General features: G+C 41.1%; 1 protein-coding gene across 1 annotated transcript; it reads right to left on the bottom strand.

Annotated features, from left to right (window-relative positions):
* Positions 1-23,915: 23,915 nt before the first annotated feature.
* Positions 23,916-55,656, bottom strand: pudp (pseudouridine 5'-phosphatase). Its single transcript, XM_070855621.1, has 4 exons — positions 55,576-55,656; positions 54,548-54,766; positions 52,588-52,817; positions 23,916-25,848 (listed from the first exon to the last, which is right to left on the bottom strand). The coding sequence occupies exons 1-4, from the start codon at positions 55,643-55,645 to the stop codon at positions 25,672-25,674; spliced, it is 696 nt and encodes a 231-aa protein (XP_070711722.1). The 5' UTR covers positions 55,646-55,656; the 3' UTR covers positions 23,916-25,671.
* Between the last annotated feature and the right edge of the window lie 16,433 nt (positions 55,657-72,089).

The following is a 72,089-nucleotide window of genomic DNA, read 5'->3' on the forward strand; positions in this document are numbered from 1 at the left end:
AACTGCGGGTGTGTTTTTGGAGCTCACTCGATTTATTTTTCTTTGGATTTGTCTGAAGTTTTTAATCTTTTCTTTGTTTTTTTGGCGTGAATGCACACCAGAGAAAACAGTACTCCTTTTCCACCTGCCCTCTCTGACAGACCAGTCACTGCTGGTCCCTTGTGATTTCTCCTGGATTGTCGACTCGACACACAGTTCAAGATACCAAAGAACACTGCAAATGCACAGGCTCCATCAACACTGTGTGAACTCATTTGGTAACAGATAGTAACTGAACTGACATCTACTTAACTGAAAATCTTTCATTCTCAGCTGCCTCCCTGGTGTCATCACAATAGCAACTTATCTGTGACTTAAGTTGAAGTGTAAATTGTCTTATCCAGAGAAGCCCAGAATTCAGTTTGCCTTGTGCAACAGACCTGTGTTGAGTTGCCTTTAGGCTGCAGGGCGGATGGGTGCAGCTAGAACTTACACTATCTGTGTGTCTCTATTAATGCTGAATGAAACGCTTACCAAAATCACTGCTTTCTTCTGGAGCTCAAGTACAGATTATCTTCTTCTATTTGGAACCGTCGTGAAGTTTTTCCTTGTCAGAAGATTCTTGCATATGTACGAGCCAAGAAAGACGAGCTGTGTCACGTCAACATTCACCACTATCCTAGCCACAGCTGAAAAGTGACTGACATCAGCTCCTCTAATCACATGAACTGACGCAATTCAACACACACTGCCAAGTCCTCTGCCAGCAATCTTGGTGATGATATACTGTACAGTGCAAATATCAACTAAGTGAGACACTGCCTCAAGCAGAACCAGCGAAACCATGGCAGGAAGTTTCCAGCCATGTCAGAACAAAACTTGCTGATCCTGAGCAGATGGTGATATAAAAGGCAGGAGTATCCAAAAGTTGCATAAACAACTGGAGTGGGACTTTGTGTAAGCCGTGTTGGTGTTACAGTGTGGCAAACGCAGTTCAGCAGCTCTCCATAGTCAAAGCCACAGATTCCCCCCCTGCCCTCTGCATGTCTACACACTCTGCTCTGCCAACCTCACACTGTCTGGCAAGTCTCTCTGCTTTGCTACAATGCACCAAATGTAGTTTAAACTTTAATTTACCTTTCAATTAAATATAAGCAGCAGCAGTGAGGGAAATTCAGTATGAATGGACAATCTGATCGGAGAAGGGCCAAGAAGAGTGTGATGGTTTTCCAGGGTAAAGATTTGTGACTTAAGTTTGTCTGATAATGTGCATTAAAATTGTATCTGTGACTGTGTCGACTGAAAGCAGCACTCTCATTGTGTCTTTTGCATCTCTGCATCTACTGCCTCACACAGATGCCTGTCAAGAATAGCCTGCCTCCTCCAGTGCATAAAGCCATGTTTATTTATAAGGCTGTTAGTATATAGGTTAGAGCAGTCATATTACACATGCACTGTGGTGAAGCTTAATGAGCATGCATTTTCTTGGAACACAAAGATGACAGCAGCATTTGATTCTTTTTTTTTTGCCAAAAATATTCAGGGTTGATCCTTTTTGCAGCCAATAAAAATTGCCCCAATTGAGTAAATCCATAGTAGCAGTTGTGTGTGTTTTGATGATCCAGTTGTGCTTTGATGCAGTGTTCCAGCTTCATGTTAATCTTAATTAAACTGAACACATTAAGGATAAATCAGCAGAAATCACAGGGAAATGAGGCACAACAATCGAGCACTAAACTCGTGTGGTTATCCAGATTGGGCCACTGTCAAATCTGAAATCAGGTCAGCCAAAAACAGCAAATCAGACAAACAACTGGCACTACACTCAAAACAAAGCCCACATGTAATTGGAGAGTCAAGGAAAGCTGGAAAGATGTGTACCAATCACAACATTCTGGTGTGTTTGGCCTCATTAGCAGAGAGAGCTAGTGATGGCGATGTTGGGCAGCTCACTTAAGAGTGAAATATCTCAACTACCATTGCATGAACTGCTTAAATGACATTTCATGCAGACATTAATGTTCCCCTCAGTTTCAATAACTTTCTTCATCCTCTGACATCTAGTGCCAGCAGGAGGCCAAATTTCCACTTTGTCCATTTTGGTCCAACAGTAACCAAAATGAGTCACCTTCAGAATTCACAATACTGATAAAAAATATCATTAATCATCAGAATTAATAACATTAGAACGTTGGAGAAAGCCCTGAAGTGCTTGGGTTAGGGTTAAAAAAGACCAATCTGTTCTCATTCCTATACCTATGCATGCATTTTTCTATATTTATGACATTATGATTCTTGCTTTATGAGTCAACACAAGCATACAAAGAAAGCCTCACTGTGTTTTCTCCCAAATACAATACAGAAGAATAAAAATAGACTAAAGTAAGGAAACAAAATAATGAAATAAACAAAGTAATATTACTTTTAAATTGAAAATTTCCAATTTTCTTATCGAATTGAAGGCTCGTAGTTTTGGAATGGGAAATATTTACTGTGCAAAGGAAATATGGACTAAGAAATGAAATGTATGAAGTATATAAAGTTGGCAAGAGCGGAGTTCAAAATGTGACGTGCAATTACATTGTGCAACAGCGGAGGCTGGATGCAATTCAAAAAATATAATGAAAGTGACAAGTGCAAGGATTAAATGAGGGATGTGAAGTGTAAAATCCAGAAACACCATCTTTATCCTGTTTATATTGCCATCGTACTAAATTTGATGCACACATACACACACACACACACACACGTCTGGATCTCCAGGTAGGACTTCTTAGGATTTTAAATATTTCAACCGTAGTTTGCTGTGAGTAGGTCATTTTGAGTGCAGCTTGGGTTTGGTTCAAATTGGTGTGAGCATACTTTGTGTGGACTTTTCCTTCATACACTCACTCCCCAGATAGTACATACAGCCCCACACTGTTCATCCTTTTATTGTTGATTTATGTGTTAATTGTACAGTTTAATCCATCCCTCTCTCTGATGGTTTGCATTCACTGAAATGATCAAGTTGAATTGAGATTTTTCTCTCATGCATTGTAAATTTTTTCTTTTGGTAAAGCAGTTTCTAGTTCCTTGAGTAGTGAGCATCACCTGGTCACATTAAAATCTCTGAAGATCATCCTCTGCCTGTGCCTTTAATCGTCTCAGTGAATGGTAAGTCTCCCTCGCTGCGTGTCCTACTGTACAGATCCCCTCAAACTGAACCAAGATTTCATCCAGGGATTCTCTGATCTTCTGCCTCAGTGTTTAAATATGATAGAATTTCATTATTTGGTAAATTTATTCCTCGAGTGTTGCCCATCTCAAGCACTTGTCACTGATTGTATGCAGCTTATTGAGTCTTACATTTATTCAATATGTTAATTAGCCCACTCCTGCAAAGGTTCACACACTTTACCCTGTACTGACATTCAACTTGACCTCACATAATCTAGGATACTTATGTCTGACCACAACGCCATTGTATTTGATGCTCCGCTACATTTTTCTATCTCCAACACAGCCTATCCTTTAGTTTTTGCACCTTTAATGAAACCTCTGCAGCCAACTGCTGACGCTTTCCTGGCAACCCATATTGACATCTGTCATGACCTGTAGTGACAATGACACGGGTCATGCATTTTAACCAACCTGGTTTGACAATTCTTGATCCTATCACTTCTCTCAACAAGCCAGAGACCCACCACAATATCTTGTGGAGTCAAATGCTCACATACCAGAACATGGTTAAAGACACCAGAGCTGCTTTTTAGTCAGGCCTTCTATCTAATAACTCAAAGGTTCTGTTTTTCTGTTTTCTGTATTGTGAGAAACTCAAAACACACATTTATCATTGGTTTACATGGACAAAATAGTTTCAATGCATCTTTTGCTTTTGAAGGATATTGTCTCTTGTATATCATGAGGTCCTCCACTTAGTGCTCCACTGTTGTTCCAACAAAAATTCATTGAGATGGCTTTGACACACTTGTTTGGCCACAGGAGCTTTTCCTTGTAGTTTTGCAGCATGCAGTAGTTGGTCCCAGTATCATGGGATAATCCATAATTGTCATTTAAAAATGAAAAATCTGTTATCCGTAAAAACATTTTGTGTATCAGAATCAATGAAAATCACAATGGTCCAGTTTTGGTTTCTGTCAATTGCTTTTATCATCGTTCCCTTTGGGATGGAAGAATGAAGATGTCTGGGTAAATTCAGGCCGTTCATTTTTTCATTTGACAGAACAGATTTGTTTTTCCTTTTTTTGTTGTTAAAATCAAAAACTGAAAAATTAGAAAACCATTTTTGTTTTGGCTATTTCCTTTTCATTTTTCCCTTCTGAATTGAAGAGTGAAGACAGGCAGACAGGTGACAAAGAAGTCAGTGGAAGAATATGAAAATAAAAGCCAAGAAATAGTGAAAAGCCATTCTACGTATAACCTTATGTAAAGGATTGATACCAGGGAAAATAAATAAATACATATAGAACTGATTGATATAGAACTGATTTGTTGATTACATGTAAGGCACAGACAGGTTATATTCTCTGCTCTTGAATGACCTGCCTCAGGACGTCTGCTTCACCTTTCTATCTCTCTGTTATGTGATTACTCCCCCAAACATTTATGTAAAACTTGCTGTTTTTTATTTGTTGTTTCTATACGATTTTTACATTCTTGCTGTTTTCATATTCTATATTACCTGTTATTTCATTTGTGCTGTTGCTGTTTTTAGGACTTTACTGTAAAGCACTATGTAAACACTATAAATACATTTTTCACCATTAAAGAGTCATAAAGTCCCCATTGAATGGAGGCCAAGGTGGAAGGTTGGGTCAGACTCAGGAGACCGGGACCATGTCCTGTGTGAAACCAAAAGTCAACACTGACATTATTCTCACTAACGTAATTTACGTCACTTCTGTAAAGTAACTTCTGTTTCTGGAGAATCAATTACTGTAAGTGAACCCAAACTGTGACCACAAAGTTAACCACACTGATTATTCTTACCAGGATGATGAAGGTCTGGTAACATCACACCTGTCGCTGCAGACGTGCCTGTGGACATGTTGATGATAATAGATGATATGCACCCTCCTGGCTCACCTGAAGCATTGTGGAGGTGGTGATAACAGGCAGGGAAGGGGCCATAGAATGGGCTGTCGACATCTGGTGTGGAGAAGTAGAGAATGTACGGAGCCCCTAAAGTGGTAGCAAAGTAACGAGGTGACAAACCTTTGAACAGAAACACAGAGGAAAAATGTTCACTGTAACTGCAAATAGTAACAGACATTTCCTTCTATGTAAACTGTTCCACCTCACTGATTCATTCATACATTTACATATGAAATAAAACTGCAGCAAATAAATGATGTCATGACTAATTCAATTTTAGCCCGATCATGCACCACATGGTTCTTTCCTGCATTTTAAAAGAATTCATCAAATATTAACATATTTGCTCTTAATATTTTTATCAAATTTTTCAGCATATTTATATTTTTTAACTTGTTTTTAAAATTATCTGTATTAAAAGTGCATGAAGTGATTTTAAAGTGCAATCTTTTCCAAACCCCCAATAAAGTGCAAATCTCAAAAGCATTAGCAATAAACTTCCATCAAAAGTGTTACAGACAATAATCAACCTTTCACACGTGGACATGGAAAAGTTCAAACTGCGGCTAATGCTAATGCTAATGCTAACACAAACCGCAGGCGGGTTAAACAGTTTCTCAGTCGGTTCGGACTTCTGCATCTTACCGGCTCCCCCCGGATCTTGTAGAAGAATCAGTCCTGCCCAGTGGGCCGCAGATCTCTACAGCGTTTTTTAACGGCAACTCATAGTAACTTTGTTTGCTCGTGGTCTCACTTCCCTCAGGTGCTGTGTGCGTCCCTCTTGACGCCCCAGGTAGAATCCATGTTCGATCCATTCCAACACCCCTCCATCCATCCCTCCCTCCCTCTTTATTGCTGTTGCTAACTACACTAGCCTCCAGCATTGTATACAGGAGCAGAAAGGGCATCCCATAAAGGCAGTAGAGGGTGCCTATGTTTTGGTATCAGTTGCCAAAGGGGGTGACAAACCAGCAGTATGTGATGCCGTGGGAAGTGTTAAGGTATCTCTGCAGCCTGCCTGCATGTGTCCTGTCATGTGCAGCTCTGCATTCATTCTCCTCCCTCCAATGCTCAAAATAAATTAGTAAGTAAAAGTAAAAAAAGTTGTCACTAAAGGTTGACCTACTGAAATAGCAACTCTTGATAACCATATTTCTTCAGTTGATGTGAAACATCTTTTTCTCCTAGCAACAGCTCCAGCAAAAATAAGACAAAATAACAGAATGGTTCCCACCTACACATGCAATAATACTGCTCTGTTAACTACTTCACTTCAGCCCAGGAAATTGAAACTTCCCTTTAGTGAAGGACAAAGGATTTCTTTTGAGGGAGCAGTTTTTCAGCTCAGGGCTCTCTCTCTGTCCCTCTCTCCTTCTCTCTCTCTCTCTTTTCTTTATATCCTGCCTGTATCTTCATCTGAACCTCATTTAAAACCCTGAAAAGCTGTTCACACTTCAATAGGAGACAACCATCCTTACACAAGATCGACAGTTAAACATCCATTCAGTCAGGCAGAGGACTGTAGAAAGAGATATATTAGTCGGAGGTATATTTCAAATAGCATAACATAAGCATGTTTTATAAGTAGTATAAGAGTCTCGGTTCTTTCCCACATCACTATGTGCAAACAATCTATTTCCAGATCTAAGTTATTGAGATGACTACATGTTCATCAAAACCCTGCCAGTGTGCCAGATGAATCCATTCCCCAATCCCCCCCGACACACACAGACTCTCTCTTCTGATTGTTCTTTAGTTAGGTACATTCAGTTCAATGATATTGTACATGTTTGACTCGTGTGTGTTAATAAATGCTCTTGACTGTATTTGCTGCTCTCTGTTAAAGCTGTACAAGAGTGAAGGCTGCCACCCTCTACTCCCCTCAACTTTACCAGCCATTCATATGGTCATTTTGGTTGTAGCTGTTAAGGTAATTATTAAGCTTGATTTCAAATCGATAGTTTAGTATATTTTAATGAGATGGTCAAAGAGATGGTCCTATTAATTAATATGATTATTTATTATCTGATAATTATTAATTATTTCTGATGGCCAAATTTAATCCAAATGCCCCAGAAATGGCAGTTATTTCATAACCAGAAACTGCTTATTAGCCTACCCCCATATTCTGTTCTGTCAAAATGTCTCAAATGTGCTGCAAGAGGTTGAATTACGTTGATATCCACCTGTCTAGAAAATGTTATGTATTTTACGTTGAGATTCAACATATCTGTGGTTTGCAGTAACATAAAAAAGCATTTTCTTCCTGTGCCAAGTTGGGAAATCGCCTCATTGTACATGAGAACATATTAAAGTGTTTGGCATTGCATAGCAACATGAAAAACTACAGACTCACACTAAGCTTCCGTGCTTTAGGCTCCTCTGTTCAGTGTGTAGAAAATGAATATCCACCTCGGTCTTGTTAATCCCTTAAATCAATACATGTGGACTGAAGACAGCAGCAGGAGTTTTACATGGATCAATTTAAATGTTGAGGTTGAGGCTTCTCATGTTCAGGACACATCCAATGTTAGAATGAACTTTTGGTGTCTCTCAATTATTAATCCTCTGGATACAATTCACTTTCATTTTAATATCATTTTAGTTGAAGGTGATCTAATCTTTAATGTATCTGAGAGGCTTTGGGCTTTAGAGGCGTGGCCATAAACACAGAGGAGAGGAAGAGATGATAGAGGATGGCATGAGATTAGTGACAAGTAGTGAAAAAGGAGATAAGAAGAGAGAGTAGAGGAGCATTCCAAATTATGAGAGGAAGGAGGAACACAAAAGGACATAAGAATAGAAGATAAAAGAAAAGATGACAAGAGAAAAAGAGGAGATAGGAGAAGAGAGAAAGAGTGGAGAGAAGGGAGGACAAATGAGAAGAGAAGCTGGGAGAGATGATATGGGTGGAAGAAAATAAACAAGACAAGAAAAGAGGAGAGATGAAGAAAGGAACGGTGGGAGAGAGGAGGAGAAAGGAGGGGTGATAAAAAAAAGGGTGATTATTGAAGAAGAAGACAGAAGTGAGGCTATGAAAGAAAGAGGTGAAGGGAAAGTGTTGGGAGAAAAGAGGAGGAGGAGAGAAGGAGATGGGATGAGAAGAGGAGAAGGGAATTACAGAGGTGAGGATAGAAGAGAGATGAGGGAGTAGAGCAGGAGAAGAAGGGATGGAAGGAGAGGAGAAGCACAGAGAAGGTGAAGACAGCATAGGGTGGGAAATAAGAATAGAGGATGATGATGATTAGGAGTTCGATGAGAAAAAAGACAGAATAAGAGAGAAGAGGCTGATGTAAGAGGCGTTCAGAAAGGGGAGGAGCAGAAAGAGTGAGGTGAGGGAAGCAAAAAGGGAAGAAGATGAGAGAGAAGAGGAAGGAAGACAGGGAGGGCATGAGAGGAAAGGGTGGTGGAGGGGTGAGGAAGTTAGGAGAGAGAAGAGGAGTTGAACAACAGAGTGGAGAAATGCAGAGAGGAGAAGATTGGGAAAGGCATGGGGGGAGAAAAAGTGAAGTAAGAAAGAGGAAGATAAGAGGAGGGGAGAAAGAGGTAAAGAAGAGAGGAGATAGAAGATGAGGAGAGGAAAAGAGAAGAGGGACAAAAGAGGTCCATGCCAGATGTAAAGGGACATTCCACTTCATGGCCTGAGTCACTCTACCTCTACTTTGTCGTGTGCCTGCTGCTAACAGCCTCCTCCTCTCTGCTCTGGTGTCTGGCTCGTACAGACGATGTCTGGCTGCAGCGTGGCCTTTCCACATTAATTAGCTGAAGGTGATTTAGAATTCATGAGTAAAGGCTGGCAACATCCGTCAAGAGCAACACAAGCCTCTCTGCCAGCCCAAAGTTCCACTTCTCTAAAAAATGAAAGGACTCCTACAGATGCATCACAAGTTTGTTTGGCTGTGTGGACTTTTCTGCATTCAACAACACTTTGAACATCTCACAGAAAGAATAAGTGGGTAATGTGCACAAATGAGCAGCAGTCTGTACACGCTGACAGTCCATCAAGCTAAAAGAGGAAGGAGGCACTGCATGGAAATGATGCTCGAATGTGGATGCGTACACAGCTAATCAGTGAGGCAGAAATAAACAGGAGGCTTCAGAGGTGTGAGGGAGTCTATATTCTTCTCATGTATGGGATGAGGTGCTGGTGCATTTTGCTTGAATTCATCCCATTCTAACTTGTCCTGCTCCCTAATTGAAACCCCTCTCCTTGGGTAGGCATTACATTAATTCTTCCAGACAGAGGCTCTTATCAAAATGCAGCAGGCCTACTCGGGTAAATAAAGGTCTGGCAGGGGGGAGGCTGCAGCGCGCTACAGCTGAGCCGTGGGCGCATATAAAAAAGATATTAGATCCATTCTAATTATGCTCTTGGAAACATGGTGGCTCGGCCTTCGCCATGTACAGCAGAGGTCAAAGAGAGAAGTACAGCAGTGATTATGAAATCGATAGCTCTCCACTAAAGGGCCAACGGATTCTAAAAGGCCAATTATCATGACAGCTGCCTCAGCAAATGCATGGTATTTTTCTACTGCAACAATCTGATTGGAAAGAAGATTGTTACCCATGAGCATGCTGGAGTTGTAAATAAGAAGTCCAGAAAGCCCTTATACAGATAGGAGCATCCCATCCACCAGATGTTGCCTTGTGAAAGCTGTTTCCAGGGCAGTTTGCATGAGAAGGTTCTTGCAGAAATACAATAGTGGCCATTTGGAGCATAAACAAGCTGGAGCCCCCCCCAAATAAGTTTGTCAGTTTGGTTATAATGTGATTAACAGCATAATTATATGACTGAATTCATTATTTAAGTACGATTTCAGTTGAAATATTTAACATCTAGATTTTGACACTAATCCCTACTGCAAGATTGGATCTCAGCTTGAAGTAAACAGACAGATTCCAACAGTTTCAGCTGATGTTGTTGTTATATTCAGTATCAGGGCTGTGTCATGTGACCGTAATGTCACACCCTGGTAGAGGTCATTTCATATACAGATAACGATACATATCACAAAATAGCACATTGTTCTGCAGATTTCAATCAATTCTACACATGAGTCTTGCACAGGTGGGAGAAAAGGTTTACCGTGTTTGAGTCTGTCATTCGGACCAGTCTGCAGCATATTTTCCTGGTTTTGTTGCTGGTTCAGAATGACCCAGTTCTGTGTCATGTTCTCTCTCGTGTTGTCTTCATGGATATTTCCTGCCAGCAAGAGCAAAACGATGAATGATGATCGTCCGAACGATGAAAAACATGTCATTGGTAATACAAGCAAATGAACAATAAACAATGATTTCATATTCAGCATAATATGAAATGATCTACGTTTTTCTATCATCACACAATACGTGTCATCATAATGCACAGCGCTATTCAATACCATAACCTAACCACATAAATACACTGTCAGTCACAGTGAAGAACAGTAAGCATCAGTCACAGTGTCAGAAATCAGCTCTGTATATACTGTATATATACATATATAAACAGAGCACACCCAACCTGTGTCATCATTGTGTAGTCTACACTGCAGTCTGTGAAATGTCACACAGTGATACATTTATAAACTTAACTTATTTATGAATCATGAATTATGAATTTCACTTAATATTTGTGTAATGGTCCGGTGTAATGACAGCTCTTTCACAGCCTCACAGTGGAATTGCACTTTGTCTTTGCTGCTCTAATGTATAGATATACAAACTGAAATTAAATGTGTTTTTATGTCCATTGTCCACATGGAAAACTGTGAAAATGGAAATAAAGCTTGTGGACATGCACTTTTATATATATATATATTATATTTCTAAAATAGAACTACGCATACATGCAGCTTTATACACTTGGTGAAAGGAATGCGTCTGTACATTTCTGACTTTGTGCGTACGCACAGTTGTAGTTTACACATTCCTCCCTTGACATGGAGCCAGGTGCATGTCTGATATTATACAAATTGGTGGAATCTGACTGTATGTCAAACTTAAAAAGGTGAATAAACTCAAAAAAGACGCAGTTACAGTGAAATAAACAGCTCTATTGTTGAATACATCTCACCAGTATGTCCTGGTTGCACCATGCCTCTGTACACCAGAGTGTGCACTGGGGCCAACCTATTTCATTTGCTGGTCAATAATGTCTAGAGGCTAGAACACCCCAGAAATCGCTCTTCTCTTCTCTGGCCAACTTCCCCACCAAGAGACTCCACTGCAGGATCCCTTTGATGAGCACAGACACTGTCGTATTAATGAGGGGGAAACTGGGGGATATACAGGAATTTTTACCAGCCTATTTCTTCTGATATTTCATTAAAATGAAGCTTGGAAGTGCCCCGTCCTAAAGCTGCCCCTGCTTGATCTAACGGGGAGTAGGCGGGCATAAGCTCTCCATTCTGCTGCTCCTGCCAGAGGATTTGGTTTCTGGTGCAATCGGAGGCTCTCTGGATAGAACGATGGATTACCTGCAGGAGCCGCCAAACGGCAAGCACCTGAAGAAATGTTCACCTGTTGGGGCTTTGACTTCATCTGATCCTGTAATAATTCCATTTTGTAAGGCCACCACATACTGGACCTCTTCAGAGCACCAATTTTTAATTGGCTGTCATTCCACTACTATCCAAATCCACTATATTCAACCACATAAGCCCCAAAAATGCTAAAATTTTAAAGGTTAAATTTTAAGGTTTAATATGCCATACACATCCTGACCTCCACACTTTACACAGTCCACCAACAAACCAGAATCACTCATGCGATCTGTTCCTCCCAGTACTACATGTGCACATTATAGAGCTATGTACTGCTTTTCTGTGGGAAATAAATAACAAAATACAATATAAATGATATAATGATCAGTAACACTCGTAGTAGTCATTAGATCCATAAAAGTGGCTTTAATGTAACAGTCTCCTCCTCCATTACCCAACCTATAATCAATGCATTAGCTCCAAAGCACCAGGAGACATGCTTAATTCATCATTTGAGTGATTCATAATTCAAATGGTGCTGCAGTACCTATGCAAACACAGCTCTCACTTCACCTGCACACTGTCTGCTTTGTCCTTAGCAGTCAGTGAATGTGTCATGCCTTCTCTGACATCAGTAAATGACACATTGTTCCCACTGCTACATGTTTCCACGTTAAGAAGCAGAATTACTTTAACTATTAAATAAAAATGTTACACACCTCTGCAGTGCCCAGAAGGTGAACTGGCACCTGTGCAGCTACCAGGACTAGAACCGGCCACACTCTGGGTCCTGAGCCAGCTCTCTAAGGACTGTGGCACTGTTAAAGCACAGAAGGTGGCTGACTCTCACTCTTTTACATTGTTTACCAGTGTAGTAGTGTAGAGTCCCCTGAACTCACCCCCATCACCTGTTTATCAAAGTGTTTACCTCTGCAGAGCACACACCACACTGCTGTAACATCAATGGATATCTGTGTATATATCAAGCAGGAGAAAAAAGTAACACCACAACAGCTGCTGTGATTTAGTGAGGATGCTTTTGCCTTTGGTTCTAATAGCATTTATCAATGACACATTCCATATCTCAGATTGTGCATATGCATGAAATTCAATGGCCTTCCGATTCAAAATATCACAGAGTACAGTGACAGTCCCCCTTCCACATCTGAGAATTGAGATTTTGAATGGAGTCACCACCTACCATTTAGTTTTACCCATTTAGTTTTAACCAAACTGCTCACGTAACATACAGTATGTTAAAGAATGAGCTTGAGCATGGGCTACTCATTTACATTTCATATTAATGTGTCACTGATAATATGAAATGTATATATGATAAGTCTCTGCCTGTATTTCTCAGCATTGAGGACACCATTAACTCTGACCTACTCATCAACTCCATCTGCAGAAATGCAGCCCCAAACTTGCAGAGAACCTCCACCAGCTTCACTGCTGCCTGCAGACATTATTGTTCTGCTCTGCAGCCCTTCAGTGAACAAACTGCCTTCTGCTGCAGCCAAATATTTCAGATTTTGACTCATCAGTCCAGAGCTCCTGCTGCCATTTTTCTGCACCCCAGTTCCTATGTTTTCAGGCACAGTTGAGCCACTTGGCCTTGTTGCCACATTGAAGGTTTGGCTCTCCTTGGATGACCACTGTGTTTACGGTCCTCAAGGTTTCTTTGTGCGTCTTCAACTGAGCCTGAACAGCACATCTTGAAACCCCAGTGTGCTTTGAAATGTTTGCCTGGGAGAGACCTTGCTGATGCAGTAGAACTACCTGGTGTCTCAGTCTCGTCATGATGACCTGTGACATGAAACTGTCTTCCACAGCCTCACCTTGGTAGCACAGTTTGGCTGTTCCTCCCCCAGTTTTAGTTTCTGTTTCAGTTAACAAACAGGAATAAAGTTCCTAAGTAACATAAGCCTGGTGTCCACTGTGATTGTGATTTAGTTTAACAATTTTTTTTATTTGTTCAAAGATACAGATTCAAAGCATCAACGGTAAACAGGAAAGCAATCATGAGATCTGACAGTGCTATCAGACACGGTAATAGAACTAAGAAGCTGCTTTAATCCATTTCTTTTTATGTAATTGGAACAAATGATTTGTGACCTTTGATGGCAAGAGAAAGAGGTTACTCATACTTATGGATGCAAAGGGAACTGACACTCTGATGTGTAGTGATTTGGTTCAGTCTCACAGCTTTTGTAAACCTGCCATTTGCTTTCAGTGACACAGCCACTGTTCACTACCTGCCCAGAGCTGAGCAGATGAAAGTTAGTTTTAGAACACTTGGATAATCCAAGTGAAAATTGCAACAGTGATGTGCATTACCATCTGCCAGAGTGCTGTTTTTGATACTAGCGCTGAGAGTGCCAAAGCCACAAATGTACTAATTCTCTACATAGTGGCTTAAACAAACATTTTATTCATGGATATATCACTTATTTGCATATCATGAATTTCCCCATAGACTCAAGTAGAACTCAAAAAGAAGAGTGGAGCGATTGCTGTGCGAGAGAAGAAAGAGTTTTTATTCTGTTCTGCCACCCAGTATGTCAATCCAGCTGGGAAATGACTAACTAAAAGTTTGGCCGTTCAACTTAAAGTCTTAAACATTCGTCAGGCATTTATTGTAGCACAGACCCTGGAGATTTGTCTCCATTTCTGTCTTTGTTTTATTTGTCAAACAGAAAAGCAAACCTTGTCTAATTTTAAGTGTGAGCCATCAGTGCTGAAACTCTCTCCTCCTCTGGGGATCATCCAATTGTCTATAAATGAACAAACAGTGTTTCTAGGCCAGAACCTCCTGCTGCCAGCAGCCTGGTGTCTGAGACTCAGTTTGTTCTGCACCTGCTGACATACATACAATATACATTCACAGGTTAATTAGTAACAGGTGCACCTCACTGTCTCCACGGACCTCTCCCTGCTCAGCAGCATAGCTCCATCACTGCCCTCCTGCACACTCCTACATGCTGAGTTTGGCTAAGACCCCTTCCTGCTCACATCTGACCCTCGTCTCCCAAATAAATTAGAAGTGGATCACAGTCACCCATCCATGAAGAGCACTTGGTTCACATGAACAAAGACCTATTGATACACCTCTGCTGGTTCAATCAGATATGATTTACCCACCGAAGAAAACTGATCAAGGGTCTCATCTATTCCTTGAAGCATGTTATAAATAATCCATGGTCCATGATCCGTGGTAACGGTTGGTGTGTTTAAAAAACGAATGTGCCCCCTCAGGACATGGATTCTATGCTAATTCCATCTATTTAATTGATGAAGAACCTGAGATGCAGTTGGAATCTCTGAAAAGCGAGTATGTGCACTTTGAGTTCAGATTTTTTTGTCAGTGTTATCAAAGCTTTTAGTGTATGAGTGGCGCCTTCAAAAGGAGGAGTCTAAATTCACCAATAAGGAGTAGGTGATAAAGGAATACCTCTAAGAAGAGTTCTCAACTACTCTAATGTTCTATAGTTCATTATTTTAATCCCTATAGTTCAGCAGTATTTTATTTAAAACGTGACTCTCACAGAAGCAGGGCTAATTCAATTTATTTTTACTTTTACTCAACTCCAGCACCCTGGCAGCACGCCTGCATCCCCGAACTTAAATGTTTCCTTCGTGTGCTGTAAGTGGAAAGCTGAAGGCCAGACATTAGAGACTAGTGTTGTCATCTTTTGCTTGCCTCTCTTCACCAGCACAACTGTCCACTAAAAGTCTGCAAGAAATGTGCATACAACTAAACTGCCACCACTACTTTAAACGCATTACAAAGACAAAGCATAGGACGAACAGCTGGAGTCATTTAATGCGGTGAGTTGTCGTGGTTTGAGTACTATTGATGTCTTTGCAGATGACGGCCTGAAAGGGAAACACTTCCATCGACCAGAGCGCTGACGCTGGGTGCGTGATCCGAGCTCAGGCTCTGAGACCTAAGGATTGAGCTCAGAGGAGCCTTTCCTGGCCACTGAGCAGAGTGCTGATGTGGCCATTTAAATGGAAGGACAAGGAGCATCCCTCACTGTCCATTAGGATCCTAAGGGAGCCTGGAGCGTGGGTCATTAAAGGCTGCTTTACCACAAAAGCTTGTAAACGGAGGAAAAATATTCATGTGTCAAATGATTTGGTGCTAATCCTGCTGTGAATATGAGAGCTTTTCTGCCATTAGCATGATGGGCTATGAACGTTTGTGACAATGTTTCACAAAAATTTGAATCACTTCTGATAAACCAAATGATGAAGTTGTTGTCCTGTGCTTTTTTATACAATGTTGTGCTTCGTCAAGTTGGGGAATATGCTAATGGTAAGAGGATGAAACAGAAAATGCATACCAGATTCTGATATAAATGGCAAATGGCATCCTACTTCATGCAGTAACTGTACAGCAGTGGCACAGCTCTCAGATCGACAGTGTTGGTAACATGATATATGGAATATCTCAACAACTATCACATTGATTGTCATGTCAAATTCTGTTTGTCCAGGGTGCCCAGAGGATGAATCTTACTGACTTCTCCACTTGTGCCACCATTACGCTGACATTTGCAATCCAGAGTGAAAATATCTTGACTGTGAGAGGGATTGCCATGGCATTTGAAACAATCCAAGTACAGGTACTGTGTAAAATGAACAGAAACAAATGGTAGGTTTGTGTAGCAAACCCATAACAGCATGTGTGGGCAGATAAAAACTGGGCTGAGGTACACTGAGACACTTTGTGTATTTTGGTTTGTTACACATCCTGCAGTAAGATGGAAATGTTGCTCCTACAACCTCAAACTGATGCTCGCATACATAATTCAGGAAATCAAGGGCGACCAGCTCTCCTGGTGTGCTCACCATAAAGCCAGAGGCACTTTTTATTGAACCCAGTCGAACCTTTACTGCATCATTTGCTTCCCTTTAAACTGCAGTATTCTCTCAACTGTATACATTTATATTTCATTTGCTTTTATTGCAGGGAGGCGTCTCTGTGAAGTGGAAGGCCGTGTGGCCGCCCTCGTGGTTTTCTGCTGATGTACAGGGACAGAAGAGAGCTCTTTGTGGAACCCTTGTTCACACACGTTCTAGTGGCTTCAATGGAAGCTTTAAGTCACATAGTGTATGCCTCAAAAGAGGAAAAGATTAACAGCGAGAGATAAAAAGAAACACAGAGAGGGCTCTGAGAGAGTGTGCAGACCATGGAAATGAGATGCCAATGCTCTGTTAACTCATTTGTCACTGTTCTCCTTCGCAGGAAAGCCCATGTAAAGTATTCATGGGCTCCCTTTTACTTTACATTTTCCTCTCAGCATCACTATTGACTCTCACTGAGCCTCCACAGCAAAGAATCTTTGAGAGCACAGCGATGATGTGCCAAAGTGTGATATCACAGCTGAATGTCTGCTGAGGCATACCAAAATGACTATTCCCTTGCCAGTTTAACGCTGGCTGTGTCATACAAGTGGAACGCAAGGTGGAAGAGATATAGATGTGATTAAAAATTAAGTCAGAAATCAATTCCTACCATAAATAATTCAGCTGACCAGTGCAGGCTTAAATTAAAAGCATACAAAATTATTTAAGAAAGAACGAGATTGTGGATATGAGCAGATGAAATGAGTTTCCTGGCTGAGCTAACACTTAGCAGGGACGCGCATCTCCATTACTGAGGCTGATGCAACATCCAATGCAATACATTGCCAACGATATATTATTATTAAACGTACATATTCAGTTCTAACTAACTATTGTGATGCAGTGTGGTGATTTGGTGTGGTCACACAATACAGTTCAGCACGATGCAATGTGCTTCGACGTGATGCAAAAGGACACATTGCAATTCAATGTTTGATTTGACTTCTTTGGCTGTTCTTCAGCAAATCACCCTTTAAAAATCACGGCCCTTTCATAGACGGGCATTTTTACAGTTCCTTTGTGGTGGAAGTAAATTCAAATATTGAAAAAAGAAACTATTATTGGTAGCTTTCTGATGGGGCTGTTGTGCACAACATGAAATTAATCACAAATCACCTATAAATATATAGAACAATAAATGAACAAAATTTGATTGGACTGTCAATCCTCGACCCTCCAGATCTCCGATCAGATCAGCTTGCCATGTCCTCCACTTTTTGGTAGGTATTCTAAGTGGGGTGAACCTGTGGCCGCAAGGTTTCCTCCCTAATAGTCTAATAGTTGGGGTGCAGCTGCTCCACCTGCTCCATTGCTCAGGTGCTTATGATCATAATAAATCCAAGGACAAATACCCCTGTGGTGGTCTGATACATGCAACTACGTGTCCCTGATTCAACCTGCTGATTTGTAAGTTATCTTTCTCTTCCCTCCCATTTACCAGTCAAATGAAATTTAAATATAAAACAAAAGAATCTTAAACCCTCAAAACAAAAAAGAAGAAGTCCCCATTATTCCATGATATCAAACTCCCAGGAAGCCAAAAGACAACAAAGACCTTACTGTTTAATTCTGCAAAGCATTATTGCAAAACATGTTAATCTGATATTGTCTGGCCTTAATTGTACATTAAACTCCTCTTTGCGATCACAAATGTGCTTCCTAACATCATCCTCTCTATCACCTGCTCCTGTAATCAAATTTATTCTCTCATTACTCGAAGCTGAATAAAACATGAGGTCTATTTGCATCACTGAGGAAGGATTGAGTCTCAGTGCAAGTGCAGAAAGCACAGTGTCTGCATCCCCTCTCATAACAGACAAAGTGCTTCTCTCGGTCAGAGGCCTTCGATATCTTCATCTCCATAAAATCCCTTCTGGTTCAAATCGAGGTTGCACACTTTGGCAGCAGAATACAAAATGGCATCCAGCAGGACTACTTCCATTGGATCTTGGCATTCTTCTGTGCTCTACCCTTCTTGGCAATTCATCCATGGCGTGTGCTTTGGAGATATGCGGATATATGCTTTTGCTTGGTGTTGAGAATAGAGAAATCTATCTAAACTTCTGCCACGTTGCAAATAGTAGAGTTATTTATTTTGGCAGAGTCTTTAAAATAAAAGGAGGATTTTCTTAAGAAAAAGACACAAAGAAGTTGGCATACACAGAACTGCTGTGGAGTGTTAAGCTTGAAACTTTTGGATTATGAGCACTTATGTCAGACAAATCAATTAAAATGGAGAAATCACTGTTATTTCAGTGGATTTTTCCTGACTATGATACACAAGCTCCTCAACAGTTAATCCCTCATTTCTTTTAGTAAGGTGATGACTTTTCTTCTTCCAAAACCCCTCAAGGGAAATCCGACTTTCCCGTCTCCTCAAAGATATGACAGACATTCAGTCAGTATCTTTTGATACCACCGTCTGAGACAAGATTGAAGGAAATGTACAGAAAGAGGCCTGCCTGCATTATCTTAGGAGCTTCTCCATCCACAGTAGCAGAGACTGTATGGCGGCCCCTTGAGACGAGCAAACGTTTAAAACGAGGTCATCTATACAATGTCCCTCCCTGGCGTCCGCTGTTTTTTGACTTTGCCTGGAGAGGAGCAGCTTGTCGAGTCTAAGCGCTGATAAAATCCGGAAATAAAACGTGACGTTGAAGATGAATGTGTCCCACAGCCACTCTCGCCTATCAGTCGTATGCACAGAGGAGGACAGGGAAGCATGTCAGGGAGCTATCTGTGCTGCCGCTCCTCTTCTCTTTCCTGCCCTCTTCACTGGCGGGCAGAATTAAAGTTAAAAAGGTTTGCAGCGAGGATAAAAGAGGAGGGTGACTGAGAGATGGCAAAGAATGCTAATTTATTTTTTTGCAGAAAGGATCGTTTTTTTTAGGGTATTGCCTCAAGTGCTCTTATGGATTTTATAACAGGTATGTTCAGAGACACACTGAGATGGGAATGGCTGACCCACTATACAGTCACCTAGCCAAAGGGCCTAGATAGCTGCTTTAAGTATGACAAAAAGCCATGCTGAACAAATGATTGTAGCCCTCTGCTGCAAACCATTATCTTGAAATGGGTCAGAGCGTGCACAAATGAGGAGGAAGATGCCAAGCTCCACAACACTCTTCACAAGCTAGATTTCAATTTCAAAGAGAACGACATGCAGAAAGGCATCAATGAGCTGCTGGAGACTACATCCACTTTCATATGCTCTCAATGAATGGAAACACAGACACAGACCCTGGTAAGCATGTTCCATAGCAACACAACTGAAACTGCAGTGCGCATTAAAACGTCTTTTAAGAGGATTTTTCAAATCCTAATTGATTTTAATAACATGGGAGACCACAGACATGACGGCAGATTTAACCGATTCTTGAGATTGAAATCTTAATCGTGGCGATGCACACACCAGAATATTCAGTCAGCCGGCACAGAGAGGAGAGAATCATTCGGACACACACTAACACACCGTCGGTGAGGCCCTTAATTGTGTGACATTGTGTCAAAATATAAACCTGCTAAGTCAAGCTTCTCCCCTCCATGAACAAATGGAAATACAAATCAGTGCTTCTAAAAGAATCTTCGTTATGGTTGAAGACGGAGCCTGTTGGAACAGGATCCGGGGCCTCACAGATTGGAACTGGCACCTATTTGATTGGATCTTGTACCTCCTTTGTCACAATGAAACTGTTTAAATACATTTTGTGTCATATTTAATGTTATCCCCTCTCTAATGATTATATTTTCCCATGGAAATTACTTGTAAATTGCTCGTTTGCCCATTTTGGATGCATTTTAAATCAGATTTTCACGCAGTGTTATTCATGATACTGAGACAGAGTGGGGCGAGATCAATAGACGCTGTAGTGAAGGGTGGGTCGGGCAGGTCCGGGTCAACTTAGTAGAAAATATCAGAGGTTTGGCGGTCAGGTCAAAAAATGATGTTGTTAATAACTTACAAAAATTGGGTGCAACAGTCCACCCCCCCTCTCTGTGTCTCTGTCTTTCTGTCAAACACACACACACACATGTCCACAGGCAGATTCATCCTCAGCACAATCTGAGGTCTGGGTGTCTCCCCCCCCAGACAGGTTTTAACAGAGCAGATGTTATCTCCTGTGTTCTGGTGCTTTCTAATCACTGGTTTAATACTTTTAGGTGGTTTTAGCAGCACCAGAAAAAGTTGATTTTGTAATTCCATCCAGAGGAAGTGGTCGACCCCAGATCACATATTTGAAGATATTAAAAAGCTCAAAGTACGTGAGAGAGTGACTTGATGACTAATTCAGATTCATCCTTAATAATAACCACTCATTGTTTCTCTAAAGTGGGGGATCAGGTTATGATTGCTTGCAGTTGCAATCACTGTTTACTGAACACATTTCTTTAATGATATATCAATGAGTGAAGTGGAGAGGACAGCTGTGATTCAAGTGCCCCCGTGCATTTTCAAATAAACTACACTGACCTTCCATGATTTCTACCACTACGAAGAACCAACAGGCCTTTGTCTCAGAGCTTCAGTATGTTGTTAGCTGGTTATCTTCGAAGCTTTGTTCACACGCACATTTTTACACGCAGAACACTGCTGAAGTGCCAGAAGCATTCCACATAAATACTGAGGGAAACGTTTCATGACAAAAGGCATCAATATAACAACAATCTACCGCCTTCCATGAAAAGCAATATCCTTCTATTCATAAGTGGCAAAGGTTTGAGGAGTGTGTGTGAGCAAATCCATCAAGTTAACTATAGTAAATCACTAGCTTTGTGGCGCAGGAACTCATATATACTTCATATATCATTTTATGCTTTGCCTAAAAATGAAACACTGAGGCTGCTGTCAGTCAGTATAGAGACTCTGACAAAATATGCGTATTTATAGTTAAATGCCAGGCTTAGATTTTTCACGAGTAATTAATTTTCAAGTATTGTATGTATGTATTTCTATGGGATTATCTTTTTGTGTCTATATCACGCCTTTTTCCCGTCAGCAGGACTTCTGTAGGACCTGGGTGCACAAAAGCTAGAACTACTACATTACTCAATAATTAATCACCAGATTTAACCTTGTTTTCCTCTTATTTTTAGTCCACATCAGTCCGCTGTCGGTCAAAAACATATTTAATGCTATAACCATCCATTTGATTCATTTCTCCTTCCATCCTGAATAATGTTTTTTTAGTTTTTAATAGTGAAAGCGGCTCGACTGTTTCAACGGAGGCGAAGACGCACCACTTCAATTTTTCCAATTTTTAGTGGAATAGTAGGCTGATAGTTATGAAATGATTCTACTGTCAGCGGACCCTCTGGAGCGATGTGGACCCATAAAGTAACGACAGGAAAACAAGGATATAATCTGGTGGTTAAACGTTCAATAATTTAGCAGTTCAATTAAAAGCAAATAGAAAGAAATATAAGCACAGCTTCAGTGCTCCCAAGCCCTCCTGACAGGAAAAGGGTGTGATAGAGACATGGGTTGGTGTGAGTTAGTGATGAGGGTTTAATAATAACCACAGCCATCCATTAAAGGGCTAATCTGCACCATCAAAGCCTCACAAATATGCTTTATGCAACCACCTGAGCTGGACCCAACACAAACTGCCAACTTAATGCATTATAGTAGCACATCGCTCTAGTAGCATCACTCTAAACAAATTATTTTTAAAATGTCAGTGGGACTTGTCCCACCCTCATGTAATAGCTGCATTGCCCATCATCATCATTCAGAGTGTTGAGGCTTGGTATAAGCTTCCCTAGGGGATGTTCGTAGTGAGTGTTGACACCGCCGGCATATTAATGCATTTGCGGGTCAGGTCACGTTCGGGTGGCGTCTGGTGAACGGCTCTACAAACGTCTCCACGTGTCCCCAGCGATCAGTTCTCGCTCTGTATGCAAGTAAACCTGCACGTCATTTGTACAAACATTTTAAAGGAGTGTGAAAATGTTATTTAAAATGTTGAAACATATAAAAAAAATCTAGTCGACTGCAAAGTGTCCTCTGTTCAAACAGTGTCATCATTGCAGGGGATCTTTCTTCATTTTACACATATCTATCACATTTGGAGCTCGGATATGAAGCCATAAACACTAAAATGTAAGTGGTCCTGTCTTATAAGGCTGTCTACATTTAACTATACTCCAGAGTTTATTTTGACTAGAATTTGGTTGGTGGAGCTGTTACTGAGTTACTGAACATCTCTTGTGTCATATGAAACTGAATGGCTGAAGTTTGTGCAATACAATCATATTTCCTGTAAAGGTCAATTGTTTTTCTGCTTATATCTACAACTCAACAATCCTTCATGGCCTCGGCATGTTTGGTTGCTGAAAACAATCTCATCTAACATTATTGATGTTACAGATTCTATAGCAGTCACATGATCAGCTCTTAATGTTCAGGCTCCATCATATCTTAAAGAGCTCATAGTACCGTACTACCCCACTAGAGCACTGTGCTCCCAGAACACAGGCCTACTGGTGGTTCCCAAAGTCCTCTAAAGTAGTGATGGAGCCAGAGCTTTCAGCTATCAGGCTCCTCTCCTGTGGAACCTCCTTCCAGTTTGGGTTCGGGGGGGCAGACACCCTCTCTACATTTAAGAGTAGACTAAAAACCTTCCTTTTTGATAAGGCCTATAGTTTAGGGCTGGCTCAGGCCTCGGACCAGCCCCTAGTTATGCTGCTATAGGCTCAGACTGCCGGGGAACTCCCATGATGCACTGGGCTCCTCTCTCCTCCTCTTCCTCTCCATCCCTATGCTTCATTTCTCTTTAATGTCTGTTACTAACTTGGTATCTTTCCCGGAGTCTTTCTGTGTTTCTCTCATACCTCAGGTTCCTGTGGATCCTGGTCCTGGTCCTGCTGCTGTGGTTCTCAGGTCCCTGTGGATCCTGGTCCTGGTTCTCCTGCTGTGGTTCTCTGGTTCCTGTGGATCCTGGTCCTGGTTCTCCTGCTGTGGTTCTCAGGTTCCTGTGGATCCTGGTCCTGGTTCTCCTGCTGTGGTTCTCAGGTTCCTGTGGATCCTGGTCCTGGTTCTCCTGCTGTGGATCGTCAGCCACAGACACTTTTTACTGATATTAGTCCTGTTATTATTAAGCATGTATTCATAATTGTCATATGATTCACTGTTGCCATATTGCTCTATTAGTCATTTCCCTATAATCAGTAATATAGTTACAACCGTCTCACTGCCACATTCTCACTGACAAAATGAACACTGCTATACATCCAGTGAAGTGTGTGAGGCACGATTCCTGAAGCTATATAGATTGAATTAAATAGAGTAAATTATAAATGAAGCAGCACATCCTGTATACATCCACGACTTTGATTCTCTGAACATCTGAAGTTTCTGAAAAAATATCGAATATGTCTGAAAAGAACTTGTAGCCTAATTAAATCTGAAATCAAAGTCAAAAAGAAAATGAATTAAAAATGAATGGAAATTGCATAATTATGCTCTTGGTTTGTGTTATGATTCCTTTATTTGATAATGAAAAGTTAACACATTTACACATCAGAACAAATGTTTTGGACAGTGCTCTGGAGTCATCTGTCTGACTACCACCCCTCCTTGAGGATGAAAGGCCAGAAAGGCATAGAGAGGGAAATGGATGGGAGAGCAGTGAAATCCTATTTCAGCAGCATGAGAGAGCCGTGGCTACCGACTCCTCCAGTGGGCCCTCTAATAAAACCTGCTCTGTGAGAGGATGGGGGACATGGGAATTGCAGTAAGTGCAGAGGCAGACATGAGCAGAGATGAAAGGGTGAGGACGACTCAAAGCCTCTTTACTGGATTACACTGAGGAGTCGAGTAGTGTCTTTGTTATTTCAAAAAGACCACTTAAACACAGTGCATGGACAGTGACCGATCCACTGCATGTGCTCAAGAGCTTCCTACTTTGATCAGAAAATGTCTTCTTACTGACATCCAAACGACCAGCTAAAAAGTGTAGCTGTGGTTTGAAACAGTGCTACGAGTAACGGACCCAAATGAAAACAGTAATTCTCATGTCTGAAGCCTCACAGGTACTTTAATAGGTTTTAAACTGGGCAAACATTGGTCAAAGAGTAAGGATTAGACATGTAGAGCTCCATAGGTCCACATTCATATCTTTAATCCCTGATTCACACACACCCTTAAACTTGAAACCCAATCCCTACCCAAGACCTGAAGCTTTACAGCTCTTTTGTTTCATTCTGTCCATCACTGACCTCACCGTGTGCACAGATCTACTTTGAGCATATGAGGTAAGAGTTGCACAGTCAGAAAGGGAAAGAGATTTTTTTTAAATAAATCTTTTTTTGTTTTTTTTTACAACTAACTGCTATCACAAAATGATCAAACCAACCCCAGGCCAAAAGCCAAACCAAACTGCCAAAGTTTCAGGCCTCTGGTTGGCGTCAGGTTCAGGTAGCTGAACTCCTGTCTTCATTACATATCTACTCTTACTTATTACTTATCTACCACATGCAGTAGACATGCAGTAGACTCTCTCTGGAGTCAAGCTGATGTCTTTTGAGCAGCGTATCACAAACTCAATAAAATAACGTTTAAACTCAGCAAACATGTAAAGTCAGTTCTGTATTTTAACCAAAAACCAAGCACTGTATACTACATAGAAACATCTGAGGCCATACCAGAGACTCTGCTGATTGACAGTGAGAGTGGAGCTGTTCAAATCTAAGGCTTAAGTTTTCAATAAGTTTTCAATTCAGCACGAATGTGTGTTGACCTTGGATACAATAGTTTGACAAATGAAAGTCTTAACTCAAGGTCCTCTAAGCAGCTTTTCTGGGGTGTTCAATGCATCACACAGCTGAGTTGTCATCACATGAGCCAAGTATGGAACTCACGACGTAACCTTGACCTTCAGTTTCTAACTAATGAATTTTTGTTCGCCGCTGTTGTATTTGGATGGTGGCATATGTTTAGGAGGCAAATATAAACCTCAACTAACTACAAGGTCGGACACCCTTAGGACTGAGTGCTAGAACGAGATTTCAGAGAGGAGTGATGAGACAGCTCTGCTAATTTCTGACAGAAAGGAATGAAAAGTCATTCAAACATTAAGTGTCATCTACAAAATGTTGAGGCATACATTAAAAAAAAAACAATCAGCTTGGTTTCCTCACTCCAGTATCATGGTTTCCATCAAAGAATGAGAATAGAATTAGACACAAATTGAACTCCACTGTGTGGTTTTACACTTCTGGCTCAGTCGAATGCCGGCAGGCCAAAGAGCTGCGGCTCAAAGTCCTCCATGCTCCTGAGCCGCAGCGTGGCCTCCTGGGTAAGGCTGGGGTCAAGGTTGTCATCAGGAATCATCACCACCTGCATCCCTGCAGCCAGTGCTGCCTTCACGCCGTTGGGAGCATCTTCAAACACCAAGCACTGAGCAAGGACAGAGGAGAGGAAAACAAAGTGATATTATCCTATAAGCCTATTAGGTCTACAGGATTTCACCCCTGCACAAGCTGCAGAGCGGAGACCAAAAACAAACACAGGAAAATGGGAAACAGGGGCACGGTTTCCATTTTAAATGTGATGAACTTGATATTCCACAGAGGAGCAGTGTTTATCTCGGCCAGGTGAAATATCCATTCAATCTACAGTTTGAAGAATGGTTTCCCCGTAGCCCCACTTCATTGGCTTTGCTTACCTTAAATATATAGCCACTACAGCGAGGATGATCTGATGATGTGAATGAGGCTGAACGCAATAACAACCAAACCTGTACTGCATATAATTCAGGTTAATGTTGTAACAATGCTTAGTTTATGTTACCAGTGTGTCAGAGAGATGGTGACTCAAATCTTTGGCTTCTCCTAAGAGCAGGGATGTAGGAGGTGGGGGCACTCACTGTGCTGCTGCACCACCTACTCTCAGGAATTATAAAGACCAGGAGCCCATAACAAAACAATCACTTTTTATTTCCCTTTTTACTGAGGTATTATTTGTGCCGAGCATATGCCTACCAGTGATTGTGGAAATATTAAACTATAAGACAATTTTTGTTTATTATCAAACTGTATGATAGTCAGATAGAGATGTTTCAGAGGAGCTTTCAAGTGTTACCGAATGGAGAAAAAACAAAAAGGAGACAAATCAGTTTCCTCCACTAAAATATATGCAGACTAAACCAGTTCACAGTCTACCTGTTTGGGACTGCATGGAGACAGTCCCACATGGCTGCCACAAAAAGCTTAGTGAAGTGACTGGATTAGAGCTCTGTATTACAGCTGTGGAGGTTAACCTGACGCAGAAAGGTCCAAGGTACTCTTGTAGCAAAAACTTTTAAAGCCTTCATTCAGAAGACTAGTTCATAGTGAAATTGTTCTTATACTTGTGCATGGGAATAACGAGCTGGGTACCAACCCACGCTTAGCAGCAGCTTCAGGGTGTAGCCCTCAGCACACAGTCTCCAGTTTAGTAGATACAACACAATTGCAAACACCTGAGCAGAAAGCCAATGAACTCACATGTGACAAGAGCAAAGTATGAGCACTAGCTGGCTGTTCGAGAGAAAGTGGAACAGACAAGTCAGAAAACAGCACCAGCATACACCCATAAGTGCCATCTACAGTACAACATTGAAGGCATCAGTTTTGTTTTAATTTCTGAGCGAGGCTCATTTTTATGAGCAGAGTTGGTAATATTTCCCCAGTGCCTACATTCTGCTTATTGTCATCATTGTGTTTTTTTTTTACACTATATACACAAAGTACCTTTAGGTCAGGTACCAATGGATGCCCCAGGTCATGTAGTTTCATATAATACCCATATCTTTACAATAAGTTTAGAACTGAACTGGCTAGAGCCTCTTAAAGACCGTGCCCCTACCCCCCTGGCCCCCAGGGCAGTACCACTGCACAGCCAGTTGTTTGTTTTATACGGCTCATAATGTTACTTAATTATGTCATTAACTTGTAACATGGGTGTACAATGTCAAGACTGAGGTCTTCACCATCTGCTGCAAAAAGAGTGAATCCTCTGTCTATTATCAAGTCTCCCAGTAGAACTACTGGGTTAAAGAAGGCCTATGACAAATCCTGTGAGGGGTACTGTGGGAGTATGGGGTACCGGGCGGGTTTGTTGCTACGAGCTGTTTGGTTTCTGTATAACCAAAGTGAGAGCTGTGTCCGCATTCTCAGCACAAAGTCAAGCACGTTCTCAGTGGGTGTCTTATTATCACCAATCCTCAAGGACCACACTGGAAATAAATCTTATATTGTTGTTTCATACTTGACATTTTGAGGGTGCCAAATAAACCTTACTAAACAACATACAGTATTTCAACCATAGATATGTTCACTGAAAAACATTCTAATATTGTGACGTTCAAACTTTATACATTTATTATGCTTTTGAGAAGAAATGTATCAGTTTGCATAAAACGTTCGGTTTAACCCAACCCCATATTACAGTTAGAATTCCTTTTATAAATAACAAAATAGTCCAGATTTCATACATGTACTTTGAATAAAACACAGATGTATAATTTGAATTGGTCAATGTCTAAGTACAGCATAAGTAAAAAACATTCTCTGTCACTATGTAGTTTCGATTTCAATGGGAGGATAAAGGTTTTAGGATTAGCATGAATAAATGTCATTTCCATCCAATGATGATTAGTGCCTGAAATACCAAATTTGTGACAGTGATGATTTGTGTGTGAAGTGTCTTGTTAAACAGGTGGCTGCTGCAATGAATCTCGTCTATTAAAGTCTTTTGAAAGGGACGTCAGTTTTGAGGCAGAACTCTGAGACTGCGACATGCCATGCTAAGTGGAAATATGAAAAACGCGGAGGCTAATTTGCATTTGAAACACTCATCTGTGCACATGTTCAACAAGGACATTCCAAAGCTGCAGTAAATGTATACGGTTGAACCTTCACCAGGAGGTTAATCATTTTTCTGGATCCAATAATCATTCTCAGGAGAGAGCAGACAGAGGGAAGGAGTGGGGGCTCAGTACTCTGAGAGTTTGAGGAACAGTTAATATTAACTCTTCAACCAGACTTTGATCTGGAGACAGAAGCAGGAACTTTGATATTTACTCATATTCTTAACTAACAGCAGGTGTAAAAAGACTAGACGTGTGGACGTGGAGGCCGTGGGGTTAAATCACTCAACAACAGCTAACATCAACCTGAAGCGCGGCACATGCATGTACGTCAGTTCTTGAAAAATATGTTTTCTAAAAATCATTTTGTTTTCATGGTAACTGGTATTTATTGCACAGCGATGCAATATAGGTAATACAATGACAACGTTAATGCACAAGTCTTAGAAATATGGCTTGCCTGTTTTTTGCCGTTTGTCACAGCTGAATATCTTATTACCTATTAAACAAGGCTGAAAGAGCAGGAAGGCCATTTCCTGGATAAAAGAACTCATTGCTGGTATGTAGGTAAGTGAAGTGTCCTTGGCTCTGAATCACTGTGGAGGAGGGAGTTCATTGTTTTGTCCTTTCTGGCCAAATAAAGGAGGGCTGTGTAGATAACGTCTAATGATTCCCATTTATAAACAAAGGGAAATAAGAAATAAAATAACCTTATTGGTATCCATGCATGTGCACGTTCAGGTAGGAAGTGTATAGAAACCACTGGCAGTCACACATTCTGATGTGACCCTGCATGGTGATCACAGAAATGAATTGGCTCTGAGGGTCTGCGAAAGAGTCATTGTTGCTGAATAAGTGTTGAGTTGGTTGGCTGAACATTATTTTCTGTTACTATGGTCGTCCCAGTTCAAATGCTCTGCAATTATCCCTTTGCCTAAAGAGCTCAGAAGTCACCAATCAAACGTCTGATAGAGTCAACGTATCAGAGGGGAAGCAGGACAAACGGATGCATTACAGACCCACAACACAACCCAAACTTGACAGTGACACTCACACGTGACTGAGGTTGGGGATGAGGTTTGGCTGCATGCACGCAGGAAGGTATTTTCAGTTGGGTGGGCAGCCCTGGATAAAAAAGAGAGATTTGTTTCTAAGCCCAGTCTACATGTTTGAAAATTGCAGATGAAAACATGAAAAGACCTGTGAATGATGAAGTAGTGGATTGTGGAGTAACATCATCATTGAAGTGGTGGCTCGATGATGCATGGAGCATCCTTAGCTGGCATTAACTGCTCTGTTGTTGCAGACAGGTCTCTCTTGCAGACGTGTGTCCATGAGTTAAAGCAGCATCTCTGTTTGCACAACATTAGATATCATGGGCATCCCACATAGTCTTACCCTGCAGAACAACAGAACAACAGAGCTAACAGCAAAGTGTTTCAAAGCAGAGAATACTGCTGAATCTTTTAAGGATTTTGAAACCTAATTTTATCCTTCATACTCATTCAAATTTGCCCAGGTGCTTAATTACGCATTTTTTTGGTGTGACAAACTAATATTTATCTTTGGTTTACATGGACTCTAAACTTGAGGTAGCAATACTAAATCTGTTTTATTCAAAATAGAGCCTTTATTTCAATTTAACATGAATATTATATAGTATAATATACATAAGTTGCCTTTAAACCTGAATTTTAAATGGAAAGTCAGTTCATTAGCCATCAAAACATGGCTTTAACTTTGTGGTGGGAAACAGTACTTCAGTGTGAATAAAGGAAACAGCCGTACAATTAATCTACAGAAGCAACCAAATACTACGAGTCAGAGAACGTCTTAAGGACCTTTGTTCATCAACTGTAATACCCAGGTAGAACAAAGACGCCTCCTTGAGTCTCTTGAAACCCTAATTGACTTCTATGATGTCACTAAGCCTGAAACTGGAGGATGTTTAACAATGGCAGCGGAAACAGTGAGTGTCCACAATGGGGGCATCGCTAATTCCCTTGATTGCGAGCAATTAAAATGCCAAAATATTGCCAAATAAGCTCACAAAATGACCCTTTAATGAGCTTCCAAGGTGTTGTATTGAAATGGGTGAACAGACAGAGATGCACTCCAGCTCACAGTGGGCTGATGGTTCGGGAGGATTAGAGATGGAAGTTACAAAAATGAGATTGGACAACAATATGTGCCTGTACTATGTATGTACTAAGTTATATTACACTAAGTATCATTTCTTTTGAAATCAAAATATGAGTTTTAGCGTGCTAGCAAAGAGTCCACATTCTTCATCAATGCAGTAGCTGCAAAGTATCGCTTGCTGTATATTTATCTTTATTTATTTCTTAATAAACCTTTACACCTGGTGGGTTATAAGGATGCTAGCAAAAACTGATTAATCAAAATGATCAGGGATCAGAGATTAGACTTTCATTTGAACTAAATGCCATCACTTAAATTGGGGCAGTATATATTAAAATTGTCTGAAAAGCGGATTTGGTGAGCTTAACAGCAACATTTACCATGTAAAACAGAAGGTAAATAGTAGTTTCCCCATTCATGTTACAAAGTAGTGCCATAGTGGAAGGAGCTGAACACAATCACTCCGACCAAGAATAACTACACCTGTAAGCATTATGTTGAAAGCTGAATTATGTTGAAGGAGCTCCTTATAACCCTTTTCCACTGCAGGAGCAAAACAACCTGTAATTTTGGACTTCCCAGACGCTTCAGAGGGAAGACGAGCAACGTCTGGTCTTACCACTTCTAAACACAATAAGCTTTATTCTGAATGGAGAGCCTTGGGGAGAATAAAACGCTTGCCATCATTTAGTCTTGCTCCTGCTCCACCCATGCATGATACAGCCCCAAAATGATAAGAGCACCACTGAAAACAGTGTTGACAGTGACTGGAAAAATGAAATAAAATGGAATAGAGATGGCTGAGAAAGTTCCTCATAAATGATTATACTGTCAGATATTATGTATTATTACACTCTGTTTAATACTCCATCCTGCCATGTATAACAGACTATTGCTATGGACGCCATCATAAGGAGGACAATGTACAGTGAGCACTCATCAATGCAAACGGCTCCCTGTACGTTATCCCTTACTTGAAACATGGCTTCCTCCTATTTGGAGGGGACTTACTCTGATTTGCATCTACTATGGAAAAAGCAAAATGGATTGAAATCAGATTGGTGAGCTGGTTTACAGAGACGCTTGTATAGGTCTAGATGTGCATTATATCCCATCTGAGCTCTATGTGTAAATGGGTTCACCTAGTAAACACATACGTTGGCCACTTAGTTAAAAAAAACACTATTATTGCCTGAGGGTGCAGTTAAGTGTACACATCTCTACCTCAGGTGACCGCAGTAGGAAACCACAGGAGCATCAGAAGCTGAGTTCTGCTGACCCAGAACAAAACAATTTCCCAACAGTGGCTGTCTGTCACCCGAAGAGGTGTTCTGCTTGTTAAACACCCAGCCACACAGCAACAAAGCCTCCGAAAAATGTAACAAGGTAAAATCCACTGAAACTCCCTTTACCAACATTTTAGAGGGAGAAAAGAGTTTAACCACCTTTTTCATGCCGGCATAAATCCTCATAGCCCAAATTCACAGCACAACATAGCGAGTGCATTCGCTGATGTAAACAGGACTACATGGGAGAAAAATCACTTCTGCTGCAGATTGAAGGTCAAACAATAGCAGAGCTGAGTTTTCAATGTTTGTTTTGGCACGACTGCATTTGCTCTTGTAGAGATGCCCATTCATTTCCTTTTCCTTGACAATAATACAACTAAATATTAACTGAGTGAACAAGGAAACACATTCAGGCACATTTAATTTTATATAATATTAATAATAGGTCAGTCCTGTGCTCCCAGGGTCCTGTGTTCCTCAGCTCTATAGTCCCGTAATATAACACAGAAGACTCACTTTCCATCTGTCTGCCGAGTGTTTTAAAAGATTTACAAATACAATTTACAAATTATTGATGGAAATTTCCAAACATCCGTATTGTAACACCCACTTTGACACAAGATTAAAATCTTAATCACCAAGAAACTTGGTTAACCTACTATGTGATGTGTTTTACCATGAATGGTGTGCTTTCACTTTCATTTCTTTATCTTTATATGCTCACATTCCTATGACACAACTCTCACGAAGACACAGTGTTGGACTTAAGATGGAGGTGCTCCTAATGGGCAGATCGCTATATTCATATAGCATTCACCTGCGCTCATTTACCCATTCATGCACATCAGAGCACACAACCAAGTGACCTGGATGACTTGACTCATGAAACATGTGTGACATAAGGCCTGGTGTCTTTACTGACATCACTATCCATATAAGGCCTGTACATTCATTCAGTGATAAGCATCTGTACTGATTCCTGTTGTTAGCTATGGAGCCTCGTTGTTAGGATCTGGCCCTGAAAACAAACCCTGAACTGAAAAACACAAGAATGGCATTGAAATGATTATATTGTAAAAAATTTTCAGCAAAAATAAAACACAATTATTGAATTTTATTCATTTCATTTTTATATTCTGAAGTGTTTTCCAATGACAGTGGTTTTAAGTTTCTGACACTGACACTGCATGTGGAGAGGGGGGTTTGGAGGGAGGGGGAAGGGGGGGGGATGTGATTTTCAGACTGTTACTATCCCAGGACCCGAGGTCTGCTTTGACACCTCCAGAAGTGAACACCTACAGCAATGCAAATAAAAGCAAATAAAATCACATCATTTAGAATTCCTGTGTTTTATTTTCCAGTGCCAATACGTGTTTCAATGCCAGTGTTTCCTTCCTCCAGTTCAGGGTTTGTTTTCAACGCCAAATTCTGTTTTCAGTGCAAAAATTCAAACACATTGTCCTGGCTCCATGGTAAGTTAGCTAGCTTGCTAATCTCTTTACTGATTGTGAGGAAAATTCTGCCACGACAAAGTGAGGAACAAAGACCAGGCTCATTTCCCTCCAGTAGGCGTAGTCTTCAGAGTACGATGCGTTGGTCTTTGTCTCTATGGCGTATTTACAATCTGTGCGACACCAAAAACATGCAGGATTCATCAGAGCCGACTGAATCGGCGCTGCTGACAACGGGGATGTGGGGTGAGGCCAGAGCTGAAGGATATGTGTGTTTGGTGTCCACACATATATGTACACACACCTTTGCTATTGTCTTCAGCATTGTTGGCCCGCTAACACACACACAGAAACACAGCCATCCCCTGCAGAGGAGTATGCTGTGGCGAGATGACAGCCGGCGATGCCTGTGTGGTGTGATTTGGAGAAGATCCAGACCTCGCTGGCTGCAGCGGGCACTACTGGCTGCACTCAGCAGTTCAATAAGAACGCCTGTACAATGAGTGGCTGCTCATGAGAGAAACCTGATTGAATGGTGTCCTGCTACATCTCAGCTGGGTTCACAGGGGCTCATAACCAGGAAAATCATTTCTGTATAGGCAAGGAACAGATATGGGCTTCTGCCCTGAGGGACCACATGCTGCTGTGCAAATGTTTGTATATTTACTCCACAAATGTTTGATGTATAGAGAGGAGTCAAATGAAAGCAGACTGTCACAGCTTTATAGTCGTAGTCAAACTTCTATCAGCAGTCCCTGGGAAATCACAATGTTTCAGGTAAGTTATCATAATACTCTAGGGTAGCACTGCTGCCGGGTCAGTTGGGTCCTGTAAATGTCCTGTTAGTAAATCTACTGTGTTAAAGGTGACATATTATGCTCATTTGAAGGTTCACATTTGTATTTAGGGTCCTACTAAAAAACTTTTACATGCTGTAATGTTCAAAGAACATTATTTTTCTCACACTTTGCAAACTGCTCTTTTCACCCTCTTTATGACATTTGCTTCTGAAGAACCCTTTTTAAAGAGAGGGTCCTTCTACGGTTCTTTGTATGAATAAGGGTACATTGCCAAGTAACCTGTTTTAGAAGAAAGAGTTCTTCATGGATTGTTGAAAGCATGGGTGAAATCAAACCAAATCACATGTACCATCACATCCAATTGTACACAGTGCAACCTAGTGACATCCATTTAACCCTCTGAAGTATTGGGAGCAGTGAGCAGCTGCTCACAGGCTTCTCAGAGTCTCTCCTTCACAACCTGATTAAGCAATAAATAGACTAATGAGAGAAAAGGGCTTGCACGATTCAGATATCAATATTATTTAAGTCAAATATGTCTTATGTATGTCCGATAAATGGTTTGGGGGGAATCATTTGAGAATTACATGAGGAAATGTTTGCAGATGAAATGGAATCAGGTATCTTGAAGCAGGATTTGAAATGTATTTGAGAAGAATCGATGAGAGACTGTTTCTATGTAGATTTTGTTTTGACTCTTTTTTACTCTGGGAACAGATAAAATACAGAAGGCAGACTTGAATTTGAACACAGACACATTTCTGGTATTTAGAAAGCTCATTTATAGCCAGTCAAGATTTCTTTTGGATCTTGCTGCTAAGACAATTAAAGATCAGTGCAGTGAGAAAAAAGAGACTAGAGGAAGTCTATCTATTGCATTAGCTGGATTTAAGAAGTATGAGAAAATGGTCAAAATCTCAAGCTTTTGATTTTCCCTTTCCTCTGGGTAGCGACATGCGTCTTATCCACTGCACTAATAACCCACCCCACCAGACAGTGTTTCAAAGAGCAACGTTCAGGTCATCACACATCCTACTCTACAAAAAAGGTCTCTCATATCAATACTGATTACTTTGGTGTCTCTATAATTTGAGTACCTACCTTTGAATCAGGGTTTGTTCACAGGTTGTGTGATCACCGGTCTGAGTATGGATTGATACTAAAGACAGGATTGAAGTGGCAGAAGAAACTTCAGAGAATTAAACTAAACTAAATCTAATATCTTATTTCAGGCAGCTTGAGTCTAGTGTAACCAATGATATGGTTGGATGTGGCCAAAATGGATGCCCCAGTAAACATTTAAAAGTACCATCACTGTGGAAACACCTAACCCAGCACCACAGCACCACAATACAAAAGGAAAACACTAAACTTTAGAGAAACATTGAAGAAGTTGATTACAAAATAATAATTGGTATGATGCTGCTAACTTGTTTGAATGTCAGTGTAAACAGTAATTATAACATAGACCATATTATACATTATCCAGGGAATTCAAATCACCATCACTGTGGCCAATTCATTATGCACCTCAATACATTAAAGATACATTAAAGATAAAGTTACTAATTATGCGATACGATTTTTTTCATCCCAATTGCAATGTAGTGTGATTCAGCACAGTTTGATTCAACACCAAACAATGAGACTGAACAATACATTGCTATGCAGTTCAATATGGGACGGAGAGTCTGATTTTATTTCTTTGTTTCTACCTAAGCAAACACCAAATCATGACCAAACTGAGGAAGTGACATTTTTACTGCACATATTTGTTTCTCTGGTGCTGCAACTCAGTAAGCTGCTATGCTTTCTTTTTGCCTCTAAAATACACTTGGCCCTTTCACAAACAGGCCTTTTCACAAGCCCTTTGTAGTGGGAACAATAATAAAAATAAAAATAAAATACAATATACAACGTTTGGGATTCAAAAATGTTTTGTCTCATCTGTAGAATACAAAATAGTTCTTCATAGGAACCTAACAGGACAAGAGGTTTCTAGTTGAAACCCTTGGAATATGAAAGGGTCAGGGTCTCGGTAAAAGCCCCTGGGTGGGTTCGTGTAAGCACCCTTGGACGGTGGAATAGAGGAAGGTCCAGGATAGAACCTGCAGAGAGGGTTCTGAGTGGAACCATTACACCATAAAAGGTTTCTCTCTAAATCCTCTCATAGGGGGTCTGTACCTTTCACAGATGGTTACAGGTGTAACCCTTTTATGTTGTGTCCTAGGTAGACCCCTCTCAAAGGGTTCTACCAGGAAGAAAATAAGGTCCTCCTACGGGGACAAGCCAAAGAACCCTATATTGGTCCAGGCAGCACCTTTATTTTAGTGTGGTGGTTGTGTATGTTTTTCTTTGTCAGCCGTGTAAGCCAGTTTTGTAATTTCATATTTGGCTTCTGGCTTCACATCTGTTAACCAGTTTAGGTGGACTGGGATTCAGTTGAAGATGTGATGGACTGTTTGATGCAGCAGCCATGCTTTCATCTTTTTGACATGTGCAAACACACATAGGACTTCAGAGTGGAAATGCAGCTTAAAGTATTGAACATTTCAGTGCTGAATTTAATTCTTATTATAGATATAGTTCCTAATTTTACTATAATGCACAACAGGTACAACAGTGAACTACTTTTGTTAGACAACTGACATAGTTATAATGAGTTAGGTCACATTCAAATTAGGGGCGGCTGTGGGTCAGAGGTTCAACAGTCTGAGTAAAGTAGCATTTTCATTTGTCAGTGAGTAGTACTCTTACACTGACAAAAGACCACTTGTTTCTCTGGATGTCCAGAGCAAATTCAGGTTCGGGACCGGAGCTGATCCACTGCTAATGTTAGTCTGAATGTGGTCTTTCACACATAAGTCATAACACTCTGATTCAACTGTCCGGCTAAAGTAGCAATTTTTATCCTCTTCCTTCATAATTCTCCTACCCTGAAAAACTATGTTATGATTGTACAGCTGTCCTGAGACAGTGCTCACAGTCGGACCTGGGACCAATGAAGGCATTTCCTTATGACTCAGTACTAAGATATATAAAGTCCAATCTATTTCATTTGCTGCGGCTGTCAAATACTCTTCATTGCACAACCTAAAAACCCTGGACCACTGAGCTCTAAGTATAAGTATAAAACATGGCAAAGAAGAGAAAAGCACAACCTGTAGCTTCAAAGTGAAAATGAGACAAGCGCCATTAGATATGAAATGTTGACCAAATGTGTATCTGACACAGTGAAATAACAGTGAAACACTAGTGTCAGCGACAGATTTTCCAAAGCTACTGAATGCTGAAGGTTCTGGTTTAGAACCATGACGTTGATCAGCTCAAATTATTGAGCTGCATAAACTGGGAGATCAGGGAGTCGCCACTTTTGTCTTGTTGAATCTATATAAATAACCGATATATTACATGCCTCAGTAGAATCATCTTCTAAGTCTCTTATGATTGACATGCTCAATGTGTTTAACAGGATCATGTGCTTTACTTGGAGATGTTGCTGCTTTTGTCCACAGCATAGCCACGGAGGAAAGACCCATTTTATGGGACAACAGTAGCAATAAAATATGGCTGTTATTTATAGCACAACAGCCGAGATGCATGGCTGATGAAGATGTGAAATGTTGACATGCTGACTCACTCATGTTTGTGTCAAATATACGACATTAAAAAAAAGTTGTACGTATGTGTGCGTCATACATGCATTCGTGTCCAGCCTGCAGCGGTGAGTGAATAAGCGATAGTGACAAATTGCCCACCACATCTTCTAAATGATCCTGTAGCCCTGGGCAGCTTAAGCGAGGATGTGTAACATTTCATCACCAATGTTGTGGAGGGCAAAAACAAAGCCAATGCTGATAATAGACTGACCCTTACAATGCAAGACAAGAATAGTGCATGTCCCGTATGTGTGCATGTGTGTGCGTTAACATCATATCTCAAAGGTCGCACATACAGCCTAAATGGTTCAAGATGGATTGCAAGACCTTTGCCCCCCTAAGGCTAAGTTCTAATGACTGGCTCGTTAAACAACACAGCATTTGTCAGATAGATGTTGAGAAGAAAATGCTTTTAATGGAATTCTGTACCACTGTAAGGATTAAGATACCACCCAAAGGCCACGGCAAGTAGAAGGTTGTGTCAAAATGTTCACTGCGTAGATACTTGCATGCAGCCATCACGTGGCCGCTAGCTTCAACAAACTTCATGAAAATTCATTTAATTTAAAATTTACAAAAAAATATTTATGGAACATCAGCAAAACCAAGAAGCAATAAAAGGAGGTAAAGACACGGTTCCCTGCTCCAGCAGGTGAACAGTTTTAGGTTCCTGGGAATCAGCTCCAGAACCTGGGCTGAAAGCCAGCTGTTTTTAAAGGAAACTGACTAAGAAAGCAAAATATCTATGCCAAGTTCTTGTCAACCTGGAAAGTATCCTTACTGGAATGTGGCCAGATCATCAATTATTTTCTTTTTTTTTTTACGTAGAAAATGGGACTAAAACTTTCAAATTGTTTAACCCTGTGTTATATAATGGCAAATACATGAACCTTATACCCTCTAGCCTTTTCCTGACACCTGTTTGACAATGAAGTTGAAAAACTCTGACGCACATACAACCTTGCAAACCATTTATCACATTGGTAGCAGCATCACTATAACAACCACGGCACTCCAGTTTTTCAGTTATCAGGATTTAAGAAAAACAGAAGCAGTGTCAGACAAAGAGAGCTACTAAAGAGCAAGGCCATTCAAGAAAGAACGAATTCCTCTCGACAGCCACAAGGATGCAAATGGTGAGTGGTGTTTCACCAGATGACATCACAAGCAAATTACATGGCTTATTTTTGTAACTCCTTTAAAGGCTTTTTTCCAGACTTTAGCATAGTAACTGCAGGCCTTTGTTAATCATGTCATATATCGGTCCTTTCGGGATAAGTTGGCTTTTTTTCTCATTTCTTATTGACATCTGTGTGTGTGTAGAAAACAGTTTCTGTAGAGTCAGAAGACAACTGCTCATTACATCTTCAGAATTAGGGGACCAGGACTGTAGTTTATTGCTTTGGCCAATATATTATATATGATAATATATCTTTCTTCTTTCACATGCACCTTTCCCACACCTACGTTACATAGTTTTGCTGTGAACCACAAATTCAAAAAGTTTATGCATTTTCAACAAATGAATTATGTGCATTTAGCCGTATTTTGTTGAAAATATTTACTCGGAACGTACTCTGCATTTGGACAAGTGGATTGTGCATCATTTCTGCTGGTGAGTACCAGTTTTGGAATGGCTCTACGTATGTTGGTACCAATCACTGCAACCTCACAAGAATGTCAAGAACCGCTCATCCAATCAGCTTCACACTCGACACCGCACTCTCCTGGGTCCTCAGCAATACTCCCGCAAAGTGTGAAGTTGATCCAATGAATGGTAGTCGATAAAATCAACAGACAGACATGTAGACAGACAGACTCTTTCTATTTGAGTAGATAACTTTTCATTCCAATGGGTGGAATCAGGACAAGTGTTTCCTCTTGCATTACTTTAAATTACATTAGTGCAGGATTATGAAAGTGATTAAGATATAGTTCATTACATTGTCACAATCTAAATTAATCAAAGGCATTACGTTGAGTCAATTCTGAATGTTGTTTGAAGTCGATTGACTTTCAGTTTTAAAAGCTTTTTGTGAAACGGGTGAGAAAGAAACACAGCCTGTCATGTTTACTGACTGACACAATGCATTCACAACAGAGGCAGCTATTACTGAGCACACTTTCATTAGAAGATAACTTACCGCTGTGCTGAGTGTAAAGAGATTGCAATTGGCTCAAAGAAAAGCCTGTGGACAGCCCAAGGACTTAATCAAAAAATCACCATTGAGCCAAAATGAGTGTCTGCAAATCTCATAGCCACCCTGCCTCCCTTCGCTTTGCTTGTGATCTGAGGAGGACCCTGCAGCAGGCTTAACCCACACATTTGAAGTCTGTGGTGATAAAGTATCCTGCTAGGAAAACACAAACAGGGAGGAGGGACAGAGTTGTGTATCTGGATTCAAGTTGAGCAAGTCATAGGCTATGGTGGACCAACGAGCAATGCAGAAGGCTGAAGAATATGGCCTAAGTGCTTTTAAATCCACTCGGCCATCACTGCAATGTAAACAATTCATCAACCCATAATATTCTGTCAGATTATTCCAAAGACTTATGATCTAGAATGTTTTAGAGAGTAGAAAAACACAAAGTGAGCCTCTTAGCCTTTCTATGGAAACCTTTTAAGGCACCCTGCATAATTTTTGCGTTATCTTCTCTATCACAACAGATGCATCAAAAAGTATGAATGACCCTAGCCATGTGGCTCAATCAAACAGCAAACTACTGACAAAGTAAATGGCTAAAGTGATAAATGAATGGCTGCAGACTGCAGCTTGGGAAATTGTGAGGTTTCTCTCTAAAGTGGATCCTTGTAAATTCCTGACGGTTTCTAAAGGATGAAAGCCAATAAAAGTAAGGGGGGGGGGGTGTCCTGAATCATAGTTGCCGTGTTGTTGCAGTATCATTATCTGCACATCCAAAGCTCCTGTGGCCAAAGGGAATTCACTGACTATCCACCCTGTGTGAGAACCTTTCCTTACATGCTCTCATTTCTCAGTGCGAGCTTTATTCTCCTCCACATTGTGTGGTTTGAAAACGGTCTATAGATGAGATTCTCATTATATTACAGTCAAATGGAAGTGTAGTAAATATGACACACGGCCTACAGTAGATCTGTAAAGAATCCCTTTGTTTCCCTGGAAAAATCCTGTCACACAAAGAGCGTGATTTCTTTAAAGTTTCTGGTTTGTCTGGTATAACAGAAGACGATCTGAATGGTTAAAAGTAGCAGTGAGTAAAAAACAAAGAAGCTCATCACATCCTGCCAAGACAGGGAAGAAGTGTGCTTCATGTAACAGTCTTGCTGCAGCATTTTATTTATTCAGCTGTAGTTTGTTTCACTGATGATTTATTTAGACTTGTGACATTAGTCCAGCTGGGATGAGGTATTAGAATGAAGGACTGACTCGGAAACAAGCCAAGAGAGAACAGACATAAGATAATTCTAGTGTAGAAAAAGTAAGAGACACAAAGCCACTTGGCGTGTTATTAAAGTTCTATGCTGATAAAAATGACTTCTAGGTTGTGTGACCATGATTAACTAAGCTGAACTGGGACTGAGGCTCACATGCACCACTGGTGTGATGCTATCAGCTTCAATCATAAGGACTTCCATTTTGTCACTAACAAGATGATTCAATGTTATTGACCATATAACAGGTTTTTGATGGTTAATCAATGTGTAAAGTGGGCTTGATGGATCTTCTTTTTCAGAAAAAAAAAAAGTTGATGCGTCCGCCGATTCCACTGTCAGGAAGTGGGTTTACATCACCAGGAGACAGTTTGACAGGTAAGTCTTCTGAACCATACTTAGGCACATTGAGGAAGAGAACTAAATTTGTATTGTGTGTGTGTGCCGTCTTCTGAAAACCAGGATGAAATCAAACATTCAAGGCTGTCCAAGACATTGGACAGCTGGGTGTGCAGAACCAGAGCTTTCCATCAGAGGGGCGCTGAGCTCTGCTGCTTTGAAGGGAAAGCGACTGGCACATCACATGCAGAAGAAACATCTAAAGCAAAGAATTTTGGAAACTTCCTTAAAAAAAACATTATACCAGCTGTTTATTCCCACTAGCTTGTAATACTCAGGTGGGTAGGAGCACTGCCAGCGCTTTGGTGTGCCCACATAGAACCCCATGGGACCCTATAGGAGACACTCCGACTCAGACAACTGCCATCAAAGAGGAACACTTTGGTGGGGCAAATCTGGCCTTTCCTTTGCCCCCGTCTCACATATTCTTGTTGGAATCTTGGTAGAAGTGCCCTTCAGGCTCAAGCGCTTGGAGCACCAACACCTGATGCTAGGAGCCACCCACCCACTACAGCCTACCACCATATAGCTGCACTTTGCTTTGCTTTCTCTTGGCGTGTCTACACAGGACATGTCAGGTCGGTTTATTCAGTCTTCCATCTCATACAGATCTGATAGAACAGTTACTCCAGACAGGCCATGTAACAACTTGCATTCCAGTAGTGCTATACGGAAATAAACTCACACTTTTGCAGTTCAAGTTGATTTTGTTCATATTTTTTGCACGTAACTACAATCTAGTGATTGTGAGTTGCCCTCCGAGCTCTGCCAAAACATGGGTAGACTCCACTCGACATTGTGCCTGCACACATCCTGGGCAGACACAGCGGAGCACTGAGGAGTTCTGCCAGCACCTCAGTTTGCCCTGCCAGAACCACAGACACTGAAAGGCATTTGTATCCAGACCAGTGCCACCAAAATCCACAGCCATGCAGGAGTGAATTCAGAGGAAACTCTGACAGCAGGCACATCATGTCTGAGTAGACTCAACAACACATCAAACATACACAGCAAAGGCAGGGACTGAGAGGGACCTCTGGGAAGTGCTGCCTAGAAATAATTAATGAGCACTTAGCATTTAAAAACTGACCTCAACCACTTACCTGTAAATCGTTTAACATTTTCACATAAAACTCTTAATTCAGAGATATGCATTTGAAAACCAGTGGGCTGAGTGTATTTGATGAAGTTAGGGGGTGAATGTGGTAAGCTTTGTCAGAGCATTAACGGGCCAATTTAGTGTTCAGATAGAAATGTTCATGTCTTAATTGTACCTGATTTGAATATCTGGATTCTAAAGCTTTCCCCAGGTGTAAAGCCATGTATGATTAATGACAGGGGAAGAACTAGTTCTCTCTGGCCTTCTCCCTCCCTATCAGTGTGAGCATGAACTAGCTCACTTTCATGTTTCATTAATCTTATTCAGGCTGCTGAGCGCACCTTTGGTAAAATCTCCTGTCTCATCAACAGTGTTACTTTGGACTTGTAAAAAATGTCTCTGCTCTCCATGGAAAAGAGAGCAGCACTTTTTCTTTCATTTTTGGTCAGCTCAGACAGCAGCGTTGACACCACATTACTCACCTGTGAGGCCACTGAACTGCAGTGTTCACAGTGAGGGACATGAGGCCCTCTGTGCTCTGCCCCTGGCATTCTGAATATCACATTTAATCACAACTTCTGATACATTTTGCTTTTCAGAAAATCATCCGGAATAGAACAGTTTTCCAATCGCTTCAACACTTGCCTGTCAGGGATTTGTGACTATGGGAAAATACCACAACAAATAATATATTAACTCATACTATAAAGAGAAGAATAATTGAAATTGCTGAGCACAACTAATATTACAAGCGGTTTCTCCAAATTCAACACAATATGCCACTTTTAATGACTACTGCAGTCTCAAAATTATTCAACTCCTGAATAGAATCCCCATAATATGCTCAAAATAATATAAATTAGCCACAGAAGTTTTTGGATTCTGTTCTGTGGTGCAATAGAACAAAACTTTTTGTGTCTATGGTTCAGTGGTGTGTCTGGAGGAGGAAGAATGAGGCAGACCCTGAAAAGAACACTCTGCCTACAGTGAAGCATGGCGGTGGCTCAGTGATGCTCTGGGGCTGCTTTGCTTCTTCCAGCTCTGGAAACCTGCAGCGTTTGGAGGGCAAACGATCCAGGAGAAAACGTCATGCTGTCTGTGAGGATGCTGAAGCTTGGACGTCATTGGACCTTCCAACAGGACAATGATCCCAAACATACCTCAAAGCCCACCAAGACTTGGCTTCAGAAAAAATCCTGGTAGATTCTAGAGTGGCCGTCACAGTCAGCTGACTTGAATCCCATAAAAGATCTCTAGGATTTGAAGACAGTGGTTGCAGCACGCAAAATAACGCCAAGAATATTAGAGGATGGAGGCTGTTGTCCATGAGGAATGGGCTGAGATTCCTCAGGAATGCTGTCAGAACCTGGTGTCTGGCTGTGCATCACATTTGCAGCAGGTCATGACAGTAAAAGTGTGCTCTAAAGTACTAGAGATGCTTGTCAAGAAGGGGTTGTATAATTTTGAGACTGCAGTGCTCATTAAAAGTGGTATATTGTGTTGAGTTTGGAGAATCCACTTGTAATAGTAGTTGTGTTGAGCTATTTCAATTATTTTTGAGGAAGAGTTGTTATTTTACCAATACATCTAATTTGCAATGGGGGTTATGTCATGTACTGCAGCATAGCCTGAAAATAGAGATGTCTGCATGTAGTATAGTATGTATGAGGCATATCGCCCAGCAGTATATGTAATCAATCTGTTCATAAATTCTGTGTTATGTGATACTTATTATTTTTCACTGTGCTGCTACATTACTTTATGCACTCCTATTTCTTTTTCATTTCAGAACACATTTAATCCTCTGCAGAAATGTTAGTGTAGAGCCCTGATGTGGAGGACAGCATTGGGAGTGGGACCCACTGGGTCTCACAAAGCCTGACCACATCTCACAGGAGCAGGCGATTTGACCTTTGCTGCTGGTGGGAGCGAGCGGTAAAAAAAAAATTAGATGCAGGATTTTCGACAGGAGAAAACTGAACAAATCCAGCAGGAGTGGGATAAGAAAAAAAAAACAGGACTGTACCCTGATGGAAGGGTGCAGCAAGGGCCAAGGAAGAAGCCATTAAATGTTGGAGCGGATTGGGATCAGACTCGCAAATAAGCAATAACACTGACCAAATTTTAACAGTAGTGTCTGTGAATGTTGTAAATGTACGGCAAAACATTTTTTTGACATAACTGTATATATAGTTTTGGAAACATATTTGAGTGGTTACTTGTACTCGCCGATTTGCATATTGTAGAAAACTGGACTGACATTTTCATCTTTCTGCATTGTGCAAAGAAATAAAAGTCAATTATGACAATTGTGATTCTACAATGTGCGTATTGAACAGAAAACCCTTCTGTAACTAGGTCTGGGTTCATCCACGAGGACTTTAATGTGTGACACGTGTTTCTGCCTGTTTCTCTCGTCTCTTAGTGCCTAAAATAGCTGGTGTTTTTTTTCATCAGAGTTGAGAATAGGGCAGGAAAAGCCAAAGATTAGATGTGTGTTATTACCATACCACTCCTTCTGTTTACCTCACCCTTTCCACCCTCCTCCCTCTACCTTTGCCTCTGTCTGCTCTCCTTCTCTCTCCCTCTGTCTCATGTCTCCGCCGCTCACCCCTCCTCCTCCTCCTCTCCTCTGTCACGGAGTGGGAGTCAGGGAGTGACGCATCATCATTCGTTATTCCACTGAACACTCTGTCGATTCCCCCTCTGAGCCTCAGTTTCATATCTCATCAAGAAAAATGCCAGCCCTAACCGTGGCTGGCTGCAGATTAAAAAATCAGGTGTGCTGTGCCACAGGCAGACTTATTTGCAGCAAAAAGCCTTTTAAGTGAGAGGAGAGGAGTTAGCAAGAATATATCTATTGGATGCCTCAAATTTCCCTATTAAATTAGGCTGTAAATATCCAAATGCAGTATGAGGAAAATGCAATCATCCCTCACTTTTTGAATGATTTCTTTTTGACTGCACCTTGGTTTTTATATTACCCAGAAGTCATTTGCAAATCCATGGTTTTATAGTTAAAATGTAATATATGGCTCCTATCTCTTTTTATTAAGGTTAAGGATTATAACATCAGTGAAGGCAGAGCTGCTAAATGATGAACATCTGATGTTGCTGCATGCTGGGAAAAAGCCCAGTTCACGACTTCCACTGCTCTTATTTAAAGGGGTACTTCTGATAATGTTACGCGGGGTTGTACGGGGTAAACATTCTGAAGGCTTGGTCGAAGCTTTGTACATTTTTAAGTGGAGGTTACTGAGGCAGTCAAAAAGCTCTGTGACATGTTCTTCCAGCCCCTCCACAGTTGCTACAGGTAACATCATTTCCAACTGGACTTCATATGCACACGAGTTTGTATGAACATTGAATGAAATAATTAACATGAGTGGACAGCTGTTAAAAAGAAACACTTCATATAATAGTTACTTTACATGTTCTTAAGAATCCACTTATTTCTCTTTTTTTTTACATAATTCATGTTTGAAGGGCATGCTGGACTTGTATAGCTCTAGTACCTATATATTTCAAGTCTTTTCAACCACTTAAATCGCTTTAACACTACATTTCCTATTCACACACTGACAGGAGTTTGCCAGCGCTCCACCATGAAACTAACCATTCACACACACTCATTATCCCTAACCCTAACCCTTCAGGCGCAATTGGAGTTCAGTGTCTGGCCCAAGGACGCTTAAAGAGTGGCACACCTTGGAGCACACTTCTGCATCACTTCAGCGAGGTCAGAGGTCAAACTGCTGGAGGTCATCCACAGTAGGATTTTCAGCTGTTAAGTTTCTCCTTACAGTACGTACACCCTCCAATTCTGGTAGAAACCTTTCTTCCAGTATATCTGAATGAGGCGTGGCTACCGAGTGTGTGACACTGCACAATGTGGTATGGACAGCAGCATGCATTCCTGGTGCTGGAAGACAGAGCTAATCAGTCCTGAGCACCTACTGTAAGAGTCTCTGTGTCTCTGCTGGAAAGACAGGAAGTCTTGTGAAGCTTTGACTGTCACTAGGAGAACATTTATGGCCATATGACACAAATTTGCTCCTGAAGCAGCATGAAAGAACAGTCTCCTCCAACCTAGATTCCTCCTGTATGAATGACGTGTAAATAGGTGAATGAAACGCTTTGAGTGGTTGAAATGACTAGAAAAGTACTACTGTATATAATAACAGACCATTTACCACAGAAGAGGAATACATCTCTGGTTCTGTTTGTGAAGGCTTCCTTACTGGGGCTAATCTCCAGCGATGGAGGGGCTACTGTCTACTACATACTTTCAAATCCAACCTAATTTTATGTGTTCTGCACACTATATGCATATTATTGAAAAAAAAACACTCACACAGAAATCTATGTGATTATGCGCGCAGAGCAAAAATTAATTCCTCCTTAAATCATTCTAAATAGTCATAATTGCACAGAGCCTCACAGAGAGCATGGAGGAAAAGGTTTTAAATAGAACACCTACTGTATAACGTACAGTGTACCTCCAGGTCCCTCGACAATCTGAGAGACAGCAACCATCACTTTGTTCAATCAATCAATTAAGCCATCGACATGCTGACTGTTTGGGGAGACATTATGCTTTTACAGGGAGACCGTACATGATATAAACAGCTGAAGTTTTTATGAGTATCCATGGTGATCTATGTTTGCTGGCTCTGATGACAAGTAGCCTCTCGGGCAGCACTTCCCTTCAAGCTGCAAACAAATCCTACCTTCCCCAGTGGGACTGACTAAACATGGTTGTGTAAACATAACCATTTGATTGGTAGAAGCTGGAGGGGGAAAGGAATAACTTTCTTCTCAGTCAATGGTTATAAAGAGCTGAAGTCCCTCCACTGGCTTCTGTATCTCAATGTAAGCACTGCACCGCACTGTAATCTATTCAAAACACACTGACAACATCATGTATGGAAAGGATCCCTACAGAGATAGGCCTGTGAGATCCTTTGGGTTTAACCACAAACGCCAGACTCCACTTGCAAAACAGTAATTTCACCTTGCAGAGCACAGGACATCAAAGTCACACAATAACACTAACTGACTAACCAGCACAGCAGCCCAGGTTCTTCTTATCTATGATAGCAACACGGACTCTTTTAAAATACTTGAGCTATTTAGCTTTCCATTATTGAGTCTAAAAGTCAATGAATTATTAGCAGATACCAAGATGGTTTATGATTTATAGGTGAAAAAGTGCATCACATACACGGAATTCCTGAAGAAGTTTCAAAAAGAATAAAATCCGAGTGTGTAATTTAATCACACATTCAATCAGGAAGGTGAGCTCTGTGCAATGATCACCAGGAGATTTGTTCAAATTAGCCACTACCATTTTACATGTGGTGTTTCCATGAAAGTAGGTCAGGCCTCGCACAGTTATGTAGTGTCTTTTAGAGAGATATTTGGCAGCTATTTTAGACTGACTCAACACCGAGAAAGGCTTCCAGAGTGTCTGAAAATATATTTTAAACAGCGCATGAACCCTGAAAGCTCACCACTTTTGATCAAAGTGCAGCAGTGGAAGTGTTCGTGTGTCTGTCAGTGCAGACAGCAGAGACTGCCATCAGACCCTGCCTGCATTACTGCAAATGGAACACATTAGCTGCAAATAAAAGCTATTGGCTGACATACAGCCAGCTAAATACAACTAAGACATTTGGTTTGACATGCTGTTGACATTTAGTTCTGTGTCTCCTCCACATCGTGCAGCACCTGGTGTGTTTTCACTGAAGGCACATCTAAGCACTGAGCTCTCAGTGATCATATTATACAGCTCATCATATCATCAGCATAACAATGCAGATCATAACAATGCAGTTCCTGAGTGGCCACTTCATTAGGTACAGCTGTAATCTAATGCAATCCAACAAAACAGCTCTGCTATAAATTCTGCCTTTCAAATAATGTTCAGTTTTCAACATTTCACCAAAGCAGCAAAGGAGAAAGCCCAACTGGGGTTCTGTCCAGTCACATCCAATAAACTGGCTGCTCCTTTTCCTTTTTGGGAAATGTTGTTTTCTCTGTTGCTTTTTCTCTAATGTGTGTTTTGCACTCAGGGCCACTGTGTTCCTAATGAAGTGGATAGGGAATGTTGAGGTATATATATAAACTCTTAGAACTAACAATTCCAAAAGGATTCTTCCTAAAGGCCTGAAGTTCAACCCAGAACCACTTGCTTCTGAAGAGAGGGTTCTTCAAGGGTTGTTTGGTAAAATGTAAGTTACCATTCAGAGCCCTTTTTGGAAGAAAGACATCTTCAAGGATTGTTGATAGCACGGACATGAAATGTATTGTCACATACAATCACACACAGCACAACACAGTAAAATCCGACCTCTGCATTTAACCCATGCTAAGCATTGGGAGCAGTAGGCAGCTACTGTATGCACGCAAACTCCAATCAGAAAGGCCCCTCCCTGGCTGGTAACAGTAGAAACACAAGTGCTCACAAGCTTTTCAGAGTGTCTTCATTTTTTGGAGTGATAAATAGACAAATAAGAGAAAAGGGCTTCCATGGTTCAAATCTCAGTACTGTCTAACTTTCTATCAAGTGCGTCTTACGTGTGTCTGACACATGACTTGCAGAGCAGATGCCCTGCTGGGCCTGTTGGTGGCACTAGAGGGGAGGTCGAACCTTGAATATATGTTTAACATTTGGCTACCCTAACACCTTGACCACACCGTCTACTTCCTTCTGTGCGTGATGACAACCTCGCCAGAAACGCTACAGGGCTTTTAAATTTAACCTATACACGAAATGCTCAGTTAAAAAATACATACATAGTATACTATATGTCTGTACCTGTATACGGACCTGTGTTCACACAGGTACGGACAATGAAACTGTACGATGGTACGATGTCAATATGACGTGCCATTTTCATTGTGAACACACAGAAAAAACAGGCAAGACTCCGACTCTATATGAGCCACAGCCGAGCCACACATGAGCCACGCTACTACACAGTTATTTACATCCCGTCTGGTTACACCGTATAAATAAGGATATATTCCCCCTCAGATCAATGTGAGTGTGGTGGCTGAATAGTTTAGTTACAGGGCCTACACCCAGGAGAAGGTCCTAAAGAAACAGCCACATCGGCTATTTACAGTCAGGTGCAAATAGTGTCTACTGACACCTGAGTGCAAATAGCATCTGTAAATAAAAATCAGCAGGTTCTGCTTTAGATGTTTAACTGCTCCAACACACCACATTCGAATGAACAGGTCGTAATCAGGATTCTGCAGAGCTCACACTCCTTCACACTGTTCACACATTGTGTGGTAACCAGGCTGCCTGAGTATTGACTGATACTAAAAGCTGGACTGAAGTGAGAGAAGATCAGAAGCTTCAGAGAATCAAGGTAAACTAAATCTAACATCTTATTCCATCAAGGTTGAGTCTAGGATAGGATTTTAATGGTGAAAGCAGGACTATTTCAATGCTGGCATTTATTCTTGCTTTCTTATAGAAATGAACTATCCAGCCTACACAAACAATGAGGTGTGCCAGTGGCTTGAACAAGAGCATTTGGGTGGTCACACAAACTCCCTTCCCGGTGAGATGGCATTTACATTATCAGGATCCATGTGGTCCTATTAAAACACAAGACATTTCTAAAGCATCTTGAATGATATAATCAAAGTGCAACCAATTTTGTTGTTGAATGTGGCAAAAATGGATGGCCCAGTAAATACCCAGACAACACCTAACCCAGAGGCACAGCACACTAGGCCTTTTTCACAGAGGACATTTTGACTGTCACAGTCAGAAAAGCAAAAGTGTAAATAACCATTTAGCTGCTATAGATTCAGGGTGCTGGCATCGTGCGTGCTGACTCACTGCCACAGTTTACTGGAAAAGATGTTCCACTAATGCTGTTATTAACACCTGTGCTATGAACTATGGCCCTGTGCTTTATCACAACCCTACTGGGACCTTTGTATGATGCTGCTAACTGTGTTTTTCTCCCCCGCTGAGGTGTCTCGCTCGTGTCCTCTCTGTCATGTTGTTGCCTCCACTGATCCTATGATCAGTTGTGACCACTTACCCCAGGACCTGTTTATCCTCAGAGAGTCTCCCCTCCTCATCCATCACTGTCCCAAGATCTTTAAATACATTTTTACTCAATAAAACTTGTTTGAATGTTTTCTCAGTGTAAACACTGATAATTGTAACATCGCTTGTAGAAATGGTGGATGACCACAGTACTCAACAGCGCTCTCTGTAGACCCCCCAGGTTAGAACTCTTAGAAGTGGAGAGGCACTGGACAGAATCTTCATAGAGGGTACTGGGTGGAACCATTGCAAAATAGTAGAACCTGATATAGGGGGTTCTGGATGGAACCTTTTACAGATGGTTCTGGGTATAATTTACACTATATCAAGCAAAAGGGAGTAATAATGTTACCTGTACAGTAGGTAGGCTTCAGTATGTGTCACTAACATACTGTATAATAAACAGCCGAAATTCTACAGTCAAGAGAGACAGACAGAGAGAGAGAGAGAGAGAGAGAGAGAGAGGAGGTGACAGCTGTTAGTGAGTGAGTGGTTATGAGACAGCAGCTGGATGTGAGCTGTAATGTAGGTGGAGGAGCTGGGCAGCAGGTGGAGATGACTGACAGCTTGTACTTCATGGAACAAATTCTCACTGTGGTTTTTCAGTGCATTTGGCAGACAGGTGCCGGCGTGAAAAAGCAATGACATTTGAAGAACACAGATATAATTAAATAAAAAAGCACATCTACCAATATCTTAAAGCTACTTTGTGATAGAAAATGGAAAAACAAGCGTTAAAATGTGTTTGGAAAGAGCAGATATGACAACTGTGGTATATGTGAGTTCAACATGGCGCCACAGATTGGGTCTACTGTGCTCTCTGCCACTTTTTCTGTTTTGATTTATTTGATCCATTTCCAGCGCTCCCTCTCAGAATACATTCGGATTTACAAAGTGCTACTCAACAGGGCACACACAGACTTCTGCAGATCTGCCATCGCTCGCCAAAACCTGGCTTGGTGAGCACATCCACAAGGGTTATTGTAGACGTCACAGTTCAATCATGCAATCATGCAGCCCTCACCTAGAGACTTTGGTCATAGACTGCAAACCGTTCACTGAGGGATTTCTCCTCGTTTATTGTTTATTCTTGGTCTTATAATGGACTCAGACCTAAATTTCAATTCTTGTGTCTGAATGGTGCTTTATAAATAAATTTGCCTTGGCTACTTTTTTCCAGAACTGACATGGGGTTCACAGTAAGATTAGACCGTGAAAATGATCTGATGATATTCAGTCACACCTGCAACATTACACCTTCCATTTTTTACTGCAGGTCTGATAAGCCCCCCCCAACAATGCTCCCCACCATACAGGTGTCTGGGACCCACACCCTCCCAGGACGTGATGTGAGTGTCCAACATCAACACAACCATCCAGAAGGTACTACAGAGCTATGTTTGCCGATAAAACCAGACACAAGAACAGTTTCTGTCCGCAGGCCGTCACTCTGAAGAACAGTTAACAGTTAATCAGTCTCACAGTGTCTGAAACACTGAAACACCCACTGTACCTTTACATTCTAAATTAGATTTTGTAGTTTTATCCAAAGCTGTTGATCATATCATCAGTGTCACTTTGTATATCCATATATATTCAGATAAACATGCGTATATATACAGATAGATTGATATACGGATATAGATATTCTGTTCTGTTATGATATAAATACAATAGTAAAATCCACATTTTATAACACAATTTAACATGTTTACCTGATTTCAATAGTTAGTCAGTTAGTTAAACAGTATTTTCTACTTCATATAACTAGAGAAGATAAATAGTTATCACAATAAAACTTTCTATAACTCCAGTGGAAACATCTGCCTCGACCTGATCTGCTTCTACTTACATCCACTCACAGCTTTCCCATGACTCTAAATGCATTTATACAGCATTTAAATATCACTAAGCTTCATCACATAAGATGTGGTGCTTCGGGAATTTTGTAGCACTCACCTTCTCTGGGGAAGCCGGGGGGTTGAATCTGCTGGCACACACCAGGAAGGAGTCTGGTTGAGGTTTGCTGTTCTTGACCTCAGGATCATCACCCACAACAATGTGGTGAAACAGACTGAAGAAGTCTTTATGTTGGCTCGTCTTCAACTGGAACGTCACGCCAGCTGAGCTGGTTGCCACTGCCATGGGGATATTAAGCTTCTGCAGGTGGTGCACCAGTTTCTCCACACCTAGTGATGCAAATGTTGCAAAGTGGGACTGTAGCCTCGGCCTTATTTTAACATATTTTGGTGCTGACTGACTGGAGGGTACGTTTAGAAATTGGTTTGGTGGATCTCCTCGGCAGCCAGCAGAGAACTGGGCTGCAACGTAACATGGGGCAACACAAGTGCTTGTTTCTGCTATAACACAAACTAACCGATCAAAGCAGCTGTTCACGACAACTCCCATTTTCTGTGAGGTAAAATGACTGTTTTGTCAGTGGAGTCTGGTGGCTTTGATGAGAGCGACATAACGGCAAAAGAATCTTCCAGGTCTCTCTCTCTCTGCAGGGATCCTTTCCATAATGCCGTCAGACACTTAGAATAACAATCTGAGCCTGTCAGTGGCTAAAACAAGCACTTTTAGTGGACCTACTGTGATCAGGTGCAGTTGTCCCAAAAGATCACAGTGCAGCCATCTACTGGACCAGTGCCAAAGCTTTTTCTATCTTCCAGTCATTAGTCATTTTGAGCTTAAAATATGTACAGTTTGGGCCCAGGAATAAAAATACTGAAGTTATCCTTTAAGGTAGGGTTATATATATATATATATATATATATATATATATAATATATAATATATTATATATATTATTTTGACAACATATAATGATAATATTTTGTATATGTTTATATTTTCATTTCAATGGTGACCAGACAGCAGAGTGAAGTTGTGGGAGGATTTTAATCTACAGTGTCAAGGATGACAGTCTATAAAACCTGTAATAAAACCTCCCTTAAGGAGCACACTGCTAGAACCAGGAAAAGAAAATCTACACCGAACACAAACAGGCGAATCCCACTTCTGAAAGTCCACATATCTAAATTAAATATACCAGCAAAGGCGGACATGGCCATACGACACTGGGCGAGGTGACCATCTCCATCGCCATGTTTGTTCACGTCTGCTTTGCTATGTTTACTGCTGTAACCACCATAAGCCCTGCACTAAGCTCCTCTGAGGGCTGTACACATCCTGCACACAGCCCCTGAAGTGGGACACAGCTCATGTTAGAAACACACTTTGTTACTAATTAAACAAATGTCCATTCTTCTGTAGATAGTCCATTTAAACATTCACAAAGAAACTGAATTTCCCTTACATTCTCCTTAAATACAGAGGCTCATCAGTAGTGTCCACATGTCCCTACATCAACAGCGAGCACTTGCTCTTTGTTCAACAGCATTAGTCGCACATATGAAATGCTCTCCATTATAATTCAGCGATGACATTTTAAGGATGAAATCCAGGAATCAACTCAGACTGGCACCTGCTGAATCACCATTCTTATATAACACAAATGGACGCTTTCATTAGATGGAGCTGACTGGATTGAAACAATGACTTGACTCAACACTGAAAGCTAAGATCAAGCTGTCACAGTAAAGACCGAGGCCTTAGTTAGTGCTCGTTATTTTTTACCTTTTACAGAGAAAAATATGAATTAGGAAATGATTGTTAACTGCAGCTATGGAGCGGCATAGCTGCACATAGTGGACATACATGCACACAAACGAAGGCAGCAGCAGTCTGACATGTAGAAAAAAGAAAAGAGCAGCCCACACAAAAGCTTAATGACAGGCCACTGTTGAGCTGAGAACAAATCAGTGGCATTTTACTGTTTTATATTTCTGTATTCTTTTATGAAAAGCCTAAAATATGGCATTGGATGCCAGGTGGCGTGGTGCAGCAGGCATACCTGGCATGAGTTTGGCAGAGGGAAAGATCCTTTCTTGTATTTGTCTACTTTCAGCAAGGAGTTCCTCAGCTGTCATAGGAAGCTCCAGAGCGTCCCCAATAATTTGGCAAGCATCCAGAGCCTTTTTACCCATCACTGACGACTTCACATCCCATGTGTACTGCTTTCCAAAGCGGTCACATATTTCCTGGAAGGACACAGTGTACAGTCGCTCTGTGTCTAAAATGAGAAAATACAAAAAGAAAATGAATAGCTTCCAATTAAATATCATTTAGGATTGAATATGAAAGGGACCTTTGGTACACTGCCACATTTTCAGTCTGAGGTCACAGCCAACTGTCTCCAGCCAACTTTCATATTCAAAGTGTAAAAAGTGTAGCACTCAACATAATGTCCTAACTAAGCAATAAATCTCAAACCTAAACAAATTTAACGTTGAAAATGGCTTCATCGAGATTGAATATATATTTAAAATGCCAAACGCTCCCTTTGTACAAAACCAAACATCATTTAAAAAAAACTATCAATTTGTAGTGGCTAGATAAACATTACCCAAGTATGATGTTCTACACTTTCAACATGGTCATTATATCTAAATGTTTAATTCGGCACATGTTTGCTCAATAAAGAGGTTCAGACAATTACACTTGGCTGTTACTGTCAGCATTAGAGGGGTATGTGACACACCTGATGGTCACATGCATCAGATACATGTCGACCAGGTTAGCAATGGTTAACGCTGAATTTCAAAGGTTTGTAGCAAAGATTTCCATTTACGATCTATGCCGAATTCACCCTTCTATCATAGAATTATTAAAACATGAGCTGTGAATCGGTATTTTGGTTGTGTGCAAAGAAATCATGAACTTTGAGTTTGTTTTCTACGGAGTTCAGCATGCGAACTCTCACTATGCTGCACTACGGACTGAATGAATGAGAGTCAATGTAGCTTCAGCGAAGTTAAGCTTAGCACAGCGCTGTGAGAGGAACACAACTACAGCATGTTTAACAAAAACACGTTTCAAAACCTAATAATAATCCATCCATGTCGAAGAGGACATGGCTCACGGGTTTGTAGTCGCCGCTTGACACAGACATGTTTGACTCATGCGTTTAGTTCCGTGTTGAATATGACGGGAGGGGTACAAATAAAAAGTAACACCAGTGTGTGAGTCCGAGGACACAAACAAGATGCTAATGCAGTATAACACCTTATAACAGCCCCACAAAAGGTTTCTACACATTATTTATAATACTGGTTGGATAAATGTAACCATACATGACATATTTTAGTCGGAATCGAGCTTCAGTCTGTTCCGGGATTACTTTTTTGTTGTCCCACCGCAATGCCTGTTGGGAAATGAAGTCCACTCTGAATTCCTGTGGCAATGGCAATAGATTTCCACTTCTCCAATCAATACAAGCGTCAACATAAGTTTTTGTTTGTTTGTGAATTTATTGTTTCCCGGTTTTCTGTTTGTTTTAAAACAGAACTATAATGATAATCTTAATATTTTTTTAAATATTTATTTTACCCACCCACATTACAAAGACCTGACTGTGGAATATACTATGATATAATATGGTATAATCTATCATCTCCGTCCATGTTGTCCTATTTGATGTTAAGGTTGTTGATGAATGTGGCCAAATTGATGGCCCAGTAAATATCCAGAAATATCATCTGACACGCAGAAGCACAGCAGCACAATACAAAAGGAAAACATTAAAGAAGCTGATTATAAAGAAAGAGCCCTGCGTTACTTAAATAACTATAGATGGCTCGTAATGCTATGATGCTATTAACTGTCTTTTTTCTCCTCCCTCTCTGCGATGTCACCATTGCTGGAGATTACAATGGCAAATGGTCTGTATTTGTACAGCACCTTTCTGGTCATTTCAACCACTCAAAGCACTTTTCCATCACATCCCCACTCACCCATTCACACATCATTCATTCAGTGTAAGTTGGAGAAAACTATTATTTCACACACATTCACAAATTGGGGTTCTTCGACATGCTGACTCAGAGGAGCCGAGGGTACAGTATTCAATATATGGGTTTCAATCATTTTATCGCCTTATTTATAGAATCATCAGAACTCAAGAGTGTTGTGGATGAAATCCTTGGAATATAAAGGCACCCTTAGAGGGTGGAAAGGCTCTGGACAGAACCCCCAGAGAGGGTTCCTAGTGGAACCATTACCACATAGAAAGGTTCTGTGTAGAACCTCTCATAGGGGTTTTGGGTAGAACCTTTTAAAGAAAGGGTTCTCTCAAAAACACTGGATCTTACGTTTCCAAAAACGACATAGCATATTTTCAGTAGAAGCTCGTGGCTTTTCAAACTTTCTGTTATAAATCGTAGTCTACATGTTGATACACCTGATGACATCACTGTGACATCACTGTTATGTTCTCAGACTTGATGAAGCTCCTTCAGAGCAAGAGAAGACATTCAACAACTGTTTTCCACTAACTACAACAAGTGCACTGACCTTTATGTGGAAAACCAGTGGAGTTTCCATTTCACAACTTTTTCCCCACCTACATCAGACATATCGGTCCTCATAGGTGCACATAGGTGCTGCTCTTCAACATGCTGACAAACAAACGTTTTGGTAAAGTTTAAATTCAGAGTCCAATGTCTCCTTTCTCCAGACTGTGTCGCAGAGATGGGCCGCAGCAAATTACTGACAAAAGGCTGTTCACTGCATATACCAGCACTGCCACATTTTTCGGAATAATTGGAAGCTCCATGTTAACCGTTTGTCTTGTTAGTGTGAAAGAGATGTCAGGGGAATGAGAGAACTCTGTAACCTGGGCAATCTAATGAGCCTATGGATTTCAGGTCTAATTGGTGGGCGGTGAGAGAGAAATGGAAGCTTGGAATCCTGTTGAGTGTGCTTTGTACCAAATTGTGTAGTTTAGGGAATTGCTCAGACTGACTGAGAGCTCAGAGCACCAAGCAGGAGCAAGAATCTTGTGTCTTTCTGGAAGAGAACTGAGGAAAAAGCACAATTTCCTGCTTTTTGTTTTGTGTAAATATAACAACTCTGACGAGATGAAAAGTTGAGTTTTTATTTTGTTGCAGCAGTTTCATGAGTGCAGAGGAGGCAGCACTAGAAAAGAGTCTAAGCCTGATGATGCCTCCAATCCCACAAATCAGCGCAACAACAAAAAGCTGACAGTCTGGAAGAAGTAGCAGGAGATTGCTATGAAGCTAGCCCGGAGCGACACTTTGCTGTCTGACTGAAACAGTGTGTCTGTAGATATAAATAGTGGAGTGGTAAAATCACAGCCAGAAACACAGTTAGTTAGTTGTCACATCTCCCTCTGGAGTGGGACCTCTGCAGAGACACTGCTACAATTAGACTCGGAGATGCTCGCATTTAAAGCCTGATGTTTGCTGCCTAATTATCACACTGAGATCCATATACAAACATCACTGACTTTTCATTACAATTCAGACATCAACAGGATGAGACACAGTGTACTTGATTTGATAAAGAATTGGTCAAGGCACTATTTGCTTCATTCATTCCTTTTTTCCTTAATTTCCCCTTTCACATTTAATAAAATTGTGACTGTATCACATATTCAATATAATCTGAACATAGACGCCCTGGGCAAAAGTGATTTGTTGGGCCTTGTTACCCGTTTGATCCTCCCACTCTGTACAGTTTTTGTTCTGAGAACAGGGGTAGTTTCTGTGAAAACTGGGGTAGTTCTTCTGAAAACTATCAATATTTACATAGGCGACCCCTAGTGGTGGTAGTAATTATGACGGGGAACAAAGAGGGTAGTCAGTCACAAAATGACTCTGCAGCCCAATTAAAAACATGAATCTTCCGTCCCACAGTGATGTGCGTATCACCACGTAACACACCTCCATGAGGATTTCTCTAAAGGGTAAGTCCACGCACCCTGTGAGGCAAAGTCACTTTTTAGTCACCACCCAAAGCTCATGGCCGTGGAGAGAGTTGGAGCATAGATCCATTTATATTTCAGGAGCTTTGTCTCATAACAGTCCAGTGCCCATTAGAGCTTACAGCACTCTAATCTACCAGTCGATTCCTCCTCACTTTCCTTGAGAAAGTGACTCCCTAGGTTAGCAATCTACCATCCCAGTATGTGCTGGAGGTCACAGACTAAAGACGCCAGCAAAACTATAATCTATGTAAAGGACAGAGATAAGCTTGCTGCAACTTCACAAAACACATGTCAACTGGATGGGCAAACTCCAATCACCCTTCCAGTATCCAACACGTCCTCATACTGAAATGACAGAACATAAGAGGAGCCAAATCTCAACAGTGTGTTTTTCACACAAATTTACTAAAAGATAGAGCAGGAGAAAAAGAGAGAGGATGGTCTTTTCTCAGAGTTTGATGGTCCATAGGCACACCGGTGTCCACACGTTTAATTTGAAAATACACTAAAAGGTGCATTTTGTATAATATAAGAAGAGTTAACGTTGTGCAGTTTGATGAGATTTAGGTACCAAAAGTACTCCGACTGTTGAAATGAATAGTGTGTAGGTTTCTGTACAGCCCCACAGAGAGCGTCTGTGGAATGGAATTGTATGGATAGTGAATGTCAGCATAAAATATTAGCTGATACTCTTACAAAAGTACAGTATCAGCCTTCCAAAGCCTTTATTGGTTAAACATTTCTAATTATAGCCCTTTATGCAGCTCCTGCATCACCATTCTGAGGTAGAATGCAGACAGACTCATTGATTAGCAGATTTGCTTGGTAAATTAATTCACTTTGATTTGATAGAGAAAATCAATAACTGCTTTCTGTGTTATTACTACACTAGCAGAGGCCTAGTTGATGTATCGGGCCTTCTTACAGTATGACAGACAGCCAAAGAAGATCATCCTTTAAACCTGACACGGTCACATCCACAGATCATACAGTCATTTGTAATTCTCCTCCAGTTTATCCTTTGATTACTAACCGTGACACTTCCACAGGAGGGACAGGCCCTAAAGCAATCAACACACACACACACACACACAGGTGCACACACTGCTATTTACATTGTCATGATAGGCTCGTTAACTCTCTGTGGCTGATCGGTATCGCCCTCAGCTGCAATTCCCCAGCCAACCATTTGTCCTGGGTGAGATATCAGCAATCACCATTTTAAATGAGGAAAGGTGATATGAAATGCTAATTCAGCAACTACGATCAATGCCGTTCACCCAGGGGAGTAAAGTCAAGCGGTGTACCTGGTACAGACTGCTGTCCTTGAGCCACTGAAAGACATGACGTTTCACTCCAAGACAAAAAGAAACTCCCATTACTTGTTACTGAACACAGCTTTGTTGATTGGCTGACAGCTGTTCAACTGTGAGCTCAGAAACCCTCAATAAGCAGGCAAACCTCTAAATCAGCTTGTAGTACATGTGAGCATATTGAGCTGCAAGTAACTGTAGCAATAGGTCTTTTTTAAATTTCTTTTTTTTTTCAAAAACAGAAATAAAGCAGCAAATAATGACAGTAATAGCATGTAATGAAGTTGGTTTATAAAAAAAAAAACAGACAAGTCTAATGGGTGATGGCTCCAGGGTATAAAGAGCTCTGGACAGCTGGATGTTCTCTCTGATGTGAAACAGGAAAAGGTTCCATCTTTTGTCAGATGTGTTTGTGTAACCCCTTAAAGATAATCAAATGAAGGACAGTAAGTCATGAATCCACTGAGTAAAGTTTTATCTTTCCATTTTAAAACAGATCAGACGTCGGGTGAGAAACGTGGCCAAGGTGCTGCAGCCTGCCCCTTCTCTTACAGAAAAGCACTGTAATGAGAATTCTTTTTCTCCAAATGGAGCTTTTTTGCCAGCAGACATTTGGGCTTGTCATCAAGGTAAAAGCACAGGAGAATGTAACATAATATAACATAAGTGATGGCTCTGCTGATGACACTTAAACAGTTTGGATGTCACCTGCCATGTCTGTCTGAAGGTTTTAGCTTCAGAATAACATCCTTTAAATTGTATTGCGTATCCCAGCTAATTGTGATTTTCATTGAGCCACGAGCAGAGCCATCCACCTCCAAGAGCCCTCATTGTCTGTTTGCATGGCAAAAGGAAAATAGAGAGAGAATAGAAATCCATGTAACAAAGGGCCACAGCTGGAACTGAACAGGCACGCTGCAGTATGGTGGGGGCCTTAACCACTAGGCTACTGGGCACACCCAAATCTTGTCTGTCACTCTGTTTTTTGGTTTTTTTTCCAATGTATGGTGCCTCCATTTGTTCCAGAGATATGGGACCATCTCAGTCCAATCCCCTTGTTATCAGTCCAGTAGATGGCCGGTGTCACTTGTTATCACCGCCATCAGAATGCTTCAGATGGAGCAGCTGCAGGCCAGAAGCTGCATCTCCTCTATGATTATTAACATATATGATATGATAATTCTAGTGACAGGCATGCTGGACACTCGTTGTCAAGGTAACAACAATGATGGGTAACATTGTGAAATAGTCACAGTTTAGTTCAGTTTAAGCATTCAGGTTAAAATGAGTCTGCGAGTGTTCTGAACTTACATTATGTGCATGAAGTTATTTTATGTATGTGGGGGAACTTATTCCCCCAAAAAAAGAGGTCCCCTGAGGGACAGTCCTGTGTTTGATCCATCCTCCTCCCTGTGTGGACTTATAGTATGTCCCGTAAATATTGGTTGGTCCAGCTTTGGGTGAACTGCCTGCTGAACCCACTAATAGAGTTAGCAGGCACCTACTAACCACATATTTAGGACACACGTGATGATAATACCTACTCAGTAGCACAACAGTCACATCAGCGAGATCAAGTAGTTTAACAATCATAGTGTAAAGATTATGTCACGGGAATTCAGTCACTCCTGGTGCACACTGTTGTATCAACACCATCTGTATTTCACACACACTTTTCACCTCCTCCTACTTTCTTACTCCCCTGAAGGAATTAGCTTCAAAGCTTCATTCAGAGCTTCTTTTTTTTTTGCTTTTAAAATTCTGAAGCTGAAGATGTCTGATCAAAGTGTGAAGTGAGGTGAGGTGATGTTTTTGATCTAATCAGGCTGTAATTAGGAATTTGGAGTATTTGAATGAACAGAAGTAAACCTGAATAAACTGATAAACCTGCGCAAATATGTAACATGATGGAGGTGATGGGTCATTGTCATAAATATAGTGCTGAGTAAAATCCCTCCCATCCTCCTTTTACTGTGTTGAACCAAATTAGTCAGAGGAGGCTGTAAGCACTCGAGACTGAAGTGTTTGTAAAGTGAAGTGGCTTCCCCTCACTGATGATAATGGTAATTGTGGCGTTCATTTGGATGCATCTCCATTTTCAATTAGCAAGTTGATTACAGGAAGAGCGAATTCATGTGAAGGAGTTTAGTATTTTGAACTTTATGGGTAAATACGGATGAAGGGATGATCAGATTTCAAATCTATAAATTAGGCAAAAAAGATATTTTTAATTTTAGTTTGGTCTGAGCTGCTCTTTATGGAAAGCACCTTGAGATGATGTTTGTTGTGAATTGGTGCAGTATAACTAAAGATTGATTGATTGATTGAACTGGAGAGCTTTGATAATGCATAGTGTAACTAAACAGAAGAAGCTGTCCTTGTCCTCAGCTGGCAGATAATGGACAAACATGATTACCATCTACACCAGCGTTCTGTTAATGGGCTGATGTGTGAGATTATGGGCTGTATTATCACTTGTGACATGGAATGTGAGTGTTATGTGCAGGGTCAAAGTAAGATCAATTGTTTGACAGTCTGACTCGGAGTCTTTTTAGTCCAATTCACGACTGCATGTCCTCACCAGGAAAATGACAGGGCTCAACTCTTTGTTTTTGAAATTGGCACTAACTGAACAGAGAAAACAGAGAAAAGGGGTTGTGCTCTCTTTTGCTCAAAAGGTAAAGAAAGAAGAAAACCTACAAACACCAGATTGCACTGCGCCCCTGTCCTCACCAGCTGGCAGTACTTGACTCTAGCCTTTCTCCACCATACACTGCAATACCTCCACACTGGATTCTGGCTCCTATAAGTAGCACCCAGGGTCTGATTCCAGCAATAAACTTAGTCCTTTTCCTTTTACAGTGAGCTGACAGAAAATGCTTAACTACAATCAGTAGTTCTAACAACAGCCCCAGAGCCAGCAGAAGGCTGCTGGATGGTATGAAATGAGCAGGGAGCTCAGACTGAAGTTAAACAAGCTGTTGAGCCCGTGATGAGTCCGATTGCTTCTATATACCTACACCTCTGCAAGCGATCAAATAAAAACACGGAACAGAACTTCCTCTGAACCGATCTTCCATTATTATTATCATTATTATTATTATTATAATTATAAGTAGACAGCAGAGTGACTCACACACACCTCTTCTGTCTTTTCCCTTCAAAATAACCCCCCTCCCTCCCAAACACTGCTATAACGGCAAAACCAAATTCACTCAGAGCTCAGAATATATGGTTAGGAAAGGTTAGGAAGTTAGTCTTTCCTTTAAGACCGTTAAACTAACTGATAATATTACACAATCATTTATATTAGTAGTTAAAGCTAAATTGTCCCACGGCGTGGGACCCGAGCAGTGGAGCAGGTGGAAAAGTCGTGGAGCCACTGCTTTGAGGCGAGAAGCTGTTTTATGTGGAAATGCTCTCCCAGAAAGATGTCCGAGCCGCCCTTTAAAAAGCAACAAACTATTTTTTTGTCTGACAGTCATAATTAACCTTGTCTGAAAACGACCATTTTTAAGGGCAATGCTGGATTTAATACGTTTTACAAGATAAAAGGGCAGACGTTCAGAGGAGAAACTGGCCGTTTTCCACAAAGCTCCTAAAAATACAGCTTTTTTTTTAAACGAGTCATATGATGTAACATAAGGGAGTCACTGCCCGCTGCAGTAGTAGGAGCTAGTGAGTCTGAGCGTCTCTTACAGTGAGTTGGTGTGTTTTCAATAGGTTTTAGTGGCACTTCATCATCATGGTAAACTCTAACCTGTCAGCACGTGGAGTCCACAGTTTTCCTATAGTGCTTTACTTCAGGTGAGGAAACAGGACTTGACTGTGATGGAGTTTTAATACTGAAATCTGGCTCTGCTGGTCACGGATGGTCAGACACTCTCTGTCTGTCCCCCTCTCTCTCTCTGCCCATAGATATATATGTGTAACATTATTAATCTATAAGCTAATGCTGATCGCTCAGCAGACACCTGCCTCGTTCTCCACTGGTTCTCCTCGCACCACAACTCCATTCCTCTTCTCTTACCATTATTCCTTCTAATCCTCCTCCTAATCCCTCCTTCCTGATCTCTTGGAGGCCTAACAGGCTCATAATTATACTTTTTCACAGGCTGAAGTAAAATTCTCTCACAAAAACGTCTCCAGAAGTCACTGCAGGGAATATATGAGTATATTTTTTATGAAAATCTAGTTCCTAGATCATTGAGAATGTGTTTGTAGAGATTTTGTCCAGGACTAAATATCCAGTGATCGGGATAAATCTTTGTTCCATTTTGTTACTAGCAGAGCTGTCATATCAGTGTCTTATTAAATATGTCTTCTGTTTGTGTGGATGGTTAATTATTGTTCTGTTTGAAGTTGACCACGTAATGATTAATCTGAGTTGCACTTATAGAAAAAAATGATCTGTGGCTTTTTCTGTGTTGCTGAACCAGTTCTCCGAAAGACATGAAAGCTGAATTTTGAATGTGTTGAATCTGTGTCATGCCTTTGAAATTAGCCGAATTCATTTTTCTTTTTAGGATAATTCACTGGTGGTATGCATTTAAAGCCAATTAAGCATCAGTGTGCTTTAACACAACAGCATAACTGAGAGTAGCTGCCTGCCTCATTTTCTTACCTTCCAAACAACAAAGTCCTCCTGATTTACAGAGACACAAGGTATTGTGAGGCACTGTAGAGCTGTGTGCGTGTGTGTGTGTGTGTGTGTGTGTGTGTGTGTTTAAGCCAGGGGCTGGTCATCATGCTAAAAAAATGAGCATTAGTTTGAATTTTTTATAGGACATCTGCTGTATGAGAAGCCATCTCATACTAAATAGCTATTAAAGCCAGAGCTGAGGCAGACTGCTTTCCCTGTGACGTCCACCTAGCTAAAACTAAAGCATGTTAATACAGCAGCCGTGCAATAACCAGCGGGCTAGCCTTCGCTCCCCACGTGCATCAATGAGTCTTGGCCGCCCATGACCCTGTCACCGGTTCACCACTGTTCCTTCCTTGGACCACTTTTGATAGATACTGACCACTGCAGACCGGGAACACCCCACAAGAGCTGCAGTTTTGGAGATGCTCTGACCCAGTCGTCTAGCCATCACAATTTGGCCCTTGTCCAACTCGCTCAAATCCTTATGCTTGCCCATTTTTCCTGCTTCTAACCTCTGGCATTCTAGGTGAATTTCCACTGTTGCTTCCTTGTTTGTACATGCCAGCTGTGGATGTACGGGTGCAGAGGCAGTGCTAAACCCTTACGTTTGCTCTGAGAGTGGTGCAGTCATGGGATCATCAACATTAAATTCCCTTGGAAGCAGGAATATGCAGCCAAAGGGATTAACCACTGAGAGCAGTGCAAGGTTTGTGCCTAATACAGAAAACATGAGAACAGGAAATTAAGGAAATTGGAATGGAAATTTCAATTATATATGTGTAAGTGTTGTAAAATCGTTTCATTACAACCCACACATTCTCTTCTAACTAATGCAGAGAGATGGTGTAGATTCCTGTGCACAATTAGCTGTTGCATTAGATATCTTTCATTTAATTCCTTCATTATTCATTTCTTTTGAAACATTGATTTAATGCTTTGTTTGGGGAAATATGCTGTTAAACTGAGAGACTCTTTTCATTATCTTTGTTGTTCTGAACTTTATATCAGTGTCATCAGCAGCTCTCCCTCGCCTGTTGTGATTTGCAGTAAACTGTACATGACTTATTGTATCCATCAAATTGTGCGTTCAGTTAAACTAAATGATATTGTGATTCTGTTCAACCTGAGGAGACCCAGGTTCCAGCAGCCTGAGGTTTGGATGCTGAGATCCATTTAGAGACATACAGTATGCACAAAGGCTTTGCGTGTTTACTGGAGGTGCTTTGAAGCTGAGCCTTGACAGGTTTGTTGTTCCACCACTGAGCAGTTAAAAGGAAAAATATACCTGCCTGCCTGTAAGCTCATGTATCTTTACTTTGTTAATAAATCACTGAACTCTGCCTGTCTGCCTGGACTTTCTGCATCAGGGTCCTTTCCCTTCTGCCTTGCAACAACCTGCTTGATGTTTTTACGTGATTTGGGTGAACTGACCCTTTAATGACATTTTAAAAGTTTGTGTGTATCTTCTGTCAACAGAGAGATAACCCTTCAAGGAACAGTAGATTAGTCTGCTGGTCTTTACTTGTGTGTTCGGCCTCTGACAGTTCTGTCCATGTTGCACCTGAATGAGAATCAGGATCTGCGCTGCAGGAAATACAGAACTAAGCACAGCGGAGGTCACTCTCTGTGGGACCTCCAAATCAGCTGTGACCTATTCTCTCACTTCTACCAAGTCAACCCCAGTCTTCACTTATTAACGTCTAATCCTGACGATAAGAGCTCTCTGCTGTGGAGCTTGTGCTCTGCATTCCCACCAAACAATGTGTTCACTGAGTTTTGACACAGTTCCATAGTATAAACTATGTAACAATGGGCCAACATATAATGGTAACTTATTTCAATTCATTTCAATTTCAATTCATCTTTATCTTTATTGATCCGATAACATGGCGGTTGCCATGGAGACGTCCCTGGTCTGGTTCCAGACAAGCCAACAAGCACCAGGTGGATGGGGGTGGCATGGGGAAGAGCGTCCCAGCTGCAGTGAACTCAGAGGGGAGATTGTTCAGACAGTGACCTTGGCCAAGGCCACTGCTTAGGGGAGGCCAATTCAGATTAGATTATTTGGGTTAGAGCGAGACCGTATTCAATAGACTTGGCTTACTCTGTTGTCCATTCTGGTCACTCAATCGATCCAATGCTTTTTGCAGAGCCGAAAGCTTCTCCAAGATGTTATCCGTGCGGTTGAGAACCGCGGCCTGAGCCCTGCCTAAACCCTCAATCATCGCCGGCAGCGGAGTGGGGCCCTTGACTGCTGCCACCGTCTTCCAGATTTGATGATACATCAGTGCAATGCATAATCCAATCAGCAGAACACCTATTATCATGGTTCCAAACAGATAAACATCTTCCACATCCTCAATGGACAGGTCCGCCAGGCACATGATCCTCCACTTATCCCACGAGTCGACCATGTAGCCAGCTGGAAACGTTCCTTGAGGGCATGCTGGTTCCCCAGGCACCGCTCTTCTGGTGCTGAAAATTTTGTCAACTGCATGGAGAGACCAGTTCACTAATACCATGGTTAAGGTTTAGAGTTTTAGAGAACAGTGCAGAGAGAGGCTCCTAGTCAAGACAAGACTGAGAGCAGAGCAGGAAAAGATAAGGGAAGGAGAGAGGGGGGAGAATGCGACCGCCTTCGTCAAGAGCCAGTAATGAAAAAAAATATATATATATGTTGACAGTCAATTATATTGGCAGGTAATAAGTATATATATATATCTATCTATATATATGTGTATACTTTTGTGTATAGAAAGTGTGCTCCAGTGGACCGAATCACATCACTGTCGACAATTTAAAAAAAAGAAACTCTCTGAGTAGCTCCTCAATCTACTGTGATACTGTATGTTGCATTATGGGACATTTGTATCTGCCAACACTTTGTGAATTCAGTGATTTTGGTCTGCTTACTGGCATTTTAAGGATTATCTATTTCCCCTTTTTTCAGTGACAGCATAGTGTAGGTAGGCTGTATTCCATCCTTAAAACATAGGTGGATTTTGAAATAGGTGTTTAATGGTGCTGCGGGGGCCGAAGGAAGCTTCGCTGAAACACCATCTTGACACAGTGACACTAGTTCTTGTTAGCTAGTTAACCACAACACAAAACAACCATATTATAATCTAGCAGTGATGCTGTTATATATCGCACATGACAGAAGTAAAAGGTCCAACTAAGGCCATAATGGGTTTTTTTGGGGTGTGTGTGTGTAAAACCTATCAACACTCTACTTTTGAGCCATTCACCCATCAGGACCTCATCTCCTTTAGTGACTTTCTGTGATTTGTCAAAAAATAAAAACCGTTTTGTTTCTTGAAAACACTTAAAAATGCTGAATTACAATCACAGTGTACTTTAGCCTCTTGTCCTGCCTCCTGCAGCCCTTGGCTGAACCAAACAGAGTAATTCAGTCAGTGATGACAGTCTGACAGACGGTCTCCTGTTGTGTGCATAGACTGTGTGGTTGTGGCTACATTTGTGTCCAGACCTGATTCTCCAGGACATGTCTGGAGATTATATGAGAAAACGGCTTCAGTAAGGACGGGAAATGTAATGGAAGTGTCATTTTTAAGTCACATACTACATATGACATGGCCAGAAGAACGGATTTTAATCCAAACTACAAAAACACACGTTTGCTCCCCCAAGTCTAATGGTGGGGGTGCAGCTGCTCCACCTGCTCAAGTGCCTTTGGCTGCACAGACCTGAGGGGGCTGACCGGCTCATGTGAGGCTGTGGCTGTGTTATAGTTTAAATGCTCACCTGGCTCATCCTTTGGGTGATTTACTGCTCGCTTCCATCAAAAAGAACCCCAGTCCTTGGCTCCAACCAAGATGGTGTCACAACAACATTTAACAAACCCCCACCCTTACCTTGGCACCCTTCACACACTCATTAACTGGCAGAGAGGTTTTGAGTGCTCAGCTCAGCTGTATTAAGTAAATTAACAAGTCGGTCATGCTGCTGTCATTATTTCTGTGAAGACTGATGTGATTTTATGGACAAATGATTGAGAAAATCTTTATGAGCCGGTCTTTCATGTGTGGACACAGTCCACTCATTCTACTCATTCCACTGGCAGCATGAATTACGATGGCGGGCCCACAGTTTAAACCAGCTGTGTGAAGCACTTATCTGAAAGTAAAAACAAGTGATTACACCCAATGCCCCTTTTCAGTAATCTTTGCTGGGCAAACAGAACTGTTTGTTTTACACCTTTTGATGTAAGTAGTTTTAGACATTTCTAAAATGGCTAAAAACTGTTGAATGGTTCATGTGGTTGCCCTGCTTGACCTTTTCATTTCATTTTCATTCGTTCTGCTCATGGTAATGCACAACTCCTGAAAAAAATCACCATCAAAACACAACTCTATTCATACTTTCCATGACTGAAAGCAGTGAGAGGAAAAATCTTATTTGGACAGTCACACTGACTTAACGACCACTACTTACAGTCACATGAGAGAAAGGGAATCAAGAGCTAAACATAGTAATTCACTACCAGTTTAGGAGACAGAATTATTAGACTATAGGAAGATGTAAAATAATCTTTCTTTATAGGTTTTCTTTAACTAAAAGATATTTATAAAACCCCCTGGTGGCGTCGTCCACTAAGAGAAGGCTGGTGGCGGTTGATCCCCGGTTCCTCCAGTCTGCATGTAGAAGTGTCCTTGGGCAGGAAACTGAACCTTAAATGCCCCCCTAAGTTGTGCTTCGGCGTGTCAGTGCATGTGAATGATTAGTCTCCTTCTGATGAGCAGCTTGATAGCCCCTGTCATGGTGTGTAGAAGGTGTGTGAATGGGTGAATGGGAGTGGAGTGTAAAAGCGCTTCGAATGCTCAGAAAGATCCTTCTGTGGAGAATCACTCTGTGTGCCACTGAAGCACACAGCTGCTTTTAAGTAATCTGTGCATACTGATGTTTAAAGTGACATATTCCTTCTCTGATCCATAAAAAATTAATAACTTCTGTAAATGCTCTTTATCCTGTACATAACTAATAATGTCTGAAACTCAACTACACCTTTACGTTTTAATAGTCCTGATTAAATAAACAGTCTGCTGGTGTTCTCTTGAATCCACTTCATTTATGATTCTTACTGCTCTATTCTCTACTCTATTAGTCATATAAAAATGGCTTTATGTTACTTGTGTATGTACTTGCCCCCACTCTTCCACATATAAATGAGATCAGGGCCGACAGGAATGATGGCCAGAACCACAAATAAAGACATCTCTTTAATGGCTGCTGAAGCTGGATAAGCTCTACATGAGTCTCAGGTTATGACTTCCCATTGGAGATGTGTTGGCTGTTTTAGTTCATTTATTTCAAGCAGAAATAAACACACAAATGTTTTGATAAATGAGGTCCATTATCTGCATTCCTGTTGTGTGTGTGTGTTTGTCGCCAGCAGAAAGGCTCACAGTTGCCCCACATTAACAGTCCGCTGCACCTCAGGAACATCTTCCTGCTTGATATGGCTCTTGATTTATGTGGCTTCATGGCTGACGTTCACTGACCCCTGAGCAGCCCAATAAAATATTCCTATCTGTGCGGGACACGCTGCAGCCCTCCACATCCTCCCTGCTATTCAGAGAAAACACTGGCCCTCTGCTCTGCGTCAGAGTAATACAAGCAGCGTCCTGCAAAGCCCCGCAGAGGAGTGTGGTCGGAAATCACTACTGCCTCTGGGTTTGAACAAACTATAATCATTTGTGTAAATTGAACCCTGTGGAAAGCTGGAAATAATGTGTGCCTAATTGGGTGTGACTAACAAGGCCTCAAGGCAGCGCAATGCATTGTTTACAGCAAGAAAATGAGAGGAACCCTTTCAAAAGTCAAGAGGGACCACCAGGGAATTAGAGCAAATCCTGCTGTATTTTTAAAAGGCATACACATACAACATAAACCAGAAATCTGATGGTTTGATTGTTGTTTCTTTTTAAACTAGAGTACAGTCAACCAAGACTTACAAAGACTAGATCAACATTTTTGGGTATCTCTTTGCTCTCTTTGGAGAGGGAGATGGTGAGATGGACATCAGTCATGAAGACTGGAAGCAGGAGGAAACAGTTAAAAAAATACACCTGGCAACACCTCGAAAGCTCATTCACTTCAATGCCATATCTTCCTTCTTTACTCTACACAAATGAAATGCAAAATAGACAATTTGTAGGCCTTTTATCAGTCTGTGCTCCTTTTGTCAAAGCTCTCTTTATTAATTTTTAATGATGAATAGAACAGTCACTGTGCAGGGAACTGAAGTTTTGTTTTTCTGAACAACACTCACCCGTGTCACAGCACATCCAACCTCCAAACAACAGCTAACGAGAGATACCTGCAGTTGGCCTATTCTAAATTAGGAGCAAATTATATTAGAATTTTAGAATACAGTAATAGTAATGAAACAACAACAACAGGAACTAAATGAATAGAATAGAGGAAAAACAGGATAAAAGAAAAGAAGGAGATCTTCTCAGAGGTAACTGTTGTGGGTTTCATGAAAGGGTGCCACAACTTGTAAAATATATTCTCTGCCCCCCTGGCAGATGATGTAATGACAGCCACAATCTTTGAACACATGTGACACATGACCCTACAACCTCAGGCCACAAAATCAGAGCTCTCTCTCTCTCTCTGATCTCTCATCTGGACTGTGGAGAGTCCAGCTCTCCTCCCAGAGCTCTCTCACACCTCTCCTCTGGACCCGGACACACACACACACACACACACACACACACCCTATTGTTTGTCCTTGTTTGTCCCCTCAGCACAATTTTCAGACAGAATTATTTCAATTGGATCATCTTTCTGTCTGCATTTGACGTTTCTCCATTCCAGAATAGAGAACCTTTACGACAAATATCATCCTCTAAATAGTCTCAAAAATGTTTTAAAAGTGTAAATGTGTCATGTGTGTGCTCATACTATGAGAAAGCTGCTGCTCACCCAACAGGTCCCTCCGTTCTCTGGCATCACTGGCATCTCCCTTGTAAGGCACATCTGTCTTCATCTTGAGCCCTGTAAAGTTGTCTCTGTCAGGTCAGTGTAACATCAGCGGATTGCGTGAGAAGTGTCATTCTTGGCATCACAATTGTAGTGTGCTACTGGATTGGCTTCGGCCCACCCTTTCTATTGCCTCTCATGCCACCAGGGCACACAGTGACTCACCAAGATCACCAAGCGCCCCAGGAAAATGCCAGTTGGCCAGTGCAACACTGAGCTTGGACACAGTCAGGCCAGCTATTTCCCTCTATTTCCAGTCTTTATGCTAAGGATATTGATATTCACCCTATCGCTCTAGGAAAGAAATTGAATGGAACTGTTGAACTATTCCTTTAGTCCATGTTACTACAGAGACAGACAGTCTGGAGCTGCTCAACTGAAACAAATAGGGGACTTATTCTGTAAACTGTGAGTATTTATATGAGTTATCACATCCAAATGAGCTTCATTTCATTGTAGTTGGTAGTTGTGAAGCAGAAAATGTGCACATATCCCAGAAAATCACCTTGGATACTGTGAGTGCCAGCTCATTCATTGGCAGTGGAACAGCTCCAGAAAGTGTTGCTTGGTGGCAGAGCTCAGTCTTGGCTCTCTTGTTTTTTTGCCTTGGAGGAGACTTGTTGATATTCACAAATTACATTTT

Source organism: Pempheris klunzingeri, chromosome 24 (genome assembly GCF_042242105.1).
Source record: "Pempheris klunzingeri isolate RE-2024b chromosome 24, fPemKlu1.hap1, whole genome shotgun sequence".
In the NCBI taxonomy this organism is placed as follows: Eukaryota; Metazoa; Chordata; class Actinopteri; order Acropomatiformes; family Pempheridae; genus Pempheris; species Pempheris klunzingeri.

Coding starts and splice junctions, on each gene's coding strand:
- pudp (XM_070855621.1), bottom strand. CDS start 55,645: ATGTCTGTGTCAAGCGGCGACTACAAACCCGTGAGCCATGTCCTCTTC. Junction 54,767..55,575: donor CATGGATGGATTATTATTAG/GTTTTGAAACGT, acceptor TTCTCATTTTAG/ACACAGAGCGACTGTACACT. Junction 25,849..52,587: donor CCCCGGCTTCCCCAGAGAAG/GTGAGTGCTACA, acceptor GTCCTTGCTCAG/TGCTTGGTGTTTGAAGATGC.